A 58,746-nucleotide genomic window follows, 5' to 3' on the forward strand; every position below is an offset into this window, starting at 1 on the left:
TATACTAAAATAAATAATATTATTGAACTTAATTATAATTAATCAAATTAAAAGTACTAAAAATAACCAATTTTAAGGCACAACGACTCAAATAACTTATAAGTCTAAATTATTTTAGAATTAATACCAATTCCAAAATATAAAAATAAATACTTACAAATTAATCATCAAACTATACTTATTTAATAATATTTAAAATAATAATACTAATTACATTTAAAATAAACATTAAAACAATTCTTTAAAAAACAAAAAATTATCTTACGAATTGACAATCCATAAGTAACTTATGAATTATTAATCCGTATGTTACCTACAAATTGTTAATCCGTAAGTTATATAAAACTTACGAATTATCAATCTGTAAATATTATATAACTTACGAATTCATAATCCTTAAGTTTTAAACACAAAAAAAACTATCAAAGACAGGTTAGCTTACCTACGCCGTTAACAACCACATCAACCACTACCACAACCACCACTTGCCGATGTACCTCCGTAAGACTTTCACCTCGATCAAGGAGGACACAACAAACCTCTCCTCTCACGAGAATGAAAGAATGCGACGAACCAACAAAATAAATGAATGAGTGAAAGAAAAAGCTATAAGAAAGAAGAACACATGGGAATATTTTTAGAATATCATAATATTGCTGGGTGCACAAGCAACAACCACCTTTGCATCCTTGTAAGTTCTAAAGAGAGTATTCTCACATTGTTAATGTAATAATACTAACCTGTATAATGAGAATACTACCTACATATACTTGAATTTTTTTTAATTAAATTCATGAATTATTTATCTTTTTTGAATAGTATCCTAATTTTTTTTGTTCAATTGAGCCTTGAACTTGAATTTGTTTTTCAGTCACAATACAAAGCATATTTAATCATTTCTAAAGTGATTGCATGACATAGTTTCACAAATCAAAATAAATCAGGAAACACTCTATTCCTCTTATAATATTTAAATCATGATCTTAAATTAAAGTTGATGATTGTATTTATAATTTTTTTTTCTTTTAACCTATCTATTTTTATTTTGCACATAACTTATTTATCTACTAATTTATATATATTCATTTTTTTTACATGAAATTGTGACGAGCTCTTTTTTTATGAAAAATTAATACTTTGGTCCTACAATTACGTTTATTTTTTATTTTTTACTTTTTCCCTTTATTTTTATTTAGACGTTTAACCTTTTTTTGGTACAGTATTTAGTCGTTTAACTTTGTACCATCGAATATTTATATGCTTTATATCAACTCTTTAAATATTTTGTATGAAAATAAGAATTATTTTTATAAAGTTTTGAAATTATTTTGGGTCTAGATATGGGTGTTACACGAATATTTGTTAAAAAGTTCAAAAATAAAAAATTCTATATGTGAAAGGGGCAAGATGAGAGCAAGTAGGATCCTATATGAGCTGTGTGATTCTGTATATGTACAAAGAAAACTATTTCACTCAATATTATACAAGAAGTATTGGATTTATATGATATTCTAAGAAAAAATTGGAGATATGGGCCTTCTCCGAGACTCATAGCAATAGATAGATTTCGAACCAATTCCCTCCAACTAACTGTAACCGTTATCTTCGGGTAGGTATATGGTTGCATTCCTGAAACCAGCATTACAATCTGAGTCCTGATATGAGTGGGCTCATGTGACTGTCTGCATGGGTTGAACGGAAGTCATCAGGTGGACTAATCGGTAGAATTTCAATAGAGCACAGGGCTGTTTAGATAGGGACTTGACTATGTTGAATGTGATGAACAATGTATAGTCCTAGTCACGGGCACTGCTTCCAAAAGTTGAGGAGAGAGGGACTGATCCAGGCATCTGTTGGGGGGATAGGTCAACACTACGGGCATCAACATGGGGTGAATATGGCTTTGCCACTTTATTTTTCAGAACTCCCTGAAATAACAACGCAAAATAGTTTCACTCAGAAGTAAGAACTCTGTAAACATTGGGAACAAATATATGATGCATAAGCATGTTTTGTTTGGAGTCGCGAAAGTTTTTCAGTGTCAGTTTTCTTTTTAATCCATAGGAATCGGATACAGGTCCCAGGGGATTTACAACAATTCACGCACTCTGCTCAACCAAATAAGTTAAAGCCCCTAGGTACCTTTCAATTGCAGGAGGAACTAAAAATATACAAATGAGTGTTTAAGGAAACACATGAAATAAAAACAAACCTTTGATACTCCTGGACCATAAGTGTTCAATGCATGCTGAATTGAAGAGTAAATTTGAAGAGCTTGATGGGTTTCACGGATGCATTTTATAATGCGATGATTTTCTTTCATATCCATTGACCTAGATTGCAAATATAAAATGAGCTGTGATGGGGGAGCTTTTGGCTTGTCTTTTTTGCCATGAGTCAGTTCCATAGTACCAAGATCATCCCACAGAATATCCCACATTATTGAACATGGATCCCTTGCAGGGCTGAACTTTCTCTGAGCAATAATATTGGATGGTTGCTGACAATGACAAAGATTGATGAGTAAGTTGACTCAAGAAAATGGGTTTTATTCATTGTTTTCAATCATGAATACATACTTGCAATAGTATGACTCTTGTATGTGTGACCACGAGGATTTTCCCTTTTGGAAGCATGAAGTGATCTTCATAAGCATCTGATAAGGCAAACTTTCCGCGAACCTTGAACAGATCAACCTGACCAAAAAATGAACCTGATTCTGCCAACTGCAGTATGACCTTCATGACAGAAGTATTACAATTGTTTAGCAATTGAGCACCCAAAAGAAAGTAGGTTAGAACACATGCAATAACCAAGAGTAAGAAAAAGAAATTAGGAAAGTTTCGTTGATAGGACATTTTGGTAATGCAGTATGTCCAATGAATTACAAAGCAAAATATTTTCATAACAATGGCCATCCACATAATTGAAGTTCACTCTCACTATCCGCTGATTGCTGGATATCTTCAGGAAATACAGCACTAACAATTCAAGGGTAACAGCTAATGAAGCTCAAAATTGGTAATATTAACAACTGTGTTGTTACTAAGTTTATAGTGAATAAATAAAATTTAGTTGAATGAGGAGTGAACATTATGTTAGTTAACTGAAGGTGATAGTTAAACAAGAAATACAAGGGTATAGAGCACATAAGTATGACATTATTATAGTTATCCTCTAATGTCAGAAATGGTCAGTAAATAAATTAAAGACGAATTGAACCCTAAAACTATTTAATAAACAAAAGTAGTATTCCAAAGCAGTATCCTCAATCTATAAACACAATATCTGTCAAAAAGTTGTGCATTTTAAAATTAAATTGTTTACAGTTCAAACATTTGTTTCTGCAAAGTGAACAGAAGGCAATATCTCTTCTTTAATCTTCCCAAACATGGGTCTAAATTAACAACTCTCCCTAGAATTTCAATAACAACTAGCTTTCTTTGATTCAAACATATCATTTGCGATATTTTATAATTTAAAGCTTAAATGTAAAAATAACAAATGAACTTTAGATCTGCAATAGCAAGTTGAACCCATGGTACCTGTCCTTGAGCTTTGTACTCATCGTATAGTTTTAGCAGATTATCACCACCTATAACACGAGGCAGTCTCCTCCTGAGAAGTTGTTCATCAGATGTTATAGCAGATGCAATTTTCATTCTCATAGCATTAGCACCTTCGGTTGTTTTTGACAGAAGATCCAAAACTCCACTCACTGGTTGTGCAGCGGCACCAATAATTCCCTTCCCAACACCCTGAACAAAACCCTCAACACCAGAAGATTTTGCTCCTTCAAGAGGCTTTGTTAAAATGCCAGTCACCCCTCTGAATAAACCTTTAGCTAATGCTCCACCTCCCTCTCTTATAACATCACCCAAATCCTCCACACCTTTGTTTTCCTGTCACACAAAGTTACATTAAATACAGGTTTATTAGCATCCTATCAAACCACTGCACATTATCTGAGTTTTTTAAAACTGAAAAACTAAAAATGACAAAAAAACAAAGAGAGAAAGCACATGTTAAGAGAAGCAACACCATATTCCCGGGCTGTTGCTTAATAGCATAAACTTTTAGGTTCAGTGGTTGGAGCTCATTCTTAATATATATCTGGGACTTATCTAGTGAGAACAAATCTCATTTTAAGATAAATGTGGGTCATGCAATCATAACTTGTGCACTTATCTTTTAATCTTAAGCATTCAAATATAATTGAATGGTTTATACTTATTGTTCTTATTTGTGTGTGTGTGTGTGTGTGTGTGTGTGAGTGATAGTGGTGGTGGCCATGGTAGATGGATTTAGCTTTTATGATTTTTTTTTTTTTTTTAATTTTGGACAGATTCAATGAGCATTCATTACTGTTAACTGTTATTTTCTACAAGAAGCTATTGGATGTTGCAATTGTTTCAAATCTCATGTTATCAATGAATTCTAAACCTTCATAAAACTCTTGCAGTCAGTTATTCTGTTTTTCAAGGGGTTTCATGATATTGGATCATAGTAATTAAAACATAAATGCTATGCATGGATAATTGAGTATATTTTAGTATCAGGTAAAGAATCATGTGATAGCACCATCTATGAAAAGTGCATGTTCATAGAGTTTCTAGTCTAGGAAAATAGAGAGAGAGAGAGAGAGAGAAAGGAGTAATGAAGAAGTAGAATAATTATTCATTAACCCAAGTGATTCAGATTTACAAAGAGTATATATAGACAATTCTGTTAGAGAGCCTAACAGAAACTGTCTAACTAACTTCTAACTACTAACAACTAACTAGCTTCTACTAGAAGCTAGAGGAGTCTGCAGTTGAATAGCTGCATCTCCTTATATTATTACTTTAATACATGTTTTTTTTTGCTCAGCAAACATAGATATGATATATTAATAATGAGTACCAGTGGTACTGAAGTTACAATATTATAGGGGCCAGCTGGTTCCTATGATTAATAGTAGGAACAAAGCCAGAACCATAGCACCCTGCTACCTAACCCATGCTACAAAAGTCCATCCCCCAAACTTCCTATGATTAATACATGTTAAAATACTAGCCAGATAGCAGTTAACATGCTTATATTTAAAGATTAATATTCTAGGGGCAGGTCTATCAAATTTAAAGCATGAGAATCAAGGAAAATATTGCACAAAAGAACATCCAATACAAACCTGTCTCTGTCGACTTTGAATAAATTTTTTATCCATAGACAATGCAGCTACACCTTTACTCATGTGTCCAAGTGCGCTACTTGCATTGCCCAATATATCGACTCCTGAGAGAAGCTGAAGTGGTTGGCCTAGTAGATCCTTTCGGACATTTGAGATAGCCATGGTAATCATAGAACTCTTCCTCATGCATACATTCTCATTAAACCTCTGGTTTATCCTGACCTGGTTAATGAGTACACGTTCATTGTTAAGATTATTATTTCACCATATTCCCCAAGTCCTACAAATGAGTAACGTTATTCTCTTGGCGAAATTTAATCACTTTGTAAAACCTACATGTACTCCTAGTTTGAAACAAATGAGATATAAGGTTGATTACTTGAATTCAGCAAGATACTACAAGGGATTTTAAAAGTGGTTCATCAGGTAAGGTAACTTACAGAAAGAAATTAAAATACTTACAGGCATATTTTCTGTGTTACCCAATGCAGTCATTAAGGATGCCCAGAACCCAAGCACACCCCTGGGTCTTTGACTTGGTGACATAGCCATAGACACTCTGAATCGAACTTCCGAAATATTAAGGACACTGTAATTCAATGTAATGTCATAAGCAGTTTCAAGCAAACCCTACAAAGATAATCACACATTTCCAAGAGTCTTACATACCCAATTTGAATTATTGGATCAACTGATGCAGCAGTTGTTTTAGAATCATACAGCCTACTGAGCTTCACCTGCTGGATCATTTCATGAAGGCGCCAAATAATAGGTTCGTGAATGTTTATCAGAAAGGCAGAAGAACTTTCTGGCCCCTGCTTGCCAGAAACCAATCATATAATAAATTAGTCTCTCATAATTTATAAAACAAGTTAAACATCGACATTTTTTTCATGAATAGTAATTATAACATGGTGATGCTCACATGTAGACCAATATATGGATAGACACAAAGATCCAATGATCCATTTGATTGCATTGTAATGGAGCATTTCAGGATATAGTCAGTTTCTGATACAGCTCTCTGTGGCCTAAAGAGAACTGGCATTGGAGTTAGTGGCAGTTGGTTGTCCACTTGTAGCCCACACATTCTGATTTTGAATCTGGAATAAGATTGAAATTTTAGTTTCAAAATCAAATAATGGTACATAACGGAATGACTAAACAGAAATAAATCTTGTATAGTTACTTTAAATCTTTAAGGCAAGTGATCAAGTTGTATTGGTTGACTAGATACTGAGATCTGAACTGTATTTTTACCAAGAAACTTAAGAAATAACTTATGGAAGATAGATAATCATCAGTTGAATATGCCAAAACAAGTTCTAGCCACATTCAAAGATAGATCTCTTGCAAATCTTACCGACTAATTCCAGAGCCCAAACCAGTTGAATATGCCAAAACAAGATTCTGAACAGAGAGATACAAAATTTCCTCAGGTGTATGATCAATAATAGATATCCCAAGCTCAGCAAGATCAAAGTTGATGTGGAATTCACAATCTGTAATTGACGTCAGTTGTTGCTTTTGAGAATCATTCGTTGATGATAAATGTCTTCTTGGAACTCCAGTAGGTTCATTTTCAGGCATCCAATCACTGATCTTAACAACATTGGTTTTTTCTTCCTTTACAATAGTAACACGCAAGGCTCTGGTTGGTCCATCATTTACATGGATGGATTGGTGATCAAAAATTTCATCAATATCAAACTTGAGTGATTTCATTGGGTCAGTTCCATCTACCAAGAGTTCCAATAAGCGTCTTCTACCAAGATCTTCCCACAGAAATGAAGCAGCAGAATTTGGAACAAGTAGCTGCCAGGAATCAGGGATACCATCAACTTGACGAAAGTGAATGGGCAAGAACATGGAGCGATTTTCAATCCTGTAAACATAAATATAATTAAAACACTTGCAATAATATGGGACTTTCCAACATAATACATTACACCTGCATAAATTGACTCAAGCCAGGGAAAATAATTGCTATAATATTTCATATAACATAGAGGGATACAGGTGAATTCCTATATTTCCCTTCCTCAATGTAGAAAAACAAATGGCTCACAGGGGAGAAACTAAGAGAACAAAACCTGTAAGGACTTGATAGTGAATCTGGACGGAAAACAACTTCAAAGCGTGATTTCTTGGCACCACTTCTTACTGCTACCCTTATTTGCATAGGTTCATCTCCAACATCTTTTTTCAAGCTAATGCGCATTACACCTTCATAGCTTACACTAAATGGTGTACTCCATTTGTAGCCATCAATGCGCAACTGAATGAATATAGATCCTTTATGAGTTACAGAAAACAATCCAAACATGTAAGTTGGACAAGAAAATTAATAAAACGCACCTTCAGAAGTTCAACTTTGGCTGATAACTGCCAAGCAAAAGGCTTTGGAGAATCCGTGGGATGAATCCATACAGCTGACTGAGTATCACATTGCTGCAGGCAGAGACTACATCCAAATCTATTAATGAACAATGTGTGCGGCTGGAAATGAACCACCTGGACATTAAATACCTTAATAGTTAATTATATTGGGATGATATGGAGTTGGTCTTGAACCACATGATAGACAATTGCCATTAATAATAGGTATCGCCAGAAGAACAAAAGAAGATAAGTGAATTATTTGGTTTATAATTTACTGAAGGCAAGTAACACTAAAGACTATAGACACAACCTTTGTTCTGTCTGAAGTCATGTTCAACAATGCCGAAAGCTTGTAGTAAGATCCATCAGAATTGAAAGCCTTGACATCAATACGTTCCTGCAAGAATTTCAATGAACATTATATACCATGGTGGAACAAAACTAGGGAAATGCTAATGCATTGCGACAAAGATAGAGTAGGGTTTGTCATTTTATCAAAAAACACCTTTTTTTCCAGTTCAAGCAGAGAAATCCCAGAGCTGTAAACTTCAGAAGACTGCATAGAAACAGAAATGCCCAGCCTAGTATCTTTAGGAGATTGAAACATTGAAACTCCACTACGACCAGCATAATCTTGTGGAGAAAGCATGCTCGGAAATGGACTGTTGTCTTCAATTACTTCAAGTACTTGCAGGCTTCTCCTTGAATTAGAATGCCTTCTATCCAATGAGCCTATGGGGTTTTTCAAGGCAGTTTTGGCAGACTTAACTGCCCTAGAGAGTAGGACAGAATCCATCTCTACATTTTCCAAAGGTTCCACTTCCACCACACGGTATGCCAAAGATAAAGAAAAATCGTCGACAATCCAGTAAGGGACAAAGAGTCTTAATGTTTTTGGGGCAGCACTTGTCCCGCCCATATCATGTTCAATGCTCACACGTAATTTCCTGCAAGATGATAATGAAGATTATCAATGCTACAATAAAGATTATGCTAATTAAATGAAAGGAAGATTATGTTAAAAAGAATAGCTATAGTTCTGCACCATTACATAACCCAATGGGAAATAATTTGCATGAAGAAATAGTGGATAATTAGACTTAAAATTAGCATAAGTACAAAAATACCTTTCCCACATTCGTCTTTCTGCCTAACGAACAAGTACATAATATAAACTAGAACATTCATTTCATAGAGACATTACATTTAAAGCTTCTTAACCAAGCTCTTTGATCACCAACCTCCAAAAACTAGTTCTAATAGAAAAATATGAATACATAAGAAAAAATGATAAAAAATACATAGACATTGACATGCTGGAGGACAAACAAACAATCCTCAAACAGACAAAATACTTCACCTCCAAGAACAATATTAGAAAAATATTATGCAACAGAATTTAGAACATCACAAATGCAACAAGTCACTTAAAAGAAAGAGAGAAATTTTTCAAAAAGAGAGATTACAAACCTTTTACTTTGCCGGTGAATCATCCAGAAAGATGAGACATGGTTCGAGAAAGAAGGATCCAGTACAATAGTTGGGTCCTGTGCAGATGAATCAAGTAAAGAAGATGATTGTGCATCAACTAGATTGCAAAACAAACAATTTAAGACAATTTCTCAACTACAAAATAAAATTTGCAGAGCTACATTAGTTATCACCTTTTCCATAACCCAGCCACCCTGCACAAACAAAGTAAGATACAAGGGTTTCTGAATATCAGCTGAATAGATATGTACACTCTGACGAGAAGATACGACACCATGATGCCGCTCAATGCAATTTCCTTCCTTTGTTTTCTCTGAGATTGAAAATTCAGCAGGACAAGGAAGTCGGTTCTCCAATTTCAAAGGAGAGTTAATAGATATTCTCCAATCATATACAGGTACGTTTAGTTCAGTATTGAGAACTGAGGCATCTGTACACACACTAAACCACAACTGTTTACTTCCACTACTAGGATTGCAGCACACAAGTATATCTTTTTTCTCAAGCTCATTAAGCTTCAATGAGCAAGTGGGTGTTACAGAAGTCAGTCTAGTAGAACCTGGATCTAATAGTTGGTCTTTGCTATATATATAACTTGAACCAACAGCAATAGCACAACCCCATGAGTATGAGGGCTGAGAATTATCAAATTTAGGTCGAACTTGCAAACATTGGTCAGAATTCTTTGATGAGCTTCTCCATGATAAAACAGCAGAAGCTCCAGGTTGCACAGTACTTGCTCCACCCTGCAAGCTTTCTGTACCTTGCTCAGACAAAGATTGTCTTGTACGAATCCATCGCCTTCGACGCACAACATCAGAGGCTGATTTGGTTGAAAAATGTGAAGAAATAGGAGGCCATCTTAGGCTTTTAATGTCAGGTCCATATGCCCAGCCTTCCTTGTCAACATATTGAGACTTATCTATGGACCAACCCGAAGCCCATTTCCACCCAGGAGGAAGTGGAGGCTCAAAGAAATCCTTTAAAATGGTACAAGTGAATGAGGAAAACAATCATAATGATGGAATCTTAAGAGAGTTAACAAGTGATAAAACAGAAAATTTATAAATATACCAACCTTAGATGAGTATGAGAAGTCCCTTGTGCTCCAATGTCCAGGATTATCATTGTGCACAGCTGGCCAATTGTTACCCCAACCAGATGATGGCTGATAATACTGATTTTGAAAGACTTCTGCTGTTACAGTGTTAGAACTGTTTACTCCAAGCAAGGAATCACAACCATGAGATGCATGACAAGTCAAAATATTCAAAATAACATCTGAATCATTCACTACTGTAACAAGACCCCTGAAAATTACATGCTTCTTTCCATTTTTCATCACAACTTCCATACCGATATACTCATTCTGTAATGATATTGGAGCCACTGATAGTGGAAGCAACGATCGAATACTCTCCCACTCACTCTCTGGGCCAAGCCCCACCCAAAAACCCATGTCTCTATCACCAACGTTCTCACTTTCTATATCATTCTGAAGGTTAGCAATTTTGTTTCTTTCAAAATAAGAGGTTGAAGCAAAGAGGCATCCATCATGCATGGCTTCAACATTTTGCTGAACCTGTGTAAAAGTGAAAGAGGTAAAACGTAAAAAAATTCTAGACATTAAATAATTCATTAAACAGACAAATCCCATTAAAATGATTATAATATACCAACTGACCAATCTATTAAGTGGATATGATCTAATATTTGGAACATCATTTGGTTGATGAAACATTCTCACGGAAGCAACCTTCTTTAGAATGTTTGCACCATGTCCGACAGAAAAAGAAAGTGCAGCCACAACTTCCCCTGCAGGATGAATACATAAGTTTTAAGGAAAAAGCAGCTGACAACATCAAAACCTTATACCACTAGGTGATATGGAAAAAATACTACTGAAACTTATCTAATATATAATATTATTTTTTGCGGATAAAAAAAAAACAACAAAACCTTATCCCACTAGGTGAGGTCGACTACATAGATCACAAGACGTCATTCGGCATGGTTAAAAACCAAAGTTTCAAAAATATTATTAAGCAGCTGCGTTGGAAGAGAAAATATATAACTCCAATATGGAAACAACAAATGACAACTAATGGTAGGAAGAAAATATACTACATTGGAAAGTTTGATGTAACTGATTAAATTACTCTGATGGACTGAATCAATAGCATTAGATATTGTATAAACAAAGTCTCACTAAAGAGGACATCAAGTCATCAAAGAATTACCTTTTCCAGCTTTTGCGGCGAGATTTGTAACCTCTATTTCCAACTTAGCAGGGGCCTGTAATGAATTTGAAGTGAACTTCTAAGTATTCAAAATTGATTGGAGGGGGGGAGAAACTTCTTATTAAACAAAAAATTCAAAAACACGAAAAAAAAGGGAAGGCTGTACCAGAGCTTGTGCTAATACTAAAGCAGGTCTAAATTATAGTATTAAATATACACACAATCTTACATGCAAGAGTAAATAAAAAGAGAAACCAGCTGGATGTAAAATGACCATGAACATATATGAAGTGATGCCTTAGAAAAATGACATTTCAGGTAATGTCATTATTTTCTGGAAGGCCAAAGTTTCAGCTCAAGATCTTCCTAAAAAAAATTCACTTAATGTGTGTATAGGAATACAAACTTATGCAAAAGTATAAAACTAATCAATTATCAATGCAATTACCTTTCGGGGAACTTCAAATATGAAAAGTTCATTCCACTTTACTGTGCCTTCAACCTGATCTTTGGTTCTTGATACAACAGGCTTCACACACTTTGTTCTTGCACTCTGGGGAAAAAGCTTTTGCTGTTCTGATGCTTGGCTATCAACAACAAGACGCAAAGCACAGAAGAAGTTATGGCTGTTACCATCATTAATAATAGGTAAGCCCTACAAAATATGAAATGAATTGTTTCAATATTTTGGGTAGGAAGGAAAATCAGTCGATCAGAATTATGTACATGCCATTTCAACATATTATAACCTTGGCTTCGAGTATCTGCACAGCAACATAATAACGTGCTTCCCTGGATTCATTTGCAACATTTAACCTATTTGAAAACCTTGGAGGTGGAATCCAGACAGAAACACAATCGCCATTCTGTAGCTTGTCAACTGTATCTACATCATGCTCTACTTTTTTGACAAAAATATCACAGCCAAGTTTATTTTCAACTACCACAGTCTGCAAGTCATCCTCATCTAGTGCAGAAAAAGTTGTATTTTCTCCTTTGCCTTGTTGACCACCAGCCTCCTGCAAACCCAAACAGTAAGGCTTTTAAAATTTGTTGGGCTTAAAGGATAAATGAATAAAAGATTCAGAATTTGACCGCATTTAGCTTCAATGCTTTCTGTTCAAGATCTAACTGTTGTCTCCACGAAAGAATGCTTCCCACAAAGGATTCAAGATTTGCTGCACTGACATTTACATTCAAGATACTGGTAGCAGAAATTCGAACTCTCTTCCCAAGTCCTGATGGTGCGTTGGTGTCAAAAGTTTCGAACCTAAACAAGTTAGAAAGTAAAGATCTAGTTAATGGCATATTCTCAACAGGACAGCTCACAGATATGCAATGTCCTTTCTGCAGAATTACAGAGGAGGGCGCATCCCATTTGTTTTTCCATTGCTGTAAAATACAACCCATCTGGTGGGACACTATGTCATGGCTGCAGATTAAAGGTGCTTTCCCGTTTAGTCCAAAGCAGCACTTTCTCCATCATTTTGGTGTTCAACTTGATGGAGTAAGGACAAAAAGATGGCAATATTGGTGGTTAGCCTTAACTTGGTCTATTTGGAAGCTTAGAAACAATATAGCGTTCTCTAATGCAACTTTCAACGCGAATTCACTATTTGAAGACGCAACGTTTCTACTTTGGTCTTGGCTTAGGAGTTTCGAGAAAGACTTTACAGTCCATTTTAATCAATGGGCAAGCAGCTTTACACAAAGTTTTATGCAGCAGCAGAGGATTACATAGTTAGGAATTTATTCTATGTAAATTTTATATGAAATCAGTATCCATAGAGTGGTTCCCTTTCAGAATATGAATGTCTGGCTGTGGAACCACTTGTATGGCCCTTTTGTACTATCAGTACCTCTGGTACTCTATTCAATATATATATTATCTTTGCTGAGCAAAAAAAAAACAAGATACAGAACCATCAGTATCAGTTTGTAATTAAAATATTGTACCAAAAAAGTAAATAACAATTGATTACTTGAATATTCCATCGAATGGTTCCACAAGTGGTTCCCATGCTTCTAAATGTGCATTGAAGGTTGATGCAACAATTGAAGCAATCAGTACTGCGTTCATCCCATCTAGTCCCCCATGGGTTGCAAGCTTCACATTTGTAATTGTAGTGTCAAACAGGGGTCTCATCTGAAAGGGTAGTTGAATTCAGCATTGAAATTAAACAATGAGTACTCCCTTTTTTTTAAAAAAAATATTGCTAAAAAATTTAGAGAAGAATGGCAACTATTTTCATATTTCATAAGGAAAATACCATTCCACATAAGCTGTCCAAAATCGTCAGGGAAAAGTATCGCAGCTTTAGCTCAGCATTTATGTTTTCCCGAGTCTTGGGCTTCACCGAATCACCGATTATGTATGCCAATCGGCTTGATGGCTTTTTAAGGTCAGAACGAGCCAGAAATGTGCAAGCCTGCACACATATAGGATGATAAGTAACATTTTTTTTTCATTTGGGGGGGGGGGGGGGGGGGGAGGGAGTAGTTGAAAAAATGTCAAAAGCTCAATATGACCATAAGCTCCTGTTCACTTTAACAATTTTTTTTTTTCACTTTTAAATTTCCAAAATGCCAGTTTCCATTTTGTTTTCTATTTTCAAAGATTTGTATAGAAAACAGAAAACATTTTCTTAAACCAAATAGGCCATTAGGCCCTAAGCTTTTTCCATAGCACATGGATCAAATTAACATGTACCTAGCTACAAGCATAACAAAGAAACCTCTGTATGTCACACATAACTAGAATCCATTAATAAAATTTATTATTTTATAGAGTGAGCCAAGTGAATGGGAAGTCATGTTTAACCTGGTTTTCTACTTTCCATAAGCTCCAACATTGAGGAGACTTTGAACTTGATGATCTCGAAAGAGGCACTTCATGAATGTTTGCTTGGCTAACAAGATCCATCCTTGGACAGCAAAACAGATCCACACGTGGAGCTTCATCTGTTCTGGAGACAACACATCCTAGAGAAACATAACCAGGAGGAGCTATAGGATACCAGAAGAAAACTTCATCAAACCCTTTCCCTACAATATGGGAAACATTGGTAAATTGAACAGGTTTTGAAGAGATATCAGGACTGTCATTCTTGAAGATTATTCCTAGTGCGGGAGGTTCTAGGCTGAGGACAAGAGAAGAGAAAAAATATTAGTCCCAACAAAAACATTGAGGTAGTTAACTAAAAGATAATCACAGAAAGTTTGAAAAAACACCAACAAGTCAACAGGTCTAACCCTTCAGTGATGCAATCACCCAAGACAGCATAACCATGACGTGCGATTGGTCGCCAAATGGAGACTGGACGACGGAGGTCGCTGCCTTTGTCCCACCATATCCTTTCAAAATTCGGTGTAGACATATAGCAATTAGTTGCTTTGGAAATGGACTTGAGAATATCCCATCCAGATGTATTCACACTTTTGCTTGTCTGCTGATTGTTATTGTCATGATCAGAAGGATAATCCGATACTGGACCTAACAGGGGAGCTCGATTTGAATTCCAGACAAGCAGATGATTTAAGTCATAACATCTTTCTTTGAGAGGACAACCAGTGGAAGAATGTGCAAAAAATGAGCCGATAGCATTATCAAGGCGCCATATGCTAAAGCCAGAGGTAAAGTGATTATTTAATGGGATATTAAATAAGCAGTCTGTATACTTTGCTGATGTTACCAGATCAGAACGTAAGCAATGAACTACATGATTTGGGGGTGGCTGGTTCCCAACATGCGCAACACAGCCTAGCGCTGTGTACCCTGGGGGTGCAATGGGCATCCAAAGAGAACAATCATTTCCATCAATAGAATGGTCTTCACTTCCACTGTGCCCTTGAATATTGAGGAATGACCCAATAAGATGGAAATCAACTGGCTTCCTTACGCGGCCATATGTGTTACTTACTGCCATTACTGCCTGTGAAGGAGGAATTGGCCTGAAAAGACATGGAAATATAAAATGAACATAGTAAGGAATCTAGGTAACTTTGAATGCATCATATCAGAAAATACTCAATTTACAGCAAATTCACTGGCAAAATAAGTAATGTAGAATGCAGATGGAACAACTATATTATCTGTTGTGTTCCAAAATTGTTTTTGGTAAATTCAAATTAATCTAATTATGAGCTAACTTGCAACAGATACAGAAGTTCAGAATCTTTCTCCTCTCTCTTATTCTTTCTCTTATTCTTTCTCTCATTCTAAGTTTTCCTTCATGATTAAGGTAGCAATTTTAATTGGAGATTATCAACATTTAAACATCAGACAACTTAAATATATTTGGTATTTTTTAATACTAATACCGACAAGTTAGAGAAGTAATGGGATGATTTGACTGAAATTATACCATTGAAATCACGATACTCAATTACTAAAGAGCACTTTCTCAACTATGCAGACAATTTTTTTGAATTTGGTATAAAAGAAAGAGAGTATCTTGGATTCATAGAATGTGAATTTAGGCTTAACTCAACCCCAAAAGCTAACTCGAGGGGTGAAGGTTGTCCCTCACTTATATACTTTAACCTGACTTTATCTTTAACCAATGTGGGACTTGGATTTTTTCCAATACACCCCCTCACGTCCAACACATCTTGGGCTTGGTGTGTGGATAACATGGTGGGTGACCTTATGAATTAATCTTGGATATGCTCTGATACCATCCTAGATTCTTAGAATGTGAGTTTAGGCCTAACTCAACCCCAAAAGCTAGCTCGAGGGGAGAGGGTTGCCCCTCACCTATATACTTTAACTTGGTTTTATCTTTAGCTGATGTAAGACTTGGATTTTTCCCAATAGAGGACAACACTAAAAAAAGGGCATAACACCCCGAACGAATCACACCAGAATTGGAATGAGAGGGATTCAGAGGTTGTGCATGTATGAGACTATACAGTTAAGAATGACTTAAAGGAATTAATTGGTACTACATATACCACCAAGATGCATCTACTTTTCGATAGCCTATCACTTAAGAATTTCACAGTTAAGTGTGCTTGACTAGGAGTAATTATGGGATTGATGACCTTCTGGGAAATTTTCCAAAAAATGTGTGAGAACAAAGCATGCTAAAAAGACTCGTGTTGGTATGTGGGAACAGTCAATGATCTTGAGAACAATCAAGCAGTGTCAGAGCTGGTTATCGAGGTCTCAAAAAAGACTACCTAAGAAAGTTCTAACTGGTGGAATATTCTGACTAACAAGGAGGTTAGTGAAGCATCACCATGTGAAGTGTCATAGTGTGAAAGCGGCTGAAAAGTGGACAATTAGGGGCATTACAAATGGTATCAAAGTAGACCTCTCTCCCAGTACAGTATGGTTCAAGGACAAACCAGGCGAAAGCTGGTGGGGATGTAACACTACGAACGAATCACACTAGAACAAAAAGGATCCAGAGATTGTTCAAGTATGAGGCTGTACAGTTGAGGATGACTTAAAGAAATTAATTAGTACTCCCTATACAAACAAAATGCATCTATTTTTCTATAACCTACCACTAAAGATTTTCACAGTTAAGTGTGCATAACTTGGAGTAGTTATGGTATGGGCAACCTTCTAGGAAATTTCTCAGAAAGTGTATGAATGAGGACAAAACACGCTGAAAAGTCTTGTGTTAGTAGGTGGGGACAGTCAATGATATTGAGAGCAGTCGAGCGGTGTTAGAACTGGTTGTCGAGGTCTCAGAATGCACTATTTGACTGATGGAGGGATCTGGCCAACAAGAATATTCAGTGAAGGTCACCTCTGAAGTGTCGTAATGTGAGAGTCACCAAGAAGTCGACAATTAGGAGCATTACAAAAGGACTATTTTAAATGATATTTCATGGCATTTTTCAGCTTTGGTTTCGATGTTTGACCTAGTTGAATACTCTTAAAAGAAGATTTCATAGGGGAAGATCAAGTAAGTGAATTCCAGAATATTAGAATGCAAAAAGTAAGGTACATATGAAGAAAAAAAAGAATATACCTTGATGTTACACAATCTCCTAATATAACATAATTTGCAGGAGCTCGAGGTCTCCAAAAAGTAATGTTGTTGTTGTGACCAGTTTCTGCAAAAATAGTTCATTTTAAGAACCTGGTCTTTCAGTTACGTATGGTACACAATGTATACAAGTCAAGTTGATAAATTGATTCCATAAAAATAAAAGAAAAAATTGTAATCAGGCAATTCACAATTAGGAATAAACCTTTCTCAGACACCCAAATTCGGTCATAGTTGGTACATTGAACAAGAGGAATTGCATTTCCAAAACTTAATGCAGCAGAGGCCTGACTTTGCAGATTCAGCATAAGAGACAGAGCACTAAGTGAAAGATGTATACAGATGTCCGTTGATAGCAAAGATATATTTGTTTTGTCTTTCACAGAAGTATATCCCCCTGATATATCCACTGGATCTAGAATGATAAGACCAGAACCAGCCTCAACAGAAAAATCCTTCACCAAGGCTCTAATCCAAGTGTCTTTTTCCTTGGAGGCATACCTACTCAAATATATTGAAGAAAGTAATAGGTCAAACTCTAGTCAAAGAAAATCTTCCAAATTTTTGTTTTGAAAGAATGTATCATCAATGAAAAAGAGAGAAACTGAATTGTTTGAGACAATTGGGAGAATTATTATTTGAGAATTCTTGCAAAAAATAATTCCAATTGAAGGAACAGTTAACAAGTGCTTCATAATGTCAGAAGAGTGCTTATTAGTTAATGGTCTAACCCTGAAACGGCATAGTCACTTTGTTCCTAACTGAAAATATTTATACCAAGAATTCTAAAATCATAATTCTCCAAAGAAAATTTAATGCTGTCTCCCATGATATATCTTACATGAAACTTAGATCCAACTTTGCACGAACAAGCTTCTCGCCATAAAATGAATCATCAAGAAATGACTTAGTGCCATCATAGAAGGTGAATTCAGAAGAAACAACCTAACACCAAAACACAACAGCACCATCAGACAACATATAAGAAAATGAAAACATTAGTTCTTCAGGGGGTGTATAAGAGTATATGTTTAAACTCTTTGTTTAAAAGGTTCACTGTCTAACAGTAGACCTACAGTAGGCTAGTTTTTCTTCTATAACTGATTTGTGTCTCAAGTTAGTTATTGAGTCTAGTCAGTGCTGAGTAGCTTCTCTAGTACCCTGTGTAGCCTATAAATATCTGTATGATCCTCCCCACTTAAGAAATAAATACACTCAAAGTTAGTTTTAGTTTTCTGTTATTCTGTTAGATCTTAGATTCTTTTAGGTGGGGTGTTTTTTTCCATGAATTAAACTAGAAAAATACCTAATTCTTTTAGATTAAAGCAAGACAAATATCTAAACAATAGTATATATGTAGAAGAATGTTATCTACGCAGAATTGAAAAAACCATTTTTGGAGCTTATTATTGTGGGCTTGGATTTTAATGAAACTAAGCATGGATAATTACTGACTCAATTCAATGCAGGTTGAAGGGTTAGACATGATAAATAAAAAAATAAAAAACTGGTCAAATTTAATTAATATTGGTAGGAATTTCATATTTGTACTTTCCCCTGTTTCTGAAGGAAGGATCAGCATTTTTGTTTCGTGTTTTCCTTTTTAAATGTAATTAGTCAAGCAAGGGAAAGAACTAAGCAAAATTGCAGAAATAAAAGATGCTGTTGCTAAGGCTGTTTAGATTTTATTACAAATTACCATATGATCTGGGCTAGTATCAAACAATATATGCTTGGTATAAATACCAAACAATGCAGATAAAACTCGTTTGCAAGATGCAAAAGGCCATCTGTATGGCCTTATGCAGGCCCCACGGGCATGGTATGATAAGCTGACTAAAACACTACTCAGATGTGATCCCTCACGTCTTATTCTTTATATGTTGATCTATCTTGATGATATTATCACCATGGGCTCTTCCCCTACATTGGTGCAAAACCTGATAACCAAACTTAACACAGTTTTTTCTTTGATACCATGAAGAAAACAGAGAAACTAATTGAAAGAAAGAGTGTATTTGCTATTTTGATATTCTGAATCTCTAGACATAGAGATCAGGTATTCATGGTACAACAGGAATGAGAGGCAGTTTAGTAACTGCTTGTGAGCGAATTAATGTCAGAGCAAATTAATCTATTGCTTACAACAGAAGCTGAAATACAGTAAGCTAGCATAGAATCATATACTCTATTACCAAGAGGCAAGAATAAACGCAGAGATCAAATTAAGATAATGGTAATAATTAGAAGAAATGTAATGTCTTTTACATATGTGGCATTAAAAGCTTTGCACATATTATTCATGGAAACATTAAAGATCATCTACCTGGGTCTCAAAGGAAAAACTTTGAGTTGCATTTGAACCACTTTGAGAATCTATAGAAGTGCCTGATGTTTGATTCACATTGTCAAGGCTTTTCTCATCACTAGATGGCAAATTGCCTGAAACCACCATATCAACACCATCTTCACTAGAGATTGAGTAGCTGCTATCATTACTAAGGTATGTATACTTCCTTAGAAGAGAACCATTCTGGTAAATAAACAACAAAGGTGTAAGCTTCTAATAAGCAAGTAAGAGGAGAGGGGGGGCAAATAAATTTTGGATTCCCAACAAGAATTTGCAGTGCAGTACTCGTAGTGTTCTTAAGGTATACATTTTACAAATTATATTGGTATTGGTATTAATAACATTGAGGAAGCTTTGGATTCCTAAAGGTGTATTCAGAAAAAATTTATAGCTCTCAAATATAAATAGGAAATTAGAAAAATAACCTACATACTGACAGGAAGTGTATTACCTCAATTTTTACATTAACAAATCGCAATTTTTTGCCATGTCCAATGACAATAATTGGTCTAAACCTTGTGCTTCGAACTTCCTTTGCATCTGTTTCAACAGATAAACAAATAACCTTTCCACAACCATCATACGTATATTCATCAATGCCTACCGAATCAGCAACTAGCTGTTTAGATGGGGAGAGGTGAACCACATCTTCTTCCTGCTTGTAAATTGATTCCATCAGCACTATGCTACTGTTTCTGCTGATAGGATCGTTCTTTGGATCCATTTTTTCTTCTCTTCCAGTTAGTGCTCCCAAAGAAGGCACAAAAAACTCAGCCACTGCAAGAAGAAAATCTGGCACAACAAGGACTCGAGGTTGCTGCACACGAATCACATATGATTGGGATGACACCCGCCACCTGTAGTCCATCAAGAACATTGTTGAAATGGGCATATCATCAATTTCAACTTCACTGGTTGTCCTTCTAAAACTACCCGGGTTAAATAAAAAGGGAACATTTCCAGTAACAGTTTGTTTGGAAGCATCGGCAGATGATCCAAGCATCAGACGCATTTCTGGTTTTGTATCAGGGCGGACATCTAGTACAGAGAATTTTGGAATAGTCACAAAAAGGTCTGTCTCTGATAAAGATGTCATACGATAAGAAACCCAAAGACCTTCCATCTGCAAAAATAAGCAATAACAAAAAGTAGAATGAAAGATGAGCATGTTCCATTTAGACATATCACGCTGAAAGAAAAAAGTGAAATAATTTAGTTAAGATAAAATCAAAACACCAAGAAAATGAGCCAATGGAGACATCTGACTCATCTACTTAAAGTATGAACACTCACAGCAATATGAGCCAATGGAGACTCCCCATCAGTGCCATTACAAAGCTCCAGCAAGGCATGGTTCACTGTAACAGCTATGATTGTAACTGTTCGGGACAACAAAAGTTGACTGTTCAAGTTAACCTTATCAACAAGAAGCCTAATAGTATCCCTTGAACCAGATTTTCCACCACGAAAGCTAGCAGGGAGCCTTGGTTCTTCAGATAAATTCATGTATGTACAATCCAAAATCACCTTATATTCTTTATCAGACATTACACCATGCAATAGATCCACCTGCTCACAAGCTCATAAAATTAACTGAAGAATTTGGTGTCTTTTGTGGACTGAAATACAAGAATTAAAGCACATGAAATAACAACTGCTTACAGTATGAAACTACTGTGGATATAAGAGATACACAAGATTTTCATTTATGTAGATACACAAGATTTTCATTTATAGGCCAGTCAAAACAAGGGGAAAGTGTTATAGACTGATAGCAGTGTACTCTATATATTGCTTTTAGGTGTAGCATGACTTTTAGGTTTATTAATTGATTGTCTTCAATCTTTTGTGGTTAGCAGGGTCATGTTATGTTTGTTTTCCCATTCTGCATTCATTAAATGGGTCAGTCAGACATAAGTGAAAAACTGTTGCTTCTCACAAAGTGTTGCTTTGCAATGTGTTCGTCTATTCAAACGGTAATTATGCAAAAAATAGAATGAGATGAGAGAGAGTGCGAGAGAGAGTGTGCGAGTGAGTGCGAGAGAGAGAAACAGTGTGAGAGAGAAAGTCAGTGACAGAGTGCGACACTTTGTGAGTGAGCGAACAGATGACAGAGTGCAACCAAAGGATAGTGAGTTTGAGTGGAAAACGGTGAGGTCTAGGAAGAGAAGGCACTTGTGCATACAAACACATGGTAGGAATGGGCATCAACAGCAAAACAATTACCACCGAAGGAACTGGAGGGATGGTTCTGACATTACATCCTTCTACTTCACCAGGTTCCCGGAGAAGGTAACCGAGGTGGAGTTATGGAATCACTTCAGTCGGTGGGGGGAGGTCAAGGAGATTTTCATACCCAACCGAAAAAACAAAGAAGGGAGCAGGTACGGTTTCGTTCGCCTCAAAGGAGTAGCCGACAAAAGGAGAGTCGAAAGAGACATGGATAACAGCTTCATACGGGGAGTCAAACTGCATGTTAACATCCCCAAATATGGGCGAGGCAAGGCAATGAAGAACCATATTCAACACAACCTTGCGTATAAGGAGCTGGGCATGGTGGATAACGTTCGTAACGGTGTAGTTTCTAGCAGAGGAGCACGAAGCAAGACAGCGACGAGGACATATGCAGAGGTAGTGGTCGCGCCGACAAACAGGACAACCCATACGACTAAGGCCGACAATCATTTCGCTGGAAAAGGGGGATCATGGTCTTCGCTCACACTGGACATCTCCGAGGAAGATAAACGGCGCTACAAGAACGTATGGGTGGGAAGATTGAAGAAGCTGGAGACCTTCGAAAGACTAGAAGATGAAGTGGCATGGCACTTAGGTCCAGGTGTCTCGCCCAAGTACTTTGGTGATGACATGACTCTTCTTCTCGACCTCTCCGACACGAGAGCAGAAGCGATTATAAGCGAAGAGACAGAAAAACAATGAGATTAAGAAACTGGTGTCCTTGCAAAGAAATTTCTTGTGAGGGGGTTCTCAAGAGCTTAAGAAAATTGCTTGGGTGAAGTGGGATGCCATTTACCTTCCCAAGGAGGTTGGGGGACTTGGGATCAAAGATATTTCCAAATTTAATGCAGCCTTGATGGGTAGATAGATATGGGCTTTATCATCTAACCAGAATCAGTTATGGGCCAGAATCTTAACATCCAAATATGGTGGCTGGTCAGACCTCAGTAATGGCAGAGATAAAGCTTGGCACTCTCAATGGTGGAGGGATCTTCGAAAATTAACTCAGCAGCCTGAATTCAGTTCTGGAAAGATAAATGGTTGGGGGCTGATTCTACTCTCCAGCAGCAGTATCATCAGCTGTTCCTGATTAGTGGTCAGCAGAACAGCATCATTTCGACTATGGGAAGCTTTTCTCAGGGACAATGGAGTTGGGATCTAAAATGGAGAAGGAATTTGTTTGATCATGAACAGGATATAGCTGTGGCTTTTATGGAAGCAATTAATACTACACAGCTTCAGCCTCATATGCAGGATACCATGATGTGGACAGCTGACTCTTCGGGTGTGTATTCTACCAAATCAGCTTACAGACTATTAACAGTTAATAACAGACAATTTCCAGAGACTAATATCTACAAGACACTGTGGAAGCTGAACATCCCCCCAAGGGCTGCGATTTTTTCTTGGAGACTTATTAAAGATAGATTACCCACTAGATGTAATCTCCTTAGAAGAAATGTAATCATTCAGGAATATGTATGTCCTCTGTGTGGAAACTGAAACTATCAGGAGGAGGCTGGTCACTTGTTTTTCAATTGTGAATTGACCAGTGGATTATGGTGGGAATCAATGAGGTGGAATCGGATGGTGGGACCACTTGTAGCTTCTCCAGCATCTCATTTTGCTCAATTCTGTGATGGCTTTGGAGCAGGGAAGAATCATAATCGATGGTGTGGATGGTGGATTGCACTAACTAGCTCAATATGGCAGCATAGGAATTTACTGTTATTCCAAGGCAATCGATTTGATCCATCCAAAGTGATGGAAGATGCTTTATTCCTAACATGGTCATGGTTAAAGACCAGAGATAAAAAGTTTTGTACTTCTTTCAACCACTGGTCTTCCAACCTTGTGGAATATTTTGGTTAATATGGGTTATACATATCTAGCATATGTGGTGGGGTCAATGTTGGCTTTTCTAATCTTGTATTGGAGGGTAGTGTAATAGGTGTCTTGCACTTATGTATATGTCACCAGTAGTACCTCTGGTGCTGCTGTAGTTCTGATTAATAATATACTATATTTTCTGCCTTCCAAAAAAAAAATATTGCTTTTAGGTGTCATTGGCAGGAACAGAATGCAAAGATTATTGAGGGAAAATCTATATCCCTAGATTTGCTTCAATAGATTCTCTAGAAGCTCAAAAAGGGTATCCTAAACAACACACACTCTTGATTGTAATGTTCCTGTTGAAAAGTCCATAATTATCTGTCCACTAACCAGGTGCCTAGACGATTATCACTATGCCTAAAGTTTGATACCAGGAAAAAAATTCAAAACAGGGAGATCAGTTTTTAGTTTATTCACCAACACACATTCTTGATTGTGTGATGCTGCCGTTGGAAACTGCATATTTAAGTTAAGATCTGTCCACTAATTGGTAGACTGTATATATTGCAACCTAGGAAATGTGATTAACATTGTAATAAGAAATACTAACTGTAAGAAAGGGAAGGAAAATAAGAGAAGAAAATTTACTGATATCTAAAGTTTAGACTGTCATTTATATTAATTCTAAGAGTTCTCAAATATATGCAAGTTATCTGTCAGATCAATTAGGTTAGGATGATGAACTGTTTCAGACAAGACCAACTAACAGTTACATTACAGTGCAGATGGCATTCCAGCTGGCAGTACATGAATACACAAGCACGTCTCTAATAAGCATCATTAACCCAATATTTTCCCAATTATTTCTTTCTTCATTGTTGTAAAAAGTTATGTATTTATTTTTTATAAATTTCATTCTGCTGAGTGCCCAAATCACTTGAGCAGTTTCTTTCAAACCCATGTATTCATTGTTTACTGGTGCTTTTTTCAGCCTCAATCAACCCTGAAACACCATGCAATCCATGGCCATCCTCCGGTAAAGTTCACACATAAATGCCCGCCGAATCCCCAAGATCCATTGGCAGAAAAGTCCAAAGATGCTGGCATGCCTCAATTTCTGCTCCCTGTTCTGCATGTGAAAGGCACACGCCACCACCAGATACGAGTACGAGATACAGGATTTTTCAAAAAATTAGGGTATGGTTATGTTAATATAAGTTTTATACATACATGTATATGTATGTATGTATGTAGACAGCTTCTCCCATGGACCATGCTCATATATGGTTTATGGTGGTCCAGCCTTTATAATTATTATTATGATATTTTGACCAAAAAAATTTAGTATTTATATAAAAAATGACATTATGGCTCTTAAATAAAAAATTAATTAGACCTTGTCAATTACTTAGATCAGGGACTTGACAAAAAGGACCACCTTAGTGGCTTTCAACACGTGGAGGGGGAACAGACGATGACATCGGTGTAATCGGGGAAGAAGTTTCTCTTGGAATGTGGGTTTGGGGTCTAACTCAACCCTACAAAACTGATTTGTAAGGTGAGGATTGTCCCCAACTTATAGACTCTATCTTGGTACTATCTCTAGTCAATGTCGGACATGAATTTTTTTCAATACATCCCGTCATGCCTAGCACTTTTAGGGCTTGGTTGTGGATATGGTGGGCGACCCTTTTTAATGGATCTAGGATAGATTCTGTTACCACAAAGTTGCTACCCACTTATATACTCTATTTTGGCAGTTTCCAACGAGGTTGGGTTGATGGTGTTTGTAGCCACTGTGGTTGGGATCCGGAGGAAGACCTACTTTGTGGCTTCTGATGGAACAAAGGGGAAACTAGTGGCAGCAACGACAATGTTGTTGGGAAAGAAGTTTCTGACGAGTTTGGGCTGATCCATCTTGTAGAAGAATCAGCGGTTTGCCTTTTCTGGTTGATTTTGTTGGTCAAGGCTTAGTGGTTTTCTGTTGATCTTTTTTTCTGTCTCTTTTATTTTTTGGGGAAGGATTTGTCTAGTGTGTTTAGCTGACACAACTTAAAAGTTTTTTCTTTATTATGTAATTTGCGGTCATCTTTGTGAATTAACTTCTGGGGTGGTGAGGTGGAAGTACAGTTGGTGACTTTGAGATCTGGATGTGGTTAATATGCAGAAACAATGACAACGAGGACGACAAAGCAAACGGTAGTCTGCAATGAGGGGTTCTTGGGAAGGGGAAGAGGGAGAGGTCCTAAGATGCAAAGGGTGCACCACTGCCGGAAATCATCTCCAGCTGTGGCAGACGGTGGTGAAGAAGTTCCCAACGAGAAGGGGTTGATGGTTTATGGTACCAATTAACTTTAGTTACTACTATAAATCTTCTGTCATAATTAATTCAAATTATTAATCAGATCAGGGACAAATCAGTAAACAACAATATATTCTTAATTATAAATATAAATTACAGAATAAGAAATTTAAACTGTTCATTATTTTAATAATATATCTAGTGGTCATAAGAAGCGATCCGCTATAAACCACACTCTACAATGTTCACCTTAGATTAGGTCATACACACACACACACACACACTCTCTTATATACAGACAAATCAAAATTTTAACATAAAAAATTAATAATACTTGCACATTAAACTTAGGCAGGTTAAACTGATAGTCCTTTAGTCCGCGGATAAAGCCTGCTAGGTCCACAGGCTTAACAGGACGGACTCAGAAACTCAATATAATTATACAAACTTTAAAAAAATAGGTCCGTTATCTATCCAATCCACAGGCTTCATGGATCGGTTCACAGACCTAGGTCAGTATACCCACCGCTGCAAATGATAAAATAAAATTAAAAACACAAAACAAGCATAATTTATAGCAATTTACTCTCATCACTTCCTTGTACTGAGTGAATAAAATCATCTCTAAATCTGGTTTCATCAAGAGAAAGAGTAGTAACAACCTTAAGAATGCCAGTCCCTTCAAATGACTAGCGAGACTGAGACAATAAATCATTAATGCCATAAGCACAAATGCTAATTGTATACAATCACAATCATTTACTTTTAACCACATGTGATGGGTGAAAGCTGGATGAAAAATCCTAGCGGTACGCTTTTTATTACTCCTTTTTTTTTTTAATTTCAACATGCTCATTAGTGCATAGACTTCAAAAAGAAAGGTAAAGTTTCACACATTGGGAGGGAAATACAAGAAAACACCTAAACATTAGGGTTTGGAATTGGAGTTACCTTCACTTCAAGTGAAAAAGTTGGGACTTTCCGGAAAACATCCCTCAAACTTCGACGAACAAATATATCAAGTCCCTGACCCTCACGTATCATTGGTTTTCCAAGACGACCATCAATTCCAACAGACATGTTAATACCCAGAATCTGTAATTCATTTGTAGTCAGGAAGACGTCAAGAATTTTAATTGCAAGAACCCTTGTGACAAGAAATGTGTACCTGAGCATGAAGAAGATCAATATGCACAGCTGAAGGATCTTCTTCTTGAGATCCATACCAACTGAATTCATTTTTAATCTGTAGCTTTCCCAGATCAAGTTGTATAAAACTGGAAGTCAATAAATTTTTCAGCTTGTAAGATACAAAAACTATTTGTTATCTGTCCCCAATAGCTTAAGCTTTTAGGAGAGAGAGCTTTGCCAATGTTATAGCAAAATTCTTAATAAACCCCTCTTATTAACAAATAAAAAGTAACTTCCACCAACGGATATTGATCTTCAGTTCTCCTAAAATTTTGATATGTTATTAAAGAAACTTCTCCCTACCCCACATATCCTCCCAGAATTTTATTTGTCATCCATCACCAAAATTAAAAGAAATCAGAAGAACAAAATATATATAAGTAATTTTCTAATAGCACTTACTACACCATAGTAACCATCTGAAACTCTCAGATTTATAGCAAAAGCAAACACCATGACACATAATCAAGCACACACTATCATGCTTTTTGTTATTCAACGTGACAACCAATTATGTCAATAATGCAATGCAATTTTCACCCTATTATATTTTGACTTTAACACAAAGCCCATAATACCGTCATAAAAAATAACCAAGCACATTAAATAAAAACTGCTATTAGACTCCACAAACAGATTTAAAGATCACTAACTCTTTGCTCATTGAATTCCTTGGAACAATGATAATTGGAGTGTCGAGTGCAAGATCCAGCTTGAGTGCAGTAGCTCCATCTATTTCATATTTCTGAATCAACCATTCAAATCCTCCAACTTTATCCACAAGTTTTATTGCTTCTTCAGTGTGCGGGGAGGCAAGTTCCATGAAGTACATCATTATCTGGAACCAACAACAAATATAGAAATATTTTTCCTTTTCAGATAGACAGAGAAATATGTCAAATGCTTGATGAACCCAGAGACCATGTGTATTAAAATTTTAAACAAAACAGGGCAAGAAACTGTATCTCAGAAGCTAAACAGCTTTAACATGAGAAACAAAAAAAGTACTAATTTTAATATCTGACTCCAAATTTACTGAGTTTTCGAGCATACCTCTTGCACAAATCTATAAAGGAAAACAATGCGAACAGCTGAAAGATGGCCTTGCAAGCTATAATCATATCCTTCATAGTCATCGTCTCCAGCACTATAAGAATTAAATTTGAACTGAAAACAAAAATCAATATGTATTTGTAAAGTTGCCATTCCAATCATGAACGACAAAGCAAATTACTAATCATTATTAAAAATGATTTTGAAATAGATAAATGTCATTATAGATTATTAAATATTAACGGTAAAATATAAATACATAACATATATCCCACACACACAAATGCACACCACATTAAATTTAATTGATCATCAAACTTTTAAGATTTAAGTTTAAAAAGGAATGCTAGTAACACATTTCTTTTTTTATTTTTTTCATTTTTTTATTATTAAATGTAAGTTGTTAGTTGTTAGAAATTCATGTGAGACCCACAAATGATGTGGGACCCATTTCTTATTTTTTATTGTATTTAGTGGAACTTACAGTTACATGGATTCCACCCATTAAAATAGTATGTTGAAAAGAGTGTGTTACAGACCTTTCTCCAATCTAAAATTATTCCCATATGCATGGTTTTATGTCTAACAGTTTGAAATAATAAAATATAATAAAAACAGGCAGAGAGTACTAATATGTAAGTTCTTCATGTCGTAAAAAACACTAATAACAACATGAAAATAAATTTAAAATACAATTTTTTTTAATAATTACATACAAGTACAAAACCCAAATTAGAATTACACCACTAATAATACAACAAATAAGCAAAACAAAATGAGTTCATTTAATAATAATATTTTGAATGAGTTTTGTTAAAAGATTTAATAGTTTATATTGAATATAAACTTGTCCAAAATCAAAATATGCTAATTTAAACTGGCACAATATGTACTATGATTGTTAATCAAATAAAAAATTTAGAAGTGGCATGTGAAACCTTAAATTATCCGTGCAAGGGGTAAAATAACATGTTTGAATAGAGAAATATTTGGGGAAAAAAACTGAAATTAAAACACAAACACACACACAATGAGTCTCTAAAAGGATGGTTTATGGATAAAGAAAGCACACCTTTATAAGGGAATCAACACCAGGATTACGAATGTCACAAAGCCAATCCCAACACTGATCTGATCCAAGGGATGTATCACAAAGTCTAAAATTCCCTAATGTTCCATCAATGGAAAGAGAACTTGGGTGAACCTTGATAAGAAAAATATTATGTTTCAGAGTTTGTATACAAATGACAATAAATAATAGATAACACCAATTCTTTTACAACTAAAGCAAATGAAAAGGAATTGCTTAGAAATAGAATGGAAACCAATGGTATATAGAGATCCACAGAGAAACGAGAAAAGAAGGCTCTAACCAGCTAACAGAAATTACCTTAAGATCCAGTAAGAAGCTTTCTTGAACTAATGTAGCAAGCTGAGAACCATCCTCCTTGTTAAGAAAAATAGTTACACTGTCCACATTCATGTTCAAATAAAATACTACACGTTCTTTACCAAATCCCAACAATCCACTAACGGGCCCCTCTTCATCAGTTCTCTCCTTTACCACAAGTTTCTCTGAAGAAGTTGCCAAAGTGTCCGTGGGACTTGTCACTTTATTTCCAGAGCTTATATCCAAACCAAAACTTATCAAAGCAACAATAGTCGGTCGGTTGCAGAAAAATTCCAGTTTGGACATACGAACACACATCTGAAGATTAACAATCAGAAATGTAAATACCGCAATGTATAATAATATAAAAGAAAACACCAGAAACTCCAATTCATTGTCAACAATGCCCAACTAAGTACCTGTGTATCTATGCCATCATAATCAGGTGAACAAGAACTTCTTGTTGTAAAGGAGACAGATACAAAATTTGAAGTATCACTTCCCTGTGCCTCATAATATACCTCACGAGGAGTGCCCTTTTCATGCATTATGTTTTCTAGAGACTCGAAATCAGAAGCAATCCCCACCAATCCCTGATGATCCAAATCCATATTATGTAAACAATATCCTCCATCAGTTTGAGAAATGAATTCAGATAATGCATCCGTAAAGCTGTCATCATCATCATGAGACACTTCCTTCCCATGGGAATCATACATGTCAGAGGATGAAGTTTCACTCTGCAAGACAGAAACAGCAAGATAACGCGGAGCTACAGATAGACGACCCTGAAGTTCATCCTTAATTTTTAAAGAATGCAATTTCATCTTCACTGTCAAGTCGCCATCTGCAAGAAGGACATGGACCTGGGAAACAAAACAGCAACCACAGTAGCATTCATAATTGAATCAAAGTTACAAAATAAGAAAAATACCAAATTCACTTCCAAATTGGAAAATTTTAATGGCAAATAGAAATAGCTAAAATTACTCAATGGATTGTAAATATATTCACACAATATTTTTCATTTCTCCATTCGTTAGTTCAAAACTTAACTCCGCCTATGTTTTTTCATAACTAGTCTAAAGCCTGGGTTAAGGAGGAGGGTGGTGTTAAGCCCCCGCCAGCCAAAGTAAAACTTGCCGTAAAAACCAAACATGGATTCTTAGTTCAAAACTTCAAATCAGTTTATGGAACCCAACATGCCTTTGCTATTATGGAATGGGGGTATGTTCCTTTTTGAGTCAGATAATCCACTTTAACAGCTCTCATTTTTACTGCAGCAACCAATTCCTATTTTGTAAGCTTCACAGTATTCATAAGATTCTAAAATATAAGATTTGGAGCTTCAACCTCTCCATGTTTATGCTCAAAAGACTATTTAACTTGCATCTCTCTCCCATTACTGTAACAACAGTACAGCTAAATACTGTTGGGAAAAATCCAAGTCCCACATCAGCTAAAAATAAAGCCTAGTTAGAATATATAAGTGAGGGACAACCCTCATCTCTTGAGCTAGCTTTTGAGGTTGAGTTAGACCTAAGCTCATATTCTAAGATGGTATCAGAACCAGGTTCAAAATTAATCCAAAGGGTCACCCACCATTGTTATTCACGCACCAAAAAGCCCAAGAAGTGGTGGGTGTGAGGGGATGTATTAGGAAAAACCCAAGTCCCATATTGAAGATTAATCAAAAAAAGGGGTCACCCATCATTGTTTTTTTTTTTTTTTTTATCAGCCAAAATAAGTATATATATATATTAGCAAAGTACCAGAGGTACTAGAAGTACAAGCTAAAATTCTGGTCTAGTTCAGCACCATAACAATTTGGTTGCTGACCCAGAATAAGTTTCATATTATAAGACTAATACAATTAATGAACCTAGATACAAATCCTCATCTGCGGAAAAATCCTTCAGTTAGGTTTGATGACCACTGATTATAGTGGGTTGTGAAATCCTTCTCTAAGTTTTTGAGCCAAGTCCATAACAGAAATACTGCATCATCCACCATTTTATTTGCATTGTTGTTCATGCACCAAGCCCAAGAAGTGTTGGGCGTGAAGGGGGGTGTTGGTAAAAACCCAAGTCCCACATCGGCTAAAAATAAAGTCAAGTTAAAATATATAAGTGAGGGGCAACCCTCATCCCTTGAGCTAGCTTTTGGGGTTGAGTTAGGCCTAAACTCACATTCTTAATATTCTAAGAAATACCATAATGCCATAAATGTTTCAACTCAAAATTCACATGCTCAAATTCAGCAACAAGTACCTGATACCTGGGTATGGAAACATGAGCCTAATGAACTTTATTCGACAAGGAGTGCATATAAACTGCTGCAGGGTCATTTAGAGGGTGAAGATCAGGATGGAGCTCTTCAAGACCTATGGAAGCTAAAGATTCCTGCTAAGGCATCAATCTTTGCTTGGAGGCTAATTAGAGATCGACTACCGACTAAATCGAACCTGCATAGAAGACAAGTGGTGTTGGAAGATAGCCTCTGTCCATTTTGCAGAATTAGGGAGGAAGACGCATCTCACATATTTCTTGAATGTAATAAAATACGACCTCTATGGTGGGAATCTCAGACTTGGGTACGATCCTTGGGGGTGTCTCCAATTAACAAAAGACAACACTTTTTGCAGCATGTACATGGGACACCAGGATCGAAGAGGTATAACAGATGGAAGACTTGGTGGATAGCCCTAACTTGGTCTCTATGGAAGCATAGGAATCAGGTCATCTTCCAGAATGCACAGTTCAATGGAATAAAGTTGCTGGAGGATGCTGTGTTTTTGCACTGGACATGGATTAGAGCTATGGAGAAAGATTTTTCTATGCACTATAACCAGTGGTCTAGCAACCTAATAGATGGTTTTTGTAATTAGGAAACAAAAACCTGTGGGGCAAGGTGTTGTACTTGTTGTTGGGAATTCTGGATTGATCAGACTGATACACAGCCTGACTCCTTACATCCAGTAGCCTATTTATAACTATAATGTATCTTTAGTACCTCTGGTACTTTTATCTAATAAAAACTACTTTTGCTGTCCAAAAAAAAAAAAACATAAATAGAAAAGGCAATGCATATACAGATGTACAGCTGTTTCAAGAAACAAAAGTCGTAACTAAAGGAAGATCTCCATGCTTCAACTATCCAAACAGAAGCTTTCAAACACTAGACTACAAAGATCCATACCGCCTCCTTCTTAGTGTAAAAAAAATTACCCAAACTCCCACTTGAGAAAAGAAATCTGTACAAAAACACACTATTTTCCCAGGGCTTTACCATTTGCTGACAACCTGGCACTAGATATTTTCTACAAACAAATCCATATAAAGGGGAATAAGGGAAGAAAGGCAACAGCATTCTCAACGGCTATATAATCAAGCACACTGCTCTAAGGCTTCTAACAGAAAGTGGAGGGTTTGGTGGATAGCAGCAATAGTTTCTATCTGGTATTATAGGAACGACATGATTTTTAACAATCAACAGTTCTCTATTTCAAAGCTGGTGGATATCGCTATTTTTAGATCTTGGTCCTGGTTGAGGGGATGGGAAAAGGGCTTTGCTGTTCCTTTTCAACAATGGTCCTCATCCATGTCTCTTGCATTCACCTAGTAAGGGAAGGGTGGCTAGATCTTGTATTGTTTCCTGTTGGGGAGGTTTTTGTAGGCTTTTTTCTTTAGCCTAAGCCTATGGCTTACTTTTGTATCTCAGTAGTACCTCTGGTACTATTCTATTATAATATATGATATTTTTGGCCGTTCAAAAAAAAAAAAAAAAATCAAGCACACTGCAATGGCAGGAACTGCAGTAGCAGGAAAGGGGAAACTAGTTATGTACAATTAGACTAGTTAATTAGTTATAGAAATTAATTAGATTTTAGAGGAAAGGATTCATTCTATTCAGTTATTATTAGTAGATTGAGCGTTTTTTTCTCTTTGTGAAATGTGAAATCCAAGGGTTTCCCCTTCACCAAGAAATTCTTCTTTCTTTCACAAAGAGCAAAAGCTCAATCTACAAATAATGACAAAAAAGATTAGGAATTAGGTAGTTAATACAGTTAGGATATCAATTCATTATGGGTTAGTGAGTATGTAAAGGGAAATAATTCATCCAGTCCTTGCATCATTTGAGAATTGAGCTTTGCTCTTTGTGAAAGGAAAATCCTTCATTAAGAGCAAAGCCTCGCAGGAGATCTCTCTCTCCTATTTTTCTGTTTCTTCCATCCAATTCAATAAAAAAATATTCTTTCTCAATTGTATTCTTGGTTCCTAACACATCTAGATAAAATTTTGATCAAATAACCATAACTATGAATTGTTATCTATATAGAACATGACTTGCTATGCTATATCCTGTGTTATTAAATATATTATGACTTACAATTAAAAAAATAATGTTAAATGAAGCCTGTTAACAAAAAGAATAAAAAAAATCTCTTAAGGTTTTGATATTCGACCAAAATGTTCAAGAAATATAACTTACTCTTAAACTATACCGGTCTTTTATCCCCACAATAATATGTGTTATCTAGTCCTTAGAGCTTCAAACAGATTAAAACAATACATAAGTTCCTAAGAAATACTTTCGAACATTTACCATGCAATTTCATTATTGGAAAGCCACCTTAATTATGGTCCTCTCTAGCCCATCTTAGATGCAACCTCTTTAGGGGTTGCCTGAATTGCAACCTCAAAGGTGGTGGTTTAGTCCTACATTCACTAGTAATATGCCAAATTGAAGTATACAAGTGGGGGACAACCCTCACCTTACAAGCTGATTTTCTAGGTTGAGTAAGGCCCAAAACCCACATTCAAAGAGTCACTCAAACCCAAGAACATTTCTCTGCATTCCATTGCATACGACAAAAGTGTAACATGTCTAAAAAAATTGAACAATCCAGGGCCATTCCAATTAAAAATGCATCTACCTAAACACAAATCTTAGAAGAAAAAATATATGCACAAACCTTTCCCCCATCCGCAACAACTTCAAGAATGAGAGACTCATCAAGCTTTCCATTTATGGTATCCCCAACCTGCACAAATGTAAATAAATAAATATATATATATATATATATATATATATATATATATATATATATATATATTTGTCTCAATGGATTTTGCACAAACAAATATTAACCTTGAAAAGTGAACCCTAAACAAGTAAATGTGAGGAAGAACAGGTCAAAATATCCAAAAAGTACCAGCAAAAATCATGGGTTCAACAATAAACTCTAAAAGACAAGATAGTACAAAGGCAATGTTCGGGTATCGAGACAAAAACAAAAAATGACAACCAGAATGTGTATGAATACAAATGGATGTCTGTATGCATCACACGGTGGTCATTCCTCATGTTACTGCCAGTCAAAGCCTTAAAAAGAATGTAGCCCACCTTTCCATATATAAACAACTTCAATTCCACCAGTGCCCCATTTATAACAATGTCAGCTGTTTTTGTATTTGGGGTACTAAGAACATTGTAGGAAGTAGCATTGCCCTCTGAGTCACCTAGCACATCAACTGATGGAGGAGTCTACATGAAGCATGTATACTTGTATGAAATCGACAATAAATAAAACAGAAATAATAATTTATCAAAACAAAAAGCATGAGAAGAAAGCAGACTAAGGATGCCATACAGAAGCTTGATATGTGGCTTGTACAAGTCCTTTAAACCAGCTAGCCTTCTCCTCTTCTCGAAAAGCTAAGATCCATGTGCTAGAAGATTCCAGAGCCTATGAGGTAATTATTGATTTAAGAGATAAAAATTGAGGAAGTTACTAAAAAAAAGAGGCATTCCTAACATAATTTTGTTGTTTATGTCTCACTTATAATTCAGCATTCAAAAACAGAAAGAAGCAATAAAAGCATAAATCATGTTCCTATGTCTCCCCTTATCCTCATAATGAAGTAAACAACTTTTTATATAGAAAAAATATTTTTAAGAGAAACAAATTACAAGAACAAGGGTGAGGATAAGATATCCTCCAAAATATGATTTATGGAATTTTTCTGAAGATGGTTGGAGATGGGATCTCAATTGGAGGAGGAATTTATTTGACCACGAAAGTATATTGGCAGTGAATTTTATGGAAGATATTTCCTCTATTTTTATTCAGAGAAATGTGAAGGATACTATGGTGTGGAAAGCTGAATCTACAGGAGTGTATTCCACCAGTTCAGCATATAGAATGATATTGAATATCAATGCCTCAGCCTCAGATGTTAGAATTTTCAAATTAATATGGAAGATGAACATCCCCCCAAGGGCAGCAACTTTCACTTGGAGGCTCCTCAAGGACAGATTACCTACTAAGGGTAACCTTCTAAGAAGAAATATCATTATCCAAGATGCTGATTGCCCTTTATGTGGTCAAGTTCAGGAGGAAGTGGGTCACCTATTCTTTAATTGCCAAAGGACACTGCCCCTATGGTGGGAATCCATGTCATGGCTACAGGTTGTAGGACCACTCCCAACTGCCCCAGCAAGTCATCTAACACAGTTTTGTGAAGGATTCAGAGCTAATGTAAATCATAGCAGATGGTATGGGTGGTGGGTGGCTCTAACTAGTACTATTTGGCATCACAGGAATAACCTCATCTTTCAAGGAAACCAATTCGACTCTTCGAAAGTCATGGAAGAGGCTATGATTTCAGCTTGGTCTTGGCTAAAAGCTAGGGAGAAAGGATTCAACACTAGCTTTAATCAATGGTCCTCTAATATAAAGGATCATTTTGGTTAATCTTTGGGGTTTTAATTTTTTGATGGGCTAGTTTGGGTTTTATCTTTGGGAGGCAGCACCAATGGTGCTTTGTATTATCTCTTCATTCAGTACCACTTGTACTGTTTGTGCTTATCTTAATAATATAATATACAATTTGCCTTCCAAAAAAAAATGTATATAGCTAAAAAAAATGATTGCATATCTACAACATAAAATTAACACATTTCAAATCTTTGGTGACAAAGTGTAAATATAAATCTGAGTGGACTTGCATGTTTAAGGTGCAGAAGAGACTGAGGCAGGTTAAAAGTTTCATTTGCTACCATGCTGTGGAATAACTTGCTTGAGGTATTCCATCTTTAGTTGGACAAGGACACACTAAGTCATGAAAAATACATGGACAATTGAAAACAAGAGTCCACGATGAACAGTAGCAGACTAGAATTGATTATTTCAGTAATGATACGTGTTTCAAGAGAACCCTAAACAAATATCAGCTGTTTAGGGTTGAACCCTAAACAAAGGCAATGGATTAAAGTAATTATTTAGCTCACCTTTTGAATGTCCATTCCCCTGGTGCTTACAGCAATACAAAATGCGGAACCACCAACATTTGTTGAGGGCACATCAAGGACTTGCCTACCAGCCATGCTGCAGAGTTGAAAGATAAAATTACATAAATACCAAAGATAGTTTTGTTTTTAAAATAATAAATTCTCTTCAAAAGATATAATCATGGCAAAAAAACTTTTTTTTTTTGCTCAGCAAATTATGGCAAAAAACTTATTTGCACTTTTGGTCCCTTTAGTTTAGATTTTAGACTATGTGCAGTTTTCGTCCCTCAAGTTTTTTTTAGCAAATTAAGTTTCTCTATTTTTAACATTAGGCAAGTTTGGTCCCCCTGTTGGTTTTCTTCTACCTAAAACCCTGAAATTCTCATTTTCTATCCAAATATTTGGGCTTTATGATGGAATTGGAAGATAGAATAGTTTTAAAATTTTGAAAGTAAAAAATTTAGTGAAAATCAATAGTTTGAAGCATCAAGGATTTTATATTTTTTTTTTTTTTGAACGGCCAAAAATATCATATATTATATTAGAATAGTACCAGGGGTACTACAAAGATACAAAAGAAAGCCATAGGCTTAGGCTAAAGAATAAAGCCTACAAAAACCTCCCCAACAAGAAGCATTACAAGATCCAGCCACCCTTCCCTTACTAGGTGAAGGCAAGAGACATGGATGAGGACCATTGTTGAAATGGAACAGCAAAGCCCTTTTCCCATTACAAGATCAAGGATTTTATATGATGCAAGATTAGGGTTTGAAGATGGAAAACTTTCAAGATTTTTTTTGGGTGAAATTTAATGTTTTGGTTGGTGAATTTTGAGCAAAAGATAGTTCGAACTTCGAAACACTAATTGAGTTGAAAGTAAGAATTTGGGGGTTTTAGGTAGAAGAAAATTGATTGAGGGACCAAATTTGCTTAATTTAAAAATAAAATAAAATAACTCTTAAAGAGCTCAAAGGATTTGGGAGGAATTTTAATGGAGGGGAAAGAAGATAACCATTTTCTTGTTTGGTTCACAAGGGGAGGGGAGGGATTTTAAAAATAAATTTACTTTTGTATCCTTATAGTTATATTTTAAAACATAAGTAGAGATATTTTAGTCATTTCAATTGAAATGTTTTAAATCTCCTTCCCCTCCCCACTCCAAATTCCCCCGATATTGGAGGGGAGCAAAAATTAGATGAGAAGGGTTTCCCCTCTCTGTCCCTCCTAAAAATTGAACCAAACAACCTTAATTTAAAAAATCCCTCCCCTCCATTTCCTTCGAACCAAACACTATGTTAGAGACAACTACAACCTTAATTGCGTATTTTTAGCTCTCATAGGAAGCTAGAAAATAGAAAGCAATTGCTTCTCCAAAATAAGTTGAATTAAACACACTACATTATGTCACCAAGCAATTCAAAGTATGGTTAGGATTGAAATGCATAGGATGCTAACTCAGCAACTACCACACTTACCCGTAAAACTTCAATTTTCTGGTTTCTTTAGGTTGCGTAACGGCACTCGTAAAATTTTGGGAGGACATTTTGCAATGAGTATCAGTTTCTCTGAAGATTTTCCTCCCCATGATCAACTCTCTACTGTCCATTACTTTCTCAATAAGAATTTTTATTATATATTCAGGGTTCTAATTTACTTTTCAATTTTCAACACTGTAGAGCATAAATATTAGAGAAGTTTCAGTGACATGAATTCTAATGCTTCACTACCAATCCATACAAGAGAGATTGGACTCTGATTTTTCCCATGTGTTGTTGTAAATCCATGTTTCAGTTACCAACTCACTCCTAAGTCCATTAAATTCCTGCTAGACAAACCTATTAGTGAGTACAGAGCTCTTTCTAGGATTAACTTCTTTGCTCAGAAGGAATACTCAAAAGGATCAATATAACTCATTTCAAAGCCTTGTACTTCCCCTCCTCCCAGTAAATATTATATGCAGAACAAACTCAGAAACAGTTGGCTAGTCTCTTTTGCATAAAAGGCAGCTACTTTCCTAGGAAACAGTTGTGATCCATAAAGGGAATTGGATACGCCTTTATGCTTATTGTTGATTATTTATTTTATACAAAGATTTTGACAAGAAATGACAATTTTGCAATAATGTGCAGTTTATTGGTGCATCTGCAAGGAGAAGAAAGCTAATGAGATTAAGGGAGCCTCCTTAATCCCAAAACTTCCTATATAGGATGATGTTTTGAACACTGTTTTAAAGGAGTTTCTATTTCTGGCAAGCAGACAAACTCAGCACTCAGCAGCCTTGCTTATGCTTTTTTAGGTTTACTTACTTTTTGTCCTCTAATTTAATTTTTTAGGTTTAATTTGGTCCTCTTTTTTTTTTTTTTTGGACTGCAAAGATATAATATATATATTAATCAAATAATAGTACCAGTGGTACTACAAGATAAGTAGGAGATAAAGTCTCCAGGAACATGAGTCCAAAAATACATAACACAGATGCCCTACAAGAAACCCCCATATATTAATTTGGTCCTCTTATTATATAAAAGTTCAATTAGGTCCTGTAATTTTTAATGGTTAAGTGAAGTCCTTTACTTTTCAAAGGTTCAATTAGGTCCCTAATTTTTTAAATGGGTTCAATTTGGCCCCATTAAAAACCAAGTAAATGTTCTTTTCTTCTCTTCAATAATTTTTTTTCTTTCATAAAATAACAATGGAATTGATGTCCAAGAGGCAAAAGAGAAAAAGGTGCACAAAACCTTAGGTATCGCTGGTAATTCTGAGACTTTGCAGATTCAAACACATAAAGATATGATCCTGAGAGCACCAGGAAACAAGGATTCCATGTAGCAACAGAATTGCCAATTCCCTACAAAATGAAGTATTATTTTCAATTTTATTGAATGGAATAAATTATTACCTTTAGCGTAAATGGCCAGTGTGTAAATCTAACAATAATTGTGGAATTACCTTCCAAATTAGAATTCTACCATCAGTGGCAAGATCAACAGGACTCCAAGGAACAACTTTAGATTGGAAATTATCAGTTGTAGGCTGACTACAATTTTCCATAGTCTCGTACAATAAGCTCAGAAGTTCCATGATTCTAAAATATCTCTCTGATGAAAAGTGAATGCCAAGGTTTGGCACTTGAATGGAAATAAGAGTGGATGGATAACTTGGATGAGGCACTTTAATCTTGAATAACCAGAGACAAACATAATATGGACAAGTTATGGACATCAAAATGTCATCCAGAAAATTACTGTAGAACAGTTTGGATATTAGTATATAGGAAACAAACCTGATTAACAAGTACTGCCATTCCACACCTATCAATGAGATAATAGGCATTTTCATCTTTTTTGGCAATAGGTGAATTCATTACTTGACTGTCAACACTTGATTTCACCATACTACAACTCCCAAAATCAGAGCCACAGTCTGTAAAAAAGGCAGCAATATCTCGTCCAGATATGTAAAACCGAGAATAAAGATTCCTCTTCTCATCAGACTGGCTTTCCTGTGAAAACACTGAATTGGTAAAGAAAATGCCAACCCACATCATAAGCGCAACTCAAAATCTTGTATTTCAAGTAGCTTACTGCAGTGTGCAGAGTAAAATGACCAAAATCCAGAAGAAAATGACTATCACATAAGTCTGAACCACTGGTTCTGAGTGGAACTCTAACTTTAGGAGCATCAAGATCAATATCAAATGCAAATCTGAAAATCAGTCAGAAACAAGAATCTGTAAATGAGCATTATGTGCTTTTTCAATTTAACAAAAAACAAACTGAAAAAAAATACTAAAGTATCAATTTTCAAATTGGGCATGGCAACAATGTAATCCAAAAAAATGAAAAATAAATGAATAAGTGGAACAGATTTCCTTTGTTACACAATAAAAAGGCTAGTAACTTCTATGGCAATAATTTTCCCTCATATATTCCACGGGAAAAGCTTTGCTGGTCACATCTCTCACTAAAATACACAAGATTTGAGAATGAACATTGCAAACAAAGTTTTCATAGGTATGAACATGAAAAACAGAGAAAATCAAAGCAACAACAAGCATTGAAGACGGAGAAATCAAACACATGGCCCAAAAGAAAAGGAGAATAACAATCGATGATAACCTGCTTTGTTTTTCTAAAACCATTTGAAATTGCTCCTGTGCTCTACGAGTCACTTTCTCAAACTTCATCTGCCCTCGCAATTGTCAGTTAAAAAAATCAGCTCAGAAGGATATAATTTTACTTTTTTTCCTTTTAAATTTACGAATCATATTCACATGTTTCGCTTTTCACAATTTACTTTTAATTTCAAGATAATCATATTCATTGCCTTGAGGGCAGACAGTTCACTTACTAATGGACTTTTTTTTTCACACACAATTAGATTTTTAAACGAGAGGAGGAAATACATACATGGGAGAAAGAAAAAATAACTCCCAAACAAACAGCAAAGCAAAAATATAAATCAATAAAACAAAATATACTCATCACTCCAGACTCTATAGACTCTGGTCCCTCGGCATATCCCTAGAAAATCCACAAAAGATTTTGTAATTTATGTATTCAGACAGAGAGAAGCAACTCAATCCCAAAATGCACTTTTTGTCCAGGGACTAGATCTGCTCAATTTTCTTGCATAAATAATATTTTGATTCCATTTTCCCATACACCAAAAATTTGGCATCGGTTTGATCCTTAAATACACAAACCTTAGCATAAGAAATATTTTTTTAAGGTGAAGCCCATGCAACACATAGATTTAGAGTATATGTGTAGCCCGTGCATGTAACAATATAGTGTGTGTCGGATTTCACATTGGATTTTCCAGAATCACATTGAATTACCAGTTAACGTTATTTTAGATAAATTCATACGCATGGTTTCACAATGAGGAATTAATTCTGTCTCCAAAATTGATTATGAATTGAAGCAACTTTTGATAGCTTTTGTATGGGATCAAAGTTTTGATACTGAATTTTACTACTAACTTACTTTTACAATAAAAACAACCAAACATAAATCACATCACTTCAAAATCAATTTTGTCATTGATCATCCAAACACACATAGAATACAAAAGCTTTAGCTTCAGATAACTAACTGAAGTTATAGTTGTTCTGTGTCACCATAATTTTTAAAATTCAATAAATATTTATGTATAAACAACTGATTCCTATATTGCTCTACTTTCTCTTTCATCTATTACAAATGATTATTTTGGAAAGCTGTTTCTATCAGCTTTTTAAAAAAAAGCTAAAACAGATTTTTTTTTACAGATTCTGATTCTTTTTTTAATCTTATCCAAACAATTCAAAAGATAATCTAAAAGAAACACATTCTTATATGAAGTGTAACTGAGCTAAAATAAACAAATTAAAACACACAAGAAAAAGGAAATTCAGGAACAAAAGTTGTGGCATTCTTATCAATCATATTTATTTAATTTGACAATATTTTAACCAAAGTCATACACCAGGATATAATCACCTGCAAGGCTGTAGCTGTCTCCAATGCAACAGTAGGACTGACAGCCTTACTTCGTTTTAAAAACTCCAAGACACGATCAATACTTTCCATCAAAACCTGTAAGTAAAGAGTAAGAAAGATTCCAAAGATAAAATGATGAAAAACAAGAACCTACTAAATTGAATAGTTTCGATTTCAAACCATTAAGACGTACAAGTTTTTCTATTTTGCAACCACTCTTTTCAATTATTTAGTTCTTTCAAATTAAAATATTTGATGAATAACCATTCCATCAACTGTCTATTGAAAGATTTGTTTATTAAATTCCAAGGCTTTGAATAGATGCCCCTCAGAAGTATTTAGGTGTTGTGTTTAGGGATGTGATATATTTAGCAAGAGTGCAATGCCAAACCCTTCAGAGATATTACTTCCTTTGCAACTCTTATAGGAGCTGACATCAAGTCTTAGCTCAGCTATTTTAGGGGAATGAAAGAGACTCAGTATTGGGCCCAGAGAGAGATCTTTTCAAAGAAAAGAAGAAAATTATAAAACAAAAAAGTAAAAGGAAAATAAAAGGTTTCAGGGAAATGGGAAAATAATAAACTCCTTTTTTACTCTCCTAAAGACTGAGAAATTACCGTAACATGGCAGGGAGCAATTGTAGCTGACAATCTCCAGTCAATATTCTCCCCAATTGGTAAGTGCACAAAACTAGCCACTAATGCATTCACCTTCTGCTCACTATAGACACTCTGCACATCAAGTTCCCAACAAATATGAACTAACAAACAAAATCTAAAAAGAAAAACCACTAGACTTCAATTATATTAGCAATTGAGACAAACTATGGAATTTTAAGGAACCTTTAAAGGGACACGTAAAATAGTAGAACAGGAAAAAGAGGAACCCAAATGTAAGTAAAAACAAATAAAAACTTTGGATAATTTTAGCAAATTGAAAATTATGACATAATATATTTATGCATCATACATTGCATGGAAGCAAACCTGTGTAAGTGAACCTTCTGGAGCAGATAAACCATAAAATTTTAGTAACACATCACAGTAAACACTGTGATGCTTGAACTTGGTTGACACGTGAAGTTGCTCAAATCGACCACAGACAATTTCCTCCTGATTCACACTCATTATCCTGGCAGCTGCCTGACCAACAGATACAGTTACCAGAAACTGGACCATATTCTGCATATCTTTTGCAGATCGTAACATCAACTCCTCCTCAGGCTGGTAACTTAGTAACTTATTAATAGCCTGCCATTCTTCTCTAAGCTGTTGCTCTTCAGAAGCATCATCCAAGGAGGATTCTTCCATGTCACTATCACGCCTACATAAAAATGGAACTACAGTAAATGCTCATGCATACTGACAAAATCTTTAAAAAAAACAGATTCAGCAAGACCAAGAAATATTGCTGAATTTAATCCACAAAAGCACAAACTTCAACAACGCCAAATGATAATATGCAGAAGTAATGAAGTTGCTATGTACCATTTAAATGAAAACCAGCTCTTTTTCTTGATCTTCCTTTCTTCAGCTGCTACCTTTGATTTCACAGATTCAACCTTGGCATGAGCTAGTAGCCTATAGATACCAAACAAAATTGACAAACAGATATATCCTCTTTTCATTTATAAATGAACATATATGACAAGAAGAAGACAAATGGTAATCCCCCCCCCCCCCCCCCCCAAAAAAAGGATGATGACATTTCCTAGTATTTTTTTTTTTTTTGGTCAGCAAAGATAATATATTATATATATAGAAAGAGCACCAGAGGTACTGAAATACAGAAGGGAGGTAACCATGGTAATGGTTCCATAATCAGACAAAATAGTCTGAGAAGGAACCACTCTATAGAAACCAAAGAAAACAAAACTAGTAGCTAATATTGAAACCTCTACTGGTACAGAAAAGTTTGTCTAATATTGCTGGACCAGTGATTAAAATGTTCTGTGAAGCCTTTCTCATAATTCCTAAGCCATGTCCAATTTGGTCTTATGGTAGATGAAGAAAAAGAAACAAAAATTTTTAGGAACACTCAAAATTTGGTCTTAGGGCCTAACTCAACCCCACAAAACCAGATTCTAAGGCAAGTATTGCCCAATTCTAGTCAATGTGGGACTAATCCACCACCCTTGAGCATACAATTAAAACAGCCTCCAAAAAGACCACAACTAAAGCAGGCTAGGGATGACCGCAATTATGGCAGCTTTGCAGCACAATCCAACAGATATGAATTTGTCTACTGACTTCTTCAAAGGGCTGTTAAGGACACATTTTTATTGGATACAGTGGTCTTTTTGGCTTCCCTCAATTAAGGTCATTTAGATAATTTTAATAGAAGAAAAGGGTACAAAGGAGATCAAACTAACAGATAAATACTGACAAATCACTAAATTCAGAACCCAAAATCTCTATTTTTTCTCTCTTCATTTCATTTTCTTAACCATTTCTTAATCAAGAGCTATTCACTATCATTAAATTCTTATTTAAAAATTGTTAAAAAATAGATTACTACAAAACTAACGGTTACAAGCTTCTCCATTCCAGTAAATCATGCATGCACAAAAATAAAAGTGTTTATCTTATTATTGAAATGCCAAAACAATAGTCATAAAGCATGATATTTTAAGAAAAATACATCCACCTTCAACAAGCATCAGCACAATAGCAAAAAAAATTATACACACCTCCATAGAAGAATCACTTTTGAATCAAGATCTTTCTCTATTTCTCTGATTTCTGTTTGATTGACATGTGATGAATGTTGAAGAGAAGCCACATAGAACTGAATATATCGACGTCGACACTGACAAAGATGCCGAATTTGGTCCCATGACAAGCGGTAACTGATTGAATACAAAACACAAGTTAGCCTCGGATCCAGATTCCAGGAATGAATGGGAATACATATTTCATTAGAAGTGCAAGTGTTGTACAGAGAGTGGTCTTTTAACTGAATTTCTCAGCACTGAGTTAGTTACATATCTCATTACAAGTGCAAGTAGAGTGGTCTTTTAACTGACTCTCTCAGTACAGAGTACAGTCGTGTCTAGAGCCTATTTTTAAGATCTAAGCTAACTGTCAAGTGTTGAAGATGGTACGCTTTGATAACAGGTTCCAACTGCTGGCACCATAGAAGAAAGTTCTTATCATCAAGCTTCTCAGAGATTGTGCACACAAATGTGATGGGAGTGGAAGAGGAGGGACGAGAATCGACTTCGGCCATTAGAGATCATCTAAGCTCTGTATACCATCTTGAATTAAGAGAAAAGAAGATGGAAAATAAGTTTTATTAACCCACTCAATAATTGAGTACAACAGTGTATTTATAAGCACAGCTGTCATAGTGATAGCTGGCATAACAAACTTAACAGCCTGGCACTTACTAACTACCCATGAGGCAGTTGAGTGACTGCTCCTTTATACAATACTGTGTTATTGTTTATGAATTTGTGCTTTTATACGTCTTTGTTCTTTTTATCAGCATTTTATATGTCTTTGTTAATTGTATATGTTATGTTTTATTATCAATCACGAATCTTACAATTCACGATACAATTCAATTCAAGATTAGGCCTTCCAATTCACGATTTGAATCTCAATTCTACTATCATGACTGTGACAACCAGAGTACTGTTTCTCTAGCTCACAGCCCTGTTCTCCATGCAAGGACTAAGCACATGGAGATCTGTTCTTTGTTAGAGAAAAGGATCTCAGCAAACATCTCACTGTACTGCATGTTCCTGCCAGATATCAAAGGGGTGGCTTACATCAAGCCCCTCCCACCAGATTTCTGTTTCTAGGAGAAAAACTTAAGGTGTTCAGCTCCCTTTTCAATCTCACCAATCTTGAGTTTTTTCTTTTCTTTGTGGGAGAGGGGGAGAGTGTTGTACCAAGAGCATTTTTTAACTGACTCTCTCGGGTGGTTACTGAGTTGATTACACAGCAGTTATTGTGACAGCTGTGTCTAGAAGCTTCTGTTAAGATCTAAGCTAACTGTCAACAGCTCTATAAATAAATGATTGTATGTCTCTCTCATTATGTTTCAATTACACAGAATACATCAATAACAATAGTGTTCTCTATAATGTTTTCTCAAAATTCTCTCCGTACCATTTACAAAAAGGTAGATGACTTATTTAACAAAATAAAAAATTCAAGATACCACTTCTGCTGCTTCTGGAGTACAGCCTGTGCAGCATACTGCCACCACAAATAAGGAGCCTTGGAGATGGGAACTACAGGTCGTAAATGAGAAACTTCCATATATGTCTTGTATCTTGAAACAGCTTCCAAAAGTTTAATCCAATCATGATACTGAGCCTGTAATTCACAGAGGAACCAGTAAACAATATTTTCAAAGAAACACAGACAATGGGTGAGTTAGAGAAAGTGAAGTTAGAAAGTAAATTGTTAGAACATACCGAGTATTACTGGTCTGGCTTATACCAATCATACCACACTTACACTTAGCTAATTCAATTTTTTTTTTATCAGCAAACATAATATTATACATTAATTGAGTACCAGAGGTACTGACAATACAAGTAGCAGTTCAGATTTGGTCCCAACACAGTTTGAACCAATCTGAAAGAACATATAGGTTATACAGAAATCTGCACTAATATTCTATCCTATTCTATTTAGGAACCCTGCTCTGATGTTGGAAGACCAGTAATTATAGTGTGTATTAAAATCCTTCTCCAAATTTGTGAGCCACGTCCATAGTAAGAAAATTGCATCATCTAGGATTCCGTTAGCATTGAATGAGCCATTTGAGAAGATAATAGTATTCCTGTGCTTCCAAATGGTCCATGTCAATGCCATCCACCACCATTTCCATCTACTAGACCTCATTCCCTCTGTCACTCCATAAATGTGTTGAAGAAAGTGGTGCCTTGGATGGTTTGGGAAAGCACCTGACAAGTTCACCCAAGATAAAGATTCCCACCATATTGGAATGATCTTTCTGCACAAGAAGAATAGGTGACCTGCACTCTCCTCCTCAACTCGGCAGAATGGACATCGTGAATCTCCAAGCTGAATCTGTCGCCTCCGCAAGTTTACTCTAGTTGGTAGTCTATCTCTTATTAGTCTCCATGCAAATATAACAATTTTAGACGGAAGCTTGATCTTCCACAGCTCCTCAAACGCTCCATCTTGTTGCTGTTCAACTATTTCCCCCCGAAACACATAGTAGGCAGATTTAGCCGTGTACTGCCCACCCGGGTCTGCCTTCCACACCCATTGATCAGTCTTGTGAGGCTGAATTGGGTGGCTTGTAACATCTGATAAGAATGACACCACCAAATCTACTTCACTATCAAACAGTGGTCTTCTCCACCTAAAGTCCCATTCCCAACCTGCATCTTTGATGGCCCCCATATGCTGTATACTTTGGTGTTGCTGAGTAGAAATGCTATACAACCTAGGGAATCTTGCAATTAACGGCTCCTCTCCCCCCATCCATGCATCCTCCCAAAATTTGAACTTATCCCCACAACCAACCCTCCATGCTGTTGTATTCTTCATTATAGCTAATTCATTAATAAATACATACACAACATATCTAACTAACGTAAGTTAGGGAGGCAGGGCATCCCTCACAGACGCTGTACTATTTGGTTTTCCTTGTTTTCAGTTTTCTTCTTTAATAATGGGTGCTCTACAGAACCAGATAGGAATGTGAGAGGACCTTCTATTGTACAGATATCCATTTGTTACAGATGCCATAACAAATCAGTAACAGGATTGACTGATTTTCAGTAGTAGATCAATAATATAGCATGTACTTTACCAGTTTCAAATCAAAGACATAATAGCATGCCCTCTTATGATGCACAGACACAGGTACAGGGATATGACAACTATAAATGGTGATACAGAATTTCTTAAAAATTAGGATATAGGTACACAGTGGGACACAACAAAACATCATGTATATTAAAAATTATATATAATATTATAAAATATCAATGCACATAAAACCAATAAAGCCATAAGTTGTAAGAATTTCAGTGTGTTTGAAAGCAAGAAAACAGAAGAAAGTGAAAGAAAATGTTCTGATAAAGTGAGAAATCTAAGAGAAGATAATGAATTACATTCAAGTGATTTACAAATCTGAACTTATAAATAATCAGTTGCTAGCATGCTATAAGGAAGCTAAGCTAAGTATTCATCTTATATGATATTCCAGTATATATTCAATACAAGCAAGTATCTAATACAAACAAGGAAGATGCTTTAAAGAATCCAGGCTTCTATTGTTATCTTAATTAGGTTCCTGTTTAGAACTAAAATAAGCATTGATTCTAGAGAAATATCAAATAATTAAAAATAAAATACCTCTGTAAGAGTTAGAGAGATATCTGTGAGGACAAGCGTAACTTTCTCAAATGGAATATCAGGATTAACTCTTTCTTGGTTTCCAAGACGATGATACTGTAGGACTGCATTGATAGGATAAACCAAGTACGTGCGATTCCTAGCCCACTTAGGTACCAACTTATGATCCCCAGTAGGCTCATTTATGCCATCTTCAAATATCTAGTACAAAACAAAAATGAAAGACATGTAAAACAAAATGCGAAGGTCACATACCATACCAATAAAGCAATTGGCAGTTATATATTAATATATATGTGGGTCATAGAATGAGAAGATGGAAGTTATCAAAGTAGAATAAACCTCAATCCATTCTTGTGGATTTATATCCGCCCATCTCTTATCAATCTCCCAAGGAAGCTGGTTAGAATCATGATAAAGAGCTAGTCTCTCAAGGTGCACTGACTGGAATGAGAACAAAATATTCATCAGACCAAAATATTAAGTTTACTCACTGTAAACATACAAAATCCCACTTGAACTGTAAGTTAAGCATTTAAATTAAAAATGGGGGTAACAAGGATCAAACTATATCAAAGAGACTCAAGGGAACCCAGCAATGGCTTGGCTAATATGTCTACCACAACTATACTTTGTTCCATGCATAGGCCACAGGAGGAAAAAGATCAAGTGACAAAAATTGGCCACGGAATTCATATCATGAACACCAGAATAAAACCAGCCAGAAATTGCCTACCAAACTCCCCAACTCAAACCATCTAGCTATTGGAAGATAGAGCAAAAGATTATCCATTTTTTTCTGGAATTATGAACACCACCTGCCTTGAATCATTACAGTGTAAAGAACTTAGAGAGACAAAAGAAACTGCACTGAAAATGTTTATTAATTGAAAAGGTATTCTGATTATAGAAAGAAAAAATGTTACAGACCTTTATATACAGATAGGCTAGGCTACAATATAGTAGAAGCTACTAACTGATACTTAACTGATTTGTACCTAACTCCAGCAGTCATAACTGAATGACAGCTGGTGCAACTATCTAGAAGCTAGAAGATGACTAAGAGCTGAGCCAGTTACTAGCACAAATACAGATAACATAACCATACTCTATCACCATGTGTGGGTGGTCCACTAAATTCTGAAATATTGCAAAACAATTCTGTGCAAACAACCAATAGAAGAGTAAAAACACAGGTACACAAAGTTACAAACTACAACATAAAAGACATATAAAAGATGGTGCTTTATTGCATCAAAAACAATCTTCGTATTTGGTTTGTAGAGTTAAATTAACATTCAAAGTCGTTCATAAAATTATCTTAGCAAGGGACTCCTCACCTTCCTCAGCCTATCCAAAGCACCACTTGTATCAAAAGTTTCATTCCCCTCCTCATCCATTGTAACAGCAGCAAGCTTAGCCAAAGTCACACCTGAAGAAAATGGATGGCCAGGATTACTGCAAACAACACTTCATTAGCATAAGCAAATGGAAATAAAGCTAAATGAAAAAAATATCATAAAAGGCTAAATATGTTTTAGGTTCCTAATAAATTAGAGAATTTTGTTTTACGTCCCTAATAAATAAAAAAATCAGTGTAGGTCCCTAATAAATAAAAAAGTCGGTGTAGGTCCCTAATAAATTAAAAATTTTGTTTTTGATCCCTACCGTTAGATTAGATCTGTTAAGTGCTGATGTGGCCATTAAATTTTTAAAATGCAGTTTCTGGCGGTTTAAAAACCGCCAATACTTGGCTGATTTATTAGGGACCTAAAAGGATAAAACATATATTAGCCTTAATAAAAAAATAAATTAAATCTAAATGTCAATTTTCATGCACACGTGTACACCATCCAAAGGAAATTAAAATGGTAGTTAACCAACCTGACTGAATCTTCATATCTGATATGCACATTGCTGATAGATATCTTGAGGTTTCCAATAATTGTAGAAATTAGAGAACTTAGCCATGAATTTCCAGAAGATGGCTGTAAGAAAATAAGACAATACAATAGTCATGTTACTTCAATTGTTTTTTTTTTTTTGCACTGCAAAAATCAATAGTATATATTATAAAAGAAATTCAGTACTAGTTGTACTGAAGATACAAAGATAAAGGCAAGAAAGATACAAAGAGAACCCCTCTAGGGAAAATCGAAGGCAGCCCACAGAATACAACAAGCCCAACCCCTCTAGGAAAAAACATCCTGTAAATTGGTTGACCAAGAATGAAAGTGCAGTTGGGAGTCCTTCTCAACATATTTTAGCCATGACCAAGTGTGAAACAGGGCATCATCCATGACCTTTTCAGGATTAAAAGGCTGGTTCTTGAAAATCATGGCATTTCTTTTTATAATATATACTTCAATTGTGTATATGTTTATTTGTGATTGTGTGTGTGTAGAGAAAGACAGAGAAATATGCTAACTTTTTTTTTTTTTTTTGGAAGGCTGAAAATATATATATTTTATTAATAAGTAAACCAGTACCAGTGGTACCAGAGATTAAAATTACAAGGCACCAAGGTGCTACCCTCCAAGAAATACATCAACATAAGCAGCAAAAAACAACCAGGCCCAATCCCAACTAAGCAACGAAATTGGATATATTAGAGGACCAATGGTTGAAACTAGTACTAAAATCTTTATCATTAGCCTTTAACCATGACCAAGCTAAAAAAATAGCATGTTCCATGACTTTATAGGGATCAAAAGGTTTTCCTTGGAAAATCAAATGATTCTTATGCTGCCATATAGAGCTAGTTAAGGCAATCCACCACCCACATCTTGTACTATGATTCACATTTGCCCCGAACCCATCACAGAATTGATAGAAGTGGTGAACAGGATTAATGGAAAGTGGACCTACTACACGAACCCAGCTCATAGATTCCCACCACAGGCCATTTGTCAGCTTACAGTTGAAAAACAAATGACCCACATCCTCCTGCACACAACCACATAAGGAACAGGTGTCTTCCTGAGTAATGGCATTTCTTCTTAAGAGGTTGACCTTGGTAGGGAGTCTATTTTTAAGTAGTCTCCAACAGAAGATCACTGCCCGAGGTGGAATTTTCAGCTGCCATATTGTCTTAAAAATCTTGCCATCAGAATTTACTGAGGTGGTGTTCATGCATAAACTCCTCCACCTCATGTCCCACCTCCAGCTATTATGATTAAAGTGGCCCATTTGAGAGATGTGATCCTTTTGCTGTCTACTTATAAGGAATAGCTGATTGTACTTCTGCTGCAGAGTGTATTGTTCCCCTAGCCAATTATCAGTCCAGAATTTAATGCTTTCCCCACACCCAACCTTCCAAGACAGGTTGTCTTTAAAAATACTGCAGTCCGACTGATGATACAGATTTCTAATGTCTCTCCACCAGTGGGAATAGCCCCTTTTGTCTCTACCATTTTGGAATTCTGACCAACCCCCATATTTTGAAGTTAAAATTCTGACCCAGAGCTGCTGCTGATCAGATGCAAAAGCCCATATCCATCTTCCCATCAGAGCTAAATTGAAATTAGAGATATCCTTTATCCCCAGGCCCCCATCAGTCTTAGGCAAACAAATATCAGCCCATTTCACCCAAGAAATTTTTTTATGATCATTGTCTCCACCCCACAGAAAATTCCTTTGGAGGGATATCAGCTTTTTGACTACCTTTTGAGGTATTTTAAAGAAGGAGAGGAGATAAATTGGGAGGGCATTAAGGACAGAATTTATAAGGGTGATCTTCCCAGCCATGAATATATCTCTCTGAGCCCATTTGGCTAATTTAGACTTGAATTTAGTGATGAGAGGCTCCCACACCAGCTGGCTTGAAGGATTAGCCCCAATAGGTATGCCTAAATAGAGGAAAGGATACTCCAGCTGTCGGCAGTGCAGGATATTAGTTGCTTCCAAAGCCCAATTGACTCCACCACCTATTATCCCAAACTGACTTTTAGCAAAATTAATCTTTAAACCAGAAACTAATTCATATCCTCTTAATAAGGCCTTTATAACATGAATATTCTCCCACACAGCCTCTCCTACAAAAACAGTATCATCAGCATACTGCAAAATGTTGGTAGGTTCCTTTTTCTTTCCAACCTAGAAGCTTCTATAGAGGTTTTTGTGGACTGCTTGTCTTATCATACCAGTAATACCTTCACCTACAATATTGAAAAGCAAGGGAACTAGGGGATCCCCTTGTCTCAAACCCCTTGTAGGGATAAATTCCTTAGAAAGGCTACCATTAATCAAAATAGATATAGTTGCTGAGTGGAGGCAAGCTGATATCCATGATCTCCATTTTGGGCAGAAACCCAACCTAAACAGCATGTAATCCAAAAAAGACCAAGACACTGAATCATAGGCCTTTCCAAAATCCACCTTGAAGATCATCACTGGTTTCTTATTTCTCCTTGCTTCCTCAACCACCTCATTGAGGATCAAGATACCATGGAGAATATGCCTTCCTTTAATGAAGGCTGACTGCCTTTCATCAATTAACCCATCCATGACAGACCTCAATTTGTTAGACAGCAACTTAGCTATAACTTTATACATACAACCTATCAAGGATATAGGCCTAAAATCATTGAAGGACTGAGGATGATTCATTTTAGGAATTAATGCCACAAAGGAAGCATTGCTGCCTCTAGGAAAGCTGCCATGAGCATAGAACTCATCCACAAATCTTCTAAACTCTGGACTCATGATATCCCAAAATTTTTTGATAAAATTGAAATTAAGGCCATCTGGCCCAGGGCATTTATCACCTCCACAGCTCCACACAGCTTCTTTGATCTCTTGGTCAGAGAAGGGGACAGTCATCTGCTCTCTTTGCCCATGAGAAATAGATTTAAAAGGAACCCCATCCAAATAAGGCCTAGAATAATCCTGTTCAGTAAATCTGGTCTGGAAATAATTAACAGTTGCATTCTTCACTGAATTGGGTTGCTGGACCCAGACACCATCAATAGAAATGCCTGGAATAGCATTGTAAGCTCTCCTATAATTTATTATTCTGTGGAAATACCCAGAATTGCAATCCCCCTCCTTCAACCATGATACCCTAGATTTTTGTCTCAAAATATGCTAACTATCCGTATGACTTGATCATTTCTATTCTCAGATAAAACACCATATCAAAAATGGAACCTATTCACTCTTCTCTAATTTTTTCAATCCAACAAAATGCAATTATACATTGTACGTCTAAATTTTGACCCATTTCACTATCCGTATGACTTGATCATTTCCATTCTCAGATAAAACACCATCCACTAATGGTACCTCTTCACTCTTCTCTAATTTTTCTCAATCCAACCAAATGCAATTATACATTGTAATATTGTATGCCTTTGACCCATTTCACTATCAAAAACAACAAACATAATTGGATCTTTTATTATTTAATTATGCTAGCATTAACTAACTCCAAGTCTTTTTTCTCACAACTCACATCTAAACAAAAACTTGTTCACATAATTTCTTAGAATGTGGGTTTTGGGTTTAACTAAACCCCAAAAGTTAGCTCATAGGATGAGAGTTGCCCTTCACTTATATACTCTATCTTGGTCTTATCTCTCGGCGAAGTGGGACTTAGGTTTTTTCCAACACACCCCTTCATGCCCAGCACGTTTGGGCTTGATACGTGGATAATATGGTGTGTGGCCCATTTAATGGATTTAGGATAGGCTCTAATACTATCTTAGAATGTGGGTTTTAGGTCTAACTCAACCACAAAAGTCATCCCATAGGGTGAGGGTTGTCCCTCACTTATATACCCTATCTTGGTCTTATCTCTAGTCGATGTGGGACCTGGATTTTTTCCAATATAATTGCATCATAGAAGTGCAAATATAGGAACTTTCAAAACCCGCAAAGTAGAATAATTAATTATAAAGAAGAAACCAAAAAATGAATCACATTTTAGCAATGCATCTGTTTGATGATCCTTCTAATTGTAATGGGAAGCATACTCTTCTATATATCCCCTTACAGATGACTAGATCAATAGCCTTTTCATCTCCAACATGATTGAAAATCAGATTCCAACTATAGTCTCACAAGAAAGCAAAGCATGAAACATAATCAAAATTTAACTTATGGATATAATGGACAATTGCCATTATATACAGACATATGGATAGATATGACCTTACACATGACAAGTGCACTCATTGCTTTAAACAACTTGGTAGCAAAATGAGTAATTAAAACATAGAACCCCCAATGAATTTAAAACAGATAACCAGATTACAATGTCATACACTTCCCAACTTTGACTTTGATATTGCATCAAGTGTGGCTGACTCTGCTTCCTGCATGAAGACGATTAAAAAAGGGAGTATAGGTCAAAAGGTCAAAAAGAATATTACAAAAGACAATTTAAGAAATAAAGGTAAATGAACAGACTCTGGAGCTGTTAAAAAGTTTCTGGAATACATATACAAATTGGCTTAGTTCAAATGAGAGCTGACTCAAACTTTTATTATTTAAAAAATAACACGATGAAATGAAGGATTAATTTAAGAGAAGAAAAGACAACATCAGAGACTCAAAAACATGGAGAAATGTTAAAAGAAGAAGAGAAACTGATTCTGCAGGATACCAGACAATCATTAATATCAAATGCTAGTCTAAAGCCAAGAAAAAAAAAGTAAAAAAACAAATCAAATATCCATAGTTCCTCATCCCCTGTGAATTACACTATGATTGGGTTTACAAAACATATGCAAATACCTCCCCTCACCTCCATTTCTTTGTTTAATAATAGAAAATTAGTATAAATCACACACCCATCCACCCTCTTGAGAGAGATGATGACACCTTCCTCCCCTGTATTTCAAAAGAATATACCCCCTCCCCCAAGAGACTTACATGTTACATTTTAGTTCATTTTAAACATCTGAGAAATAACAAACATCCATAGACCCTAGAATACATAAATAAGATATTTTACAAAAGCTACATAAATGTTACCTCAATCTGCTGGAGCTTGGCTTCGAAAAGTTTTTCCCTATCCTCATCCTGTGACAAAACAAGCTCAATTTAGCAAGACATAGATTTGTATTAAAGTGACATTTTGGTAAACAGTTTAATTAAGTGCTTATTGAACAAGTAATTGGATGAGTTTGATTAAGCTTATTGTTCAAAAAAGTTCTTATTTGAATAAAATAAGCAATTTTATTTTATGTTTTTCTGATGTGCTTGTCTAAACTGCTTTTACTTAAAATAAGCAGTTTTCTACTTATTTCAAGAAGCAAATCATATTTGCTTATTAAAAAGGTGTTTTTTTCAAAAGCGGTTATTTTAAAGTTGTTTTTTTTTTTAATTTAAACAAACTCACCCACTATCATATAAGGACTTATAAGTTGTTTTTATAATCAAAAAGGGAATAAGGTTACATTGTTTTCATAAGCTATCCCAGAGAGTTTTAATTGAAATAAAAAAAAAATTTATCAGCAAAAATATAGTAGTATTATATATAATATGAAGATCAGTACAAGTGGTACTGTTAATTGAAATAACTGAAAACAGCTTATGAACATATCATAAGCTATTTTTATACGCTTTTCCAAACACTTACACAAGTGCCCATGTCATAAGATAAGTCCAAATAGGTTGTAAATAACTTCTTCCAAATGCACCCTAATTAGACCAAATAAGAATAACGTTGTACCTTCATAGTTCGACTATCAGGAGCAGGATGAGCTAGAACAAACACACGATCAATCAAGACGATGACAGGTTCTTTCCCCAAACTTTTCCATGGAACCTATAACACATTAGCAACAGGAAGAAAAAAAATCAAATAAACAGCCCATTTGAAAGCACATGGCATTGACAAAAAAAAATATAACAAAATGCTTTGCAATTATGAAATCCTACATCCTCTGTATACCATATATTTACATTCTTATAGACACCTAAACATGCATGTACATATGTATCTATTCTATTCATGTAATTTTAGATATATAGAACAAATAATAATGCATGAATATATGTGTGTATGACTAACAAACCCAAGGCAATGGTAAATGGATGACGCAAAAGTTGGCAGCAGACAACCAGTGATGGTAAATGACTAAATGTACCTTCAATGTAATTGTACCAACAAAGCCAGCTTTGACTGTAACTGGTAGTTTTAGTGCATTTAGAGCCTCTGCCTTCAGTTTCAAATCTTTTAGGACAACATCGCCTGCAGAGATCAAGTCTTGGTTGGAATAACAATGAACATGACATCTCATCCGTACAGAGTATAGAACGTTTACATGCGAAGAAAACAGCATAAAGAATCAATACTAAACCTATTAAAATTATGCTTGAATTCAGCACACGCAGTTAAATAAAAATGAGTAAAATGTGAGAAAATGGCAGAATACAGACCCTTCCAGACGCTTATTCTCAACGCCTCCGTAGAGAGTCCATGAACATATTCACCCAAATAACTTCGAAGCAAATGAAGAACCTGTCATCAACAAAGCAATGTTACTATCTCCTCTGTCCACAGAATTTTTTCCATTTAGAAACACATGACGCAAAGCAAATTCAAATTGTTTAGCAGCCGAAAAGAGAGAGTGGCGAAGGAAGGAGATTAGATAGATTCTTACGTGAGCTTCGAACATGGTGAAGAATCGGAGTGCGATGAACTAATCGTGAAATTGAAGAGGATGCATGATGGCGATGAAAATCGGGAATAGAGAGAAAAGTGAAAGAACTAGGGCTTGATCTAGGCGTCCCTGATAAGCGGACGGTTATAAATTAGAATTAGAAGAGAGAAATGAGAAATGTGTTGTGTTGGTTTCGTTGTTATTAAGCTTAAGATATATAGCTCCCGGTCCGCTCGCTCGCAACTCGCAAGTTTATTAGTGGGGTCATGTAACGCTGCCAGAACCTGGTACTCACTGACACCCACCTTAGAGTAATTATTATTAATGGAAACTAATATTTTATTTTATTTTTAGTTTACTCCTTCCGAAAAATACCCACATAATTAGATATTGTAAAAACAAATTAGCCATTAAAATCTTTTTTTTAAAAAAAATAAAAATATATATATATATATATACCAGTATGTTTCATTACGTTTAGTGGTCACTGAGATACTTTAGGATTTTTCTTTTGGTCCTTAAAATATTTTACGAATTTTATTTTGCTCTTTAAATTTTTTTTATCATAACCGTTAGTATGTTTTTCATCAGACGACGATGATGTCTCAAATTAACATAGCCAATGTAATAACCGGATAAAATATAAAATAATTATTTTTTCAAGAACCAAAGGAAAAAAAGAAATAATTATGTTAATGTTTTGTTTATACTTTTCAACCCCTCCATTGATTGTTTTTGAATCTATCCTTACTTCAAACACTTAAATTAACTCATATCAATTATTGATTGTAAGATTACTTTTAAAAAAATTATTGAAGATGAGATTAATTATCGATGTTCTAATACATATAATTTATTATGCATATACACACAAAGATTATATCAAATTGATTTCTCCTAAATAGTTAAAATTATTTGTTTTGATCTTTAGAATAACCTAGTCCGCCTTTTCACACCCACACATGTTATGAGAAATAATTAATTTATATTAGTATAAATAATATTTACTCTTGCATTATGGATAACTTTATATAAAATATAGTTTTCACTAATCTTAACCTTTAAAATATAATTAATGATATAATATGTAAATATCCTAAATTAATATTATATTAGATTAGATTATATTTATATTTGTATTTAATTTTGTATTTTAAAATATTCCTTGAATCCAGTTAATGAAAATTATTCTTGTATTTGTTAAAAAAAATAGATAAAAATTAAATAATTCTTATTTTTGTATTTCAAAAATATATATTATTTTTTTATAATCATGTTATTTGTGTGAAATGTTCATCAAATTTATCAATGACTAATTTTTGTAAGAAAATTCAGCTAATCATTATTATCAACTACATTTTTTTCCTAAGAATAA

General features: G+C 35.4%; 1 protein-coding gene across 2 annotated transcripts; it reads right to left on the bottom strand.

The window, feature by feature from the left end:
* Window positions 1-1,362: 1,362 nt before the first annotated feature.
* Window positions 1,363-57,615, bottom strand: LOC100782481 (uncharacterized). 2 transcript variants are annotated; one of them, XM_006583910.4, is made up of 63 exons: window positions 57,372-57,615; window positions 57,148-57,229; window positions 56,856-56,959; window positions 56,438-56,533; window positions 55,738-55,785; window positions 55,026-55,076; window positions 50,647-50,750; window positions 50,103-50,220; window positions 49,105-49,206; window positions 48,763-48,963; window positions 46,583-46,740; window positions 45,105-45,263; window positions 43,903-43,995; window positions 43,402-43,738; window positions 43,033-43,146; window positions 42,416-42,511; window positions 41,051-41,118; window positions 40,517-40,637; window positions 40,216-40,434; window positions 39,882-40,109; window positions 39,671-39,780; window positions 36,933-37,029; window positions 35,293-35,388; window positions 35,046-35,186; window positions 34,615-34,683; window positions 30,059-30,505; window positions 29,640-29,957; window positions 29,322-29,453; window positions 28,250-28,363; window positions 27,850-28,034; window positions 27,174-27,282; window positions 26,957-27,100; window positions 20,929-21,204; window positions 20,087-20,758; window positions 19,612-19,818; window positions 18,127-18,230; window positions 17,491-17,786; window positions 17,268-17,352; window positions 14,536-15,234; window positions 14,105-14,423; window positions 13,554-13,712; window positions 13,266-13,429; window positions 12,379-12,553; window positions 12,033-12,302; window positions 11,732-11,938; window positions 11,284-11,338; window positions 10,728-10,858; window positions 10,122-10,625; window positions 9,217-10,023; window positions 9,023-9,099; window positions 8,058-8,499; window positions 7,863-7,949; window positions 7,529-7,684; window positions 7,264-7,448; window positions 6,534-7,055; window positions 6,096-6,273; window positions 5,840-5,985; window positions 5,633-5,759; window positions 5,171-5,392; window positions 3,546-3,902; window positions 2,580-2,738; window positions 2,213-2,500; window positions 1,363-1,928 (listed from the first exon to the last, which is right to left on the bottom strand). In XM_006583910.4, the coding sequence occupies exons 1-63, from the start codon at window positions 57,384-57,386 to the stop codon at window positions 1,797-1,799; spliced, it is 12,684 nt and encodes a 4,227-aa protein (XP_006583973.1). In that variant the 5' UTR covers window positions 57,387-57,615; the 3' UTR covers window positions 1,363-1,796. The 2 variants fall into 2 exon arrangements, with proteins under 2 accessions (XP_006583973.1, XP_014633682.1); XM_014778196.3 differs by lacking the exons at window positions 57,148-57,229; window positions 57,372-57,615 and having other exon boundaries at window positions 55,016-55,076; window positions 56,856-56,901.
* Between the last annotated feature and the right edge of the window lie 1,131 nt (window positions 57,616-58,746).

Source organism: Glycine max, chromosome 7, assembly GCF_000004515.6.
Source record: "Glycine max cultivar Williams 82 chromosome 7, Glycine_max_v4.0, whole genome shotgun sequence".
NCBI lineage: Eukaryota > Viridiplantae > Streptophyta > Magnoliopsida > Fabales > Fabaceae > Glycine > Glycine max.

Excerpts from the sequence above, each read along its gene's own strand:
- LOC100782481 (XM_006583910.4), bottom strand. Across the intron at positions 48,964-49,104 it reads ATCCACAAGAATGGATTGAG|ATATTTGAAGATGGCATAAA; the intron begins GTTTATTCTACT and ends GTTTTGTACTAG. Across the intron at positions 5,760-5,839 it reads GATCCAATAATTCAAATTGG|TGTCCTTAATATTTCGGAAG; the intron begins GTATGTAAGACT and ends ATTGAATTACAG.